Source organism: Hemiscyllium ocellatum, chromosome 20, assembly GCF_020745735.1.
Source record: "Hemiscyllium ocellatum isolate sHemOce1 chromosome 20, sHemOce1.pat.X.cur, whole genome shotgun sequence".
Classification (NCBI taxonomy): domain Eukaryota; kingdom Metazoa; phylum Chordata; class Chondrichthyes; order Orectolobiformes; family Hemiscylliidae; genus Hemiscyllium; species Hemiscyllium ocellatum.
Window position 1 is genome coordinate 57,274,181 of NC_083420.1, and position 72,089 is coordinate 57,346,269.

Below are 72,089 nucleotides of genomic sequence, written 5' to 3' on the forward strand. Positions count from 1 at the left end.
ATCATTTATAAAGATAACAAAAAGCAATGGTCCCAAAACAGATCCTTGTGGTACACCGCTAGTAACTGCACTCCAAGATGAACTTAGTCCATCAACTACTACCCTCTGTCTCCTTCCAGCCAGCCAATTCCTAATCCAAACCTCTAATGTATCCTCAATGCCATACCTCCGTAGTTTTAGCATTAGCCTACCATGGGGAACCTTATCGAACGCCTTACTAAAATCCATATACACAACATCTACTGCTTTACCCTCGTCCACTTCCTTAGTCACCTTCTCAAAGAACTCAATAAGGTTTGTGAGGCACACCTGCCCTTCACAAAACCATGCTGGCTATCCCTGATCACGTTATTCCTACCCAGATGTTCATAAATCTTATCCCTTACCATTCTCTCTAAGACTTTGCCCACCACTGAAGTCAGACTCACTGGCCTATAGTTACTAGGGCTATCCCTACTCCCTTTCTTGAACAAGGGGACCACATTCGCTATCCTCCAGTCCTCTGGTACTATTCCCGTTGACAATGACGACATAAAAGTCCAGGCCAATGGCTCTGCTATCTCCTCCCTAGCTTCCCATAGGATCCTAGGGTAAATGCCATCAGGCCCAGGAGACTTATCTATTTTCATCCTCTCCAATATTCCCAGAACCTCTTCCCTGCATATTTCCAGGCCATCCATTCTAATCATTTGTGACTCCATATTCACGTCAGCAACAGTGTCCTGTTCCTGAGTGAATACTGATGAAAAGTATTGATTTAGTGTCTCTCCAATCTCCTCCGCCTCCACACACAACTTCCCACTACTATCCTTGACTGGACCGATACCTACCCTAGTCATCCTTTTATTCTTGACATACCTATAGAAAGCCTTTGGGTTTTCCCTAATCCTACCAGCTAAAGACTTTTCATGTCCCCTTCTCGCTTCTCTTAGCTCTCTCTTTAGATTCTTCCTGACTACCTTATAACTCTCTATCGCCCCAACTGAACCTTCACGCCTCATCTTTACATATGCCGCCTTCTTCCCTTTCACAAGGGATTCCAATTCCTTACTAAACCACGGCTGCCTCACAAGGCCCTTTACACCATGCCTGACTGGTACATACTTATCGAGGACACGTAGTAGCTGCTCCTTGAACAATCCCCACATCTCATTAGTGTTCTTCTCTTGAAGCCTGTTTTTCCAATCCACACATCCTAAGTCATGCCTCACTGTATCATAATTTCCCTGCCCCCAGCTATAACTCTTGCCCTGCGGCGCACACTTATCTCTCTCCATCACTAAAGTAAAAGTCACCGAGTTGTGGTCACTGTCCCCGAAGTGCTCACCTACCTCCAAGTCTAACACCTGGCCTGGTTCATTACCTAGAACCAAATCCAGTATAGCCTCACCTCTTGTTGGCCTGTCTACATATTGTGTCAGGAAACCCTCCTGCACACATTGTACAAACACCGACCCATCTAATGAACTCGAGCTATAGCTCTCCCAGTCAATATCTGGGAAGTTAAAGTCCCCCATAACAACCACCCTGCTACCTTCACTCTTTTCCTGAATCATCCTCGCAATATTATCCTCTACTTCTCTAGGACTATTAGGAGGCCTGTAGAAAACACCTAACAGGGTGACCTCACCTTTCCTATTTCTAACCTCAGCCCAAACTACCTCAGATGGCAAGTCCTCTTCCATCGTCCATTCCACTGCTGTAATACTATCTTTGACAAGTAATGCCACACCTCCCCCTTTTTTACCCCCATGTCTGATCCTACTAAAACATTTAAACCCTGGAACCTGCAACAGCCATTCTTGTCCCTGTTCTACCCACGTCTCTGTAATGGCCACAACATCGAAGTCCCAGGTACCAACCCACGCTGCAAGTTCACCTACCTTATTCCTTATACTTCTGGCATTGAAGTATACACACTTCAATCCACCCTTCTGTTTACAGGCACCCTCCTTCGAGATCGCTGCATTATTCATAACCTCCCTACACTCAAGGTCCTGTACCCTAAAGCTACAGTCCAGGTTCCCATGCCCCGGCGGAGTTAGTTTAAACCCTCCCAAAGAGCACTAGCAAACCTCCCCCCAAGGATACTGGTGCCCCTCAGGTTCAGGTGTAGACCATCCTTTTTATAGAGGTCCCACCTTCCCCAGAAAGAACCCCAGTTGTCCAGAAAACAGAATCCCTCCCTCCTGCACCATCCCTGTAGCCACGCATTCAACTGCTCTCTCTCCCTATTCCTCGACTCTCTATCACGTGGCACGGGTAACAAACCAGAGACTACAACTCTGTTTGTTCTAACTCTAAGCTTCCAACCTAGCTCCCTGAAAGCCTGTCTGACATCCTCACCCCTCTTCCTACCTATATCGTTGGTGCCAACGTGGACCACGATCTGGGGCTGCTCCCCCTCCCCCTTAAGGACCCGGAAAACACGATCAGCGACATCACGTACCCTTGCACCTGGGAGGCAACATACCAAACGTGAGTCACTGTCGCCCCCACAAAACCGTCTGTCTGTACCCCTCACTATCGAGTCCCCAAGAACTATCGCTCTACCTTTCTCCACCCTTCCCTTCTGAGCAACGCTCAAACACTGCCACCCTCCCTCTACCTTGGATTGATTCTGCACCAGGCAGTCCCCAGGAGGCGCTGTTTCCTGATGATGGCAGCAGAACCTTGGTGACCTGGATGGACAGAGTTTACTGCAGAGATTAGCATCAATGGGGTCCTATAAAACACACTCCTCTCAATGCTGAGAAAGAGTCAACATCCTCCTGTCCCCTGCTTGGTGAAGTGGCACAAAGTGTGCCCCCTGCATATCGGTTTGCCTGATGGCATCAAACTGTGTAAGTGTGTGAGTGGAGAGGGATGTTAGGCTGGAGTTTGGATTTGTAGGCTTCAGCACCAAAAGGAGGGCGTGAACTGAATGCGTGTTGATATTGTGCAATGTTGCATAAGTCGCAGGAAAGTACTTGTGCATGAGTGTGAGAGTGTGTAAGTGCATCTGTATTTGTTTGATTAGATTAGATTACTTACAGTGTGGAAACAGGCCCTTCGGCCCAACAAGTCCACACCGACCCGCCGAAACACAACCCACCCATACCCCTACATTTACCCCTTACCTAACACTACGGGCAATTTAGCATGGCCAATTCACCTGACCCGCACATCTTTGGACTGTGGGAGGAAACTGGAGCACCCAGAGGAAACCCACGCAGACACAGGGAGAACGTGCAAACTCCACACAGTCAGTTGCCTGAGGCGGGAATTGAACCCGGGTCTCAGGTGCTGTGAGGCAGCAGTGCTAACCACTGTGCCACCGTGCCGTACCGTTTGCGTGTCTCTGTATGTGTGTATTTGTCTTCATGTACATTCTTTATGTTTGCATGTGTGTGGGTGCGTGCACATGTCTGTAAGTATGTGTGCATGAGTATCCGTGTGTGCACATGTGTGTGCATATCTGCGCGTGTAGGCATATGTACTTATTTGTGTGCGTCTCTGTACATGTTCATTCCTGTGTGTGTATTTTGTCTGTGCTGTGTGTGTTTGTGAGTTCAATGTCTGTGCCTGTGTTTTTGTATATTTCTATGTATGTATCTGTGTTTGTGTGTATCTGTATGCATGTCTCTGCGTGTGTGTCTGTGTGTGTACTGTGTGAGTTTGTGTGAATCTCTATATGAGTGTGTTATGTGTGTCTTTGTCTATGTGTGGATCTCTGTGTGTGTGTATTGAGTGTGTCTATGCATGTGTATTTGTGTGTGTATGTGTGAAAGTGTGGACTTGCATTTCTGTGTGCGTCTGTGTATGCCTCTTTTTGAGTATGCTTATATGTGTTTGTTGTGTGTGTCTGTGGGTCTCTAGTGTATGTCTGCGTGAGAGTGTGTGTGTGTGTGTGTGTGTGTTCCTGATCCCATCACTAGGGCAGATTCTGATACCTCTGATTACAGGCTAACTTCTTCATTAGCAAGAGAACACAAAGAGAGGAAGGCAACTCCTCTATCACTGTCGCTGTGAGCCAAATTACACAGCAAGATTTCACAAACTGCAACAAGGTAAAGACCAGACAACCTGTTCAGCAGTCATGTTGGTTCAAGGTTAAAGATGGCCCAGGACTCCAGGGAGAATGAAATTCCCCATTGCACTGCAAACACCCTTTTATGACCATCGGGGAGATGGCATCTCTGAATGTGCGGCATCCAGGGGTGCCAGTAAAATGCCACACTGGCTTTCACATTCAGAGGGTCTTGGGTGAGATAAAAACCACAACCTTCTATACCAGAATTTCAAAGGAGACATGGCTGAAATGGCAGGAAGCAAATTCATGATCTCATTGCTGTGTGTGCGATCTTGCCCCAGTGGAAATGGCGGGGTGCCAATTTTGCAACAGTAGCAGAAGGGTGCCTTTTTTAATAAATATTCTCTTTACACTCGGGAATCTGATCTGTAACCAGAAGCAGAATGTTGTAATACTCATTGCATCATTTCATAGTGAATGTTAAAGTATGTCATCTGTTTAGAGTATTTCGAAATGTACAACAGGAATCATGCCTTCATTCACTTTGTGACCATCAACTATTTTGAGGCGTTGTTTAGGGATGGGCAATGTGAATGAAATACTATTCCCAGGCCTAAGGGACCTCCTTCTCTGGCTCATTTCTGTGCTTTTGCTGGATTGCCAAGAAGCTAATCTCTGTCCTCGCTACTGTCAACTGTAAAACTTTGTTTAACCCCAGCACCTCCCAGCTCTTTCCACAGCTGAAGGTGTTGCTCCCCATTTCCACCATAATTATCTCTTTTCCTGAACTCCATTTCACCAGCTCCTAACCCTTTAAACAGGCTGATTAACCTTGTAACCATGACAAATGCACTACTTTTTCCTTCCTCCTGGGCCTGAAACAGAGATCACTAATCGCACCCCTCTGCATCACACTGAGAACTCATCTCTCATTAATAGACCTGAGATGTTGCTATCACATGGGTGAGGCAGAAGCTCCACCCCCAGCACATTTCCCCTCTGTCTGTACATTAACCTTACCCCTTACAGTCCACAGAAGGTTCAGAACTATGATACGTTTCTCAAAGTGTCCATATTTTCCCGATATTTTGAAAGCATTTCATTATTTTCTGGAAGAACTGAAGGAAAAGTGCTGTCAGGTACACCATTTGGCAATTATTGAAGGACGTACCAACATATGAACATGTAAATTGGAGCAGGAGTAGATCGTTGTGCTCCCAAGAGCCTGATTTGATTTGATTTATTGTTGTCACATGTACCTAAGTACAGTGAAAGTTTTGTTTTGTGAGCAGCACAGGCAGATCATAGCAAAGTAGGAATGCTTTCTGTGGTGCATCTCTAAAATTTGGTGAGGGTCCTGATGGACATGTCGAAATTCCTTAGCCTCCTGAGGAAAAGGAGGCGCTGTTGTGCCTCCTTGACTGTTTGCCACTTAACGAGATCACTGCAGATCTGATTGTTGCCTTAACACCAGATATCCAGCCAGCTCTCTGAAATCCTGAGACTCTCTTGTTAGTTCAGAGTCTATCTGCCTCTACCTTATGTTGACACAAGGAGTCTGTCCCCACAGCTCTCTGTTGCAAGGAGCCCCAACCCTCACAACCCTCAGAGAAGAAATACTTCTTCACCTCAGTCTTAAATTGGCGTTCCTTTATTCTGAGATTATGCACTCTATTCCTAAACGATCCCACGAGTGGAAAACTTCCTCTCAGCACGTACCCTGCCAAGCCACTTAGAATCCAATATGTTTCAATGAATCACCTCTCATTCTGCGAAACTCCAGTGAGTAGAGTCCCAACCTGTTTAGCCTTTGCTCCTGAGATAATCCCACCATACCGGGGATCATCCAAGTGAACCTTTTCTGAACTGCCTCCAATGAAATTAGAGTCATAGAGTCATAGAGATGTACAGCAAGGAAACAAGCTCCAACCCGTCCATGCCGATCAGATATCCCAACCCAATCTAGTCCCACCTGACAGCACCCGGCCCATATCCCTCCAAACCCTTCCTATTCATATATCCATTCAAATGCCTCTTAAATGTTGCAATTGTACCAGCCTCCACCACATCCTCTGGCAGCTCATTCCATACACGTACCTCCCTCTGTGTGAAAAAGTTGCCTCTCATGTCTCTTTTATATCTTTCCCCTCTCACACTAAACCTATGCCATCTAGTTCTGGACTCCCCGGCCCCAGGGAAAATACTTTGTCTATTTATCCTATCCATGCCCCTCATAATTTTGTAAACCTCTATAAGGCCACCCTCCAGCCTCCGACGCTCCAGGGAAAACAGCCCTAGTCTGTTCAGCCTTTCCCTGTAGCTCAAATCCTCCAATCCTGGCAACATCCTTGTCAATCTTTTCTGAACCCTTTCAAGTTTCACAACATCTTTCCGATAGGAAGGAGACCAGAATTGCATGCAGTATTCCAACAGTGGCCTAATCAACGTCCTGTACAGCCGCAACATGACCTCCCAACTCCTGTACTCAATACTCTGACCAATAAAGGAAAGCATACCAAACGCCTTCTTCACTATCCTATCTACCTGTGACTCCACTTTCAAGGAGCTATGAACCTGCACTCCAAGGTCTCTTTGTTCAGCAACACTCCCTAGGACCTTACCTTTAAATATATAAGTCCTGCTAAGATTTGCTTTCCCAAAATGCAGCATCTCACATTTATCTGAATTAAACTCCACCTGCCACTTCTCAGCCCATCGGCCCATCTGATCAAGATCCTGTTGTCATCTGAGGTAACCTTCTTCGCTGTCCATTACACCTCCAATTTTGGTGTCATCTGCAAACTTACTAACTACACCTCTTATGTTCACATCCCAATCATCTATATAAATGGTGAAAAGTTGTGGACCCAGTACCGATCCTTGTGGAACTCAACTGGTCACAGGCCTCCAATCTGAAAAACAACATCCACCACCACCCTGTCTTTTACCTTTGAGGCAAATAATATCTTTCCTTAAATAAGGGCACCAAGACTACTCATAATGCTCCAGATATGGTCTCTCCAGTACCTTTCACAGTTACAGTAAGATTTCCCTACTCTTAGACCCCAACACCATTGAAGTAAGGACCAGAAGGCATAGTCTCAGAATAAAGGACATGTCAATTTAAGACTGAGATGGGAAGGAATTTCCTCAGTTGGAGAATCTTTGAATCTCCTTGCCTCAGAGAGCTGTAAGCTGAAAATGTGTTGCTGGAAAAGCGCAGCAGGTCAGGCAGCATCCAAGGAACAGGAGATTCGACATTTCGGGCATAAGCCCTTTTTCAGGAAGAAGATTCCTGAAGAAGGGCTTATGCCCGAAACGTCGAATCTCCTGTTCCTTGGATGCTGCCTGACCTGCTGTGCTTTTCCAGCAACACATTTTCAACTCTGATCTCCAGCATCTGCAGACCTCACTTTCTCCTCAGTGACCTGTGGGGGCAGACCCCTTTGTGTATATTATGGCTGAGATAGATAGTCAGGGAATCAAGGATTATGGGAAAATTGCATTAGCTTTTCTGATTGCCTGCCTACAGGAGTGCTAACTTCCTGTATTTCATGCACAAGTTCCCCAAGTCCTTAATGTTGCTGCTTTCTACTGTTTTTCTTCATTTAAATAATACACTGTTCTTTTGTTCTCACTTCCAAAATGAACAGCTTTGTATTTTCCCACATTATACTCCATTTGCCAACTTTTGGTCACTTGCTTCATCTGTCATTACCTCTCTGTAAATTGCTCGTATCCCTCTAGCAGATGCTTTCTCACTTATTTTTGTGTCATCTGCAAATTTGGCTACCACGTGTTCATTTCCTTCCTCCAAGTCATGCACACATTTTGTAAACAAGTTGTGGCCCCAGCATTGATCCATGTAGAACCTCACTTGTTACACGTCACCACTGCTTGTTTCCTACCCATGAGCCATTTCTCTATCCATGCCAATATACTACCTCCAAGACTATGGGCTCATATTTTAAGATGTAACATTTTGTGAGGTATCTTGTTGAAGTCCAAATACAACACAGCTACTGGTTTAATTCCCCTCTATCCATTCCGCATGAGACTTTCTCTTAAAAACAACTGTAATAAACTAGGCAGACACGATTTCCCTTTCTTAAAGCCGTGCTGACTCTGTTTAGATTATGGTTCTCCACATGTTCTGATACCACCTCCTTAATAATTGATTCCAACATTTTTCCAACAATAGATTTCAGCTAACTGGCCTATAGCTAACCCACCCTTTTTAATTGAGCTGAGATATTGGCAGTTTTCAAATCCTCCTTCTTAATTGAGCTGAGCTATTGGCAGTTTTCCAATCCTCCTGTACGTCAATGCATCCACTATTTTTGTAGCTACCTTTTCTCAGATGCTAGGATGCTTCAGGGATCTATCTGCCTTGAACATGATTAATTGTCTAATACAACTTCCCTAGTGATGGCAATGGTACTTAATACCTTCCACATTCTCTTTAATATTAATGGGATGTTCGGAGTGTATTCCACAGTAAAGATTGATACAAAATATCTGTTTAACTCTTCTGCCATTTCCTTATTCCTCATAACTATCTCCCAGATTCTTAATTGGCGATATAGTGGACAGTGAAGGTTATCTAAGATTACAAAGGTAAGTTGATCAATTGGGTGATGGGGTGAGGAGTAGCAGACGGAGTTTAATTTGGATAAATGTGAGGTATTGCACTTTGGTAAAATAAACAATAGCAGGACTTACAAAGTTAATGGTAGGGCCCTGGGTAGTGTTTTGAATAGACAGGTACATAGTTCCTTGAAAGTTGCATCACAGGTAGACAGAGGGGTTAGGCATGCTTGCCTTAATTTGTCAGACCATTGAGATGTCATGTTGAGGCTGTACAGGACATTGTTGAAGCCACTTTTGGAGTACTGTGTACAGTTCCAGTCACCCTCTTATAGGAAGGAACATTGAAGAGGGTTCAGAAAAGATTTACAAGGATATTGCTGGGACTGAAGGTTTGAGTTGTAAGGAGAGGCTGGATAGGCTGGGACTTTTTTCACTGGAGCATAGAAGATTGAGGGGTAACCTGATCAAAGTTTATAAAGTCATGAGGGGCATAGATAAGTTGAATAGCAAAAGGCCTTTTCCTTAGCGAGTGGGAGTTAAAAAGTAGGCGACATACTTTTAAGGTGAAAGATTTAAAGAGGTAGGTACCTCTTTCTCTGGCAGTTCATTCCACATATGAACCACTCTGTGTGTGGAAAAGTTACCCATTAGGGCTCTTTTAAATCTTTCTCCTCTCACCTTAAAAATATTTGGAAGACATTTGGACAGGTGCATGAATAGGAAAATGGGCCAAATGCTGGCAAGTGGGACTTGATTTGTTTGGGAAACTTGTTCGGTAAAGGTGAGTTGGACTGAAGGATTCCCTGCTGTAAGACTCTATGACCCAAAGTTCACTTTGACCTCTGTCTTTCTACACATTTAAAGAAGCTCTTACTGCCAGTTTTTATGTCCTTCACTAGTTTGCCCTCAATTTATTTTCTCTGTCTTTATTATCTTTTTAGTCCTCCTTTGTTCAATTCTGAGTCTGTCTCTGTCTTTGGGATTGTTATGGATTTTTACCTCCTTATATTCTTTTCCTTTCATCTTTGCACTCTCCATAACTTCCTTGGTTTGTGATGATGGCTTATCCCTTCTTAAAATCATTACTCCTTAATGGGATATATTTTTACTGAGAGTCATGAATTACCTCTTGAAGTAACTACCACTGCTTGCTTTCCATCTTTCTTGCTAATCTATCTGTTCATTTCAGTTATCTCTATCCTCGACAGTAAGTTTTCCTCATTTCCACCTTAAATGGTCAACCTTTTATCTTTAACCTGGGTCCCACAAGGCTACCCCCTCTGTATTCCACTCTGTTTTCTCATTATCTAATTGTATGTGTGTCTGCAACTGCAAATGGCTTGAAGCTTTATTGGTGTGGTGGATTTCATATTTTGTTTATTTTCTCATATCTATAGCCCAATATGTACTAATTCAAAAGGAATGCAGGCTATTATCTTATCAACAATTTCAACACATGCTATATAAATTACAATTTGTGTTTGATGTTTGATTATTTTCAAGGGAATGTAGACAAGAATGGCTACTCCTTAACTTCCTGGAACTGAGTGGCTTGCTTATAAATTTCTAGAGGATATTAAGAGTCAAAGACATTGCTGTGAGTCTGGAGTCACATGTAGACCAGACCAAGTAAGGAAGGGATATTATTGAACCAGCTGATTGTTGTCACAACTGCCATTACTGACTTCCAATTCCAGATGTATTCAATTTAACATAGTGCTCCCCTCCGACAGCAATAACCTGTTTATATAAATATATTTTTTCTTTTTTTTGATACAACTGCCTATCAGTGGTAGTGCTTATTTAAATCCCTGTTTATATTTTTTCCTTTTTTTAGCACAGAGTCAGTCTTCTAAACTGAGGAGATTCTAAATCCCTGTTTTTTTTGTTACATATCCTTCCCTCGCCCCCACACTCCCGCCTAACTGCGGTAGTGCTTATTTATTCCCCAGCACCCATGTTGTGTGTGTGCCGGTGTGAGGTACAGTGAGAGACACAAGGTGTACAAATCTTTATTCAATTCCTACCTCGGAAACACCCGAGTGGCCAGTGACAAGCAGTGCCCTTCTCAGAGGGCAATGCTGTGTGATCAAAAAAGGTGAAGGGGAGGGCAGGGATTACATCAGAATAAATCCCTGTTTATATGTTTTTCTTTCTGAAACACATTGACTGTGTGAATCAGACAGTTTAGAAATCAGTCCTCACTAAAAAAGGAATACCTGTTAACTGGCTACATAATTCAGCCAGTTCAGGAATCAGGTTTCCCTTTCCAAAAAAAAGCAGAAACTAACAGCAGCAGTAACACACTGACTGTGGCCCGGCCAGCACAGAGTCAGCCCCTTAGAGTGAGAGGATGCTAAATCTCCTGATTTTTGTCCCTTTACTTTACCCCTCACTATCGCTTAACTGCGGTAGTGCTTATTTTTTCCCAGCACCATGTTGTGTGTGTGCAGGTGTGAGACACAGTGAGAAACACAAGGTGCACAAATCTTTATTCAGTTTCCACCACCAGGGAAAAAGAAACACCTGAGTGGCCAGTGACAAGCAGTGCCCTTCACATCAAAGGGCAATGCTGTGTGATCAAACAGTGAAGGGGAAGGCAGGGGTTAAATCAAAATAAATCCCTAATTATTTTCTTTTTTGAAATGGCTTTCTGGTTGGGCATTGAACTTCCTGATTTTATATCTTCAGAAATTGAATAGCTATTTGATCCTAAAGCAAGCTCTCTCTTGAGACAATGCTTGGCAAAATGTATAGAACTATCACTTCAGCCAACTGACACACATGCATGGAATAAGTGACCATTAGGACAAATCTGATGTGTTTTTAAAATCTTGCTGTGTGCCCGTGAAACATTGATGGCAAGAAAACAGGCTCAAAATATTTCATCTTAATTGCCTTCTTGTGTTATAGATATATGTGCATTGGGCATCATTCAAAATGTGGATATCCTATAGCACATGCAACAAGACTTAGACAGTGTTCAGGCTTGGGCTGAATAACTCCACCAACACCCAAAGTCTGTCACCAAGTCACCCTTTATTTACCTGTGCATAATAAAATCCCTATTTATACTTTTTTTTCAAAGGGTAATGTTGTGTGAACAAACAGTGAAGGGGAGGGCAGGGCCTAGCAATCCTGATTATATATTTTTTAAGGGCAAGCTGTGTTATCAAAAGAGTGAAGGGGAGGGCAGGGACTAAAAAAAAAATCCCTTTTTTTTAAAAAAAGTGTACAAATCTTTATTCAATTTCCACCACCAGGAAAATACCAGAGTGGCCTGTGACAAGCAGTGCCCTTCACATCAAAGGACAATGCTGTGTGATCTAAACAGTGAAGGGGAGGGTAGGGACTTAAAAATCCCTATTTATACAGGTCAGCCAGCACTTCCTGATTGTCCCAGGTTAACAACCCCAATCAGGAATCTTGTCGTCAACAAGGTCCACCTGCTTCCAAGCACTACATTGGTACAAGGAGGTTATTCAGAAGCAGCAGGAGGGTTCTGGGGAAGGGGGGAGTGCAGGTTAGGGGGAGTTTTGGTGGTATTTTGCTGTGATTTCAGCAGTTGACACCATTGAGGCCTCATTTGCTGCTCTCTGTTCTGTGCGGTAAGAGCATTTTTTCCTGGGAAACAAAGATCAGGAAGGAAAATAACCTATGATTGTGTAATTAAACTATTAAAAGATTCCCTGGCATGCTTATTTTGTTTGTACATAATGGTTTGCGGTTGCTTATAGTACACTCCATTTAGAGTTGCTTGGTGATTTTGCGATAATTGCTCTGCACTTTAATCATAAAGGCATCACTATACAGGAGGAGGCCAATCAGCTCTTTAACTCGTTGTGGTTCTCCTTCCCTGCATAGCAGTGAACTTGACATGGACCAGAGGCAAATAACAAAGACACTTCTTAAATCTTACATGTGGAGTTACACTATTTTCTCTTCAGTACTGGATCACATCACTTCCGAAATATGCTCAGTGTTTTTGTCTCCATTACTCTGACTGACGGTGTGGAGTTTGCACATTCTCCCCGTGTCTGCGTGGGTTTCCTCCGGGTGCTCTGGTTTCCTCCCAGGGATGAGCAGGTTAGGTGGATTGGCCATGCTAACTTGCCCATAGTGTCCAGGGATGTACAGACTAGGTGGATTAGCTCTGGGAAATGCAGTGTTACAGGGATTGGGTAGGTGGGGTGCGTCTGGGTGGGATGATCCTCAGAGGATCGGTATGAACTCGATGGGCTGAATGGCCTGTTTCCATACGGCAGGGATGCTATGAGAAGCACATAATCTGTTGATGCATCTCACCCTGGGTCATGGTGGGTATTATAAAAACCCTGCTGAGTTTCTCCAGCAATTTCTGTTTTTGTCTCTCCAAACCTTCTTTGCAGAGGCACGTTCCACAAGGAGTGGGCAACAGTCTCTTCCCCACCTTAGCCTTCTGAAGGGTAATGTGTGGAAGGGCTGCATTTGCAGGCACGTAGAAAGGGTCTGATGGGAATAGGCTTTCTGATTGCCAGTAAGTTTTAAACACATTTTTAAACCACTGAATTACTTCCCCTTTCCCTATGCAGGACCTAACTAGACCTTTGTTATGTTTCATTAGGGAAGTGACACTAAAGGTCAAATCTTTTCATTACAGAGGCCCTTTGCAAATGGTTTTGCAGAAGTATGGCTTTATTCGTAAGTTATCTGCAAATACAACATGGAAGTGGTGACTTTGGACATTGCACAAAATACAGTGAAATTATGAAATTTCTCATTTGAACCTCAATCCAATTACCAAAAGAGTAACAATCACTAAACAAGAAACAATTTACATTCCTATAAAGACTGTGAGTTGTTCTCAGATGTAACAGTCAGTATTTCAGGGCAGAAAGACCTCAGATGGTGGTCTTTCCCCACTGCGCCTTGGCAGCAGCTGCTCCAAGCTTTAATGTGTCCCCCAGCACGTAGTCCTGGACCTTTGAATGTGCCAGTCTGCAACATTTGATTGAGGTCAACTCCTAGCTCTAGAAGACCAACAGGTTTTGGGCAGACCAAAGAGCGTCTTTCACTGAGTTGATGGTCCACCAGGCACAGTTGATGTTTGTCTCCGCATGAATTCCCGGGAACAGTCCGTAGAGCACAGAGGCCCTACGTCATGGAACTGCTTGGGACAAAGCACAAAAAAAACCCATTGCATCTTTTTCCAGACCTTTAAAAAGGAACATTCCAGAAGGAGATCCATAACAGTCTCTTCACCACCGCGGTCGTCTCAAGGGCAGAGTGCAGTGGCATCTGGGTGTACATGAAGGATTGCACAGGTAGTGCCCTGCTTACCACCAGCCATGTTACATTGCGGTGCTTGTTGGAAAGTTCTGGCGATGGCCATTCCGCAAAATGACTTTGACAGTCTGTTCAGGATCAGATCAAGCTTCTCCTTTCCCTGCAGGGTATTGAGGAGGTTACATGTTGATCACTGTCTGATGGACTTGTGGTCGAAAGGGCTTTTACTGGTCAAAGTTTTGCGCAAGGGACAGCTGAAACATTACAGTTCAGCTACTTGGACCAATTACTATCCATCCTTCACAACACCCCGGGGACAAGTTGAACACATGGAGTTTGCGCACTGATAGTCTACAATGAGTTTGATGCAGCCACACACAAAGGTAGCTATGGGGATGAAGATGGCATTGGATACCTTCTCCCTACCTTAGCCAGAACTTTGTACATGGTGTCCCTGAGGATATGGTCCATGGAATTGGCACAGGTGCCTTCTATGGCACCCGCTCAGGGAATAGGCCAGACTTGCAGAAAACGGTAGCGTCATCCATGTGCAGAGAGGCTTTGACCCGCAGGCCTCCCCTATCTGAAATAGTCACCCCTCTCAGGCTCACATCGTCCCTGATGGACTCGGCAGAAGGTTCTATACAGCACACAAACAAGGCGGGAGAGAGAGTGGGCAGATCTGCCTGACTCCAGATCTCTTCAGGAAGCTTTCTGATTCCCATCCACTGAATGACACAAGCAGCTTGCAAATGTGCAATCGTCAGGCATGGGTCACATTTCATAGCCCAGGAACCAGTAAGCGCTTTAACTGAGCTTTCAAAAGACTTTGCGAAAACATTACTTCAGAAGTAGCCAATCCAGTCTGACCATATAATGTGAAATGCTTGTCCAGATTTAAGTGACTTTCTTGATGAGTAAAACTTTAGGCCAAGCTCTGTATGGCATTTGAGACCCTAATGACTTCTTTTCCAAGTCAGGACCATTGGAAATGATCATTGCTTCAGAGGATGGATGCCATTCACCAACTTGGAGATGCGGGTGTTGGATTGGGGTGCACAAAGTTAAGCATCACACACTACCAGTCCACAACCACCTGATGAAGGAGCAGGGCTTCGAAAGCTAGTGCTTCCAATTAAACCTGTTGGTCAATAACCTGGCGTTGTGTGATTTTTAACTTAATTCACCAATTTGTTAGAGTTGACATAGTCACTATCAAAATGCTTTTAGATTCTTCACAAATTCAAAATGGTGACCTTGTACACTGTCCACTGTACTCTTATGTTCAGGAACACATGACAATAAAATCTAAATATACATTAGGATGTGGCATTAAGGTAAGATTTAAGATGTTGCACTCCAGAAATCAGTCAGACAGAACAGTAAGGTTAATTCAATTATTGCCGCAGATGTGTTTTGTTTTTTGTTATTGGGACATTCAGAGATTAGTTTGGTAAATAAGCTCTCAAAAGAATTGTGGGTTATGAACCTCAACTTTATTTACCTCCAATGCAAATGGGTTCAGATTGGACCCTGGAAGCGGAGCGTATTTTAGGGGAGGGTGCTGGCTCACCTCTTTATCCTTTATCCTAGTTATCCTCTTTATGATTATGTTATTTTAATCTGAGTTCTTTGGTTTGCTATTCTTCGGTTTGCTTTTATTTTTGTACTTTTAAAGGTGCTTTTATCACCTTCCACTGACACTGCATGGAACAACGGGGCTGAAGAAATCAGGTTCCTGTCACCCTGGAGCCCTTTAACTTTAAGTTCATGTGCAGTGTTTGGATCTTTTAGAACTGATGCATCGGGGATGAGCTTTGCCTCTCAATCTCTTTGTTAACATACTTGGCCAAGGGAAGTTCATGCATTTAATTTACCAACTCTTATTCTAGACCACCATGAGGCATTTTGCCATTCTGGTACTATAGCTGTGCTGTTGGCTGCTTTAAGGTGTTTTGGTTTCTGTATTTTTCTGTTTGTCATTTGTTTTACTTCTTTCTAATTTGTCATTATTTGTATTTATGTTGAAACAGGCCAGAGTCCAGAACTTGTCACCCAATGGAGCTGCACAGAAGGAGAAGCTCTTGATTGAAGATGTGGTCGCTGGGACAAATTAGATTTGGACCAATAGATTTTTTAAAAAAGTTTGGACAATAGATATCTGATTTCATTGTCATGTGTATTTTACGCTAAGAATAGAGCAAATTACAGTGAAAATCTTTCATTTATTACCAGGATCTGTTTTGAACAGTTATTTTGAATAATTTAAGAATAAGTAAAACAAAAGGATATAGCTTGAAGAGCCATTCCTGAACCCCCCGTCACTGCTTCACAGCCATCTACACTGGACCCAATCAACGTCAACGTCACCAATCCTCAGGCGCCATCTTTAGCTGCTGAGCTGGTCCTCCTCTGCCACAGCCTTGCCGCTGGGCCCACCTCATCGATGTTGCCATGACTCCCTTCCATCACCATTTTGCCGTATCAGCACCGCACCCAACCAACAATGAAGTTGCTGATCCTTAGGCACCGTTTTTTGGAGACATATGACACAGGCGGCTCACCCACTTGGACGCCTTGTCTACTGTAATAGTTTGGGCGATGGCCATCAGGCCAATTTGAGGGGTGGGGGTGGAGAGCAGAGGGTGAATGCAGTTTGTTCTGTCTGAGGATTACAGTGGATCACACCCATTTTGGCACAAACCTAAAGAAAACCCCATACTGAGGTTAGGGTTTGAACTAGTGGCATTTGCTTAAGATGCCAAAGGCTTGGCCAAGGAGATGTATAAAAAAAATCACCTTCAACAATGTTGATCATACTACAGTTCTGGCTGCAAGCCTAATCCCAGGCCAACAGACAGGAGAGTTCATAACCACCTGGCAACAACCTCTTTTACATGGGAACCTCCTGTTACTGTGAGTATACATTGTTGTTTGGTGTGTAAGTGTAACTTGCACTGACAGTTGAGGGAAAATAAAGTCACCATAGTCCCAGAGGACCATAGGTTGGTCTCTCATTCGAGTGAAAGAGCTGATGGGTGGTGGTTTAACCTGAGGGTTCCCACATCTCAGACTCTTAGCAATTTTTATAGATGCACCATAGAAATGCATCACTGTGTAGTTTGACAACTCCTCTTATGCAAAAAACTACAGAGAGTCATGAACACAGCCCCCAGTTCACCACACAATCCAGCCTCCCATCCATTGACTCAGTCCATACTTCCCGCTGCCTCGCAAAAGCAGCCAACGCCAAAGATCCCTCCCCGGCTATGCTCTCTGCCACCCTCTTCCATTGGGCGGAAGATATAAAAGATTGAATACACGTACGAAAAGATTCAAGAAATGTTTCTTCCCTGCTGTCATCAGACTTTTGTATGGACTTCTCCAATGTTAATGCCAATGTCTCTCTCTGCACCTTCTCTGCGCTGTAACACTGTATTCTGCATTCTGTTCTGCTACCCTAACGCACTTTGTATGCTGTGATCTGCCTGTAGATCACACAAAACAACAATTTTCACTGTACCTCAATACATGCGACAACAATAATTCAAACTCTAACAGAGAGGTTACTAAATGGGTCCTTCACAGTGAGTAAACCTGTGCTATTGATGTTACTCTGCATCATAAACAGCCGTCCATCCAACTGAACTAACCAGCCCCCATGTATATTGTAGTGCTTTCTGAAATCGATAGCATGAGATGAAAAAGTAGAGAAAGCTCCCTCCCCCTTTAATTTACTTCACTCAGCTTTTCCTAGTTTACATTTCACATTGAAACATACTTATCCTATTCATCTTTCCCTGTCCTCCTCCATATGTTGACTCAGTGGTCTTTAGCACATTCCTGATGTTAGTTTGGAATTTTTAAATTAGCATGTTTAATCAGGGCATTTTTACAGCCTTCTACGCAATCAACTTCATTTGCCTCCCAAGTGTCACTGACATATCATCTATTTGGCATTTTAAAAGTGTCTGTACCTTGAATTTATCCTCACTTTTACTCGTTGGAGTCGTACCTTGTACAAATGAAATGGTTGTGGCTGTTGAGGGCAATCATGTCAACTCTAGGCCATCTCCGCAGGAGACCCTCAGGATGCCCGCGGTCAAAACATCTTCAGCGCTTCATCAATGACCTTCCTCCATCATTAGGTCAGGATTAGGGATGAGAGACTTAACAAACAATCCAGGTCTTTTTCAATATATAATTCAGTGACATCACACTGTAAACTTTTGCAATAAATTCTGTGCCTTAACATCTTATACTTCACAACCATCTGATGAAGGGGCATCGCTCCAAAAGCTAGTGCTTCCAAATAAACCTGTTGGACTATAACCTGGTGTTACGTAATTTTTAACTTTGTACACCCCAGTCCAACTCTGGCATCTCTGAATCATAACCTTCACAACACCTTTCCCATAGCAGGGAGACCAGAACTGAAGGCAATATTCCAAAAGTGGCCGAAGTTAATGTCCTGTACAGATTCCAATCAAGTAGCTGTGAGCACCTTCTTGTCCAATTGACAGCTCATTGGACACAAGTTGGCTAAAAATACTCGACTTTCTAATCAACCTGTGCAGAGACATTGTTACATGCTTTGGGGGAGTGGGACTTAAATTCAGGCCTCCCTGATAAGTGGCAGGGACATTACCACTGTCTCAAGTAACCCTCCAAGACCGGGCTTTTCCAGAGGTATATAGCAATACATGAGTAATTGGAATTGCCCATTAGTGTTCGTGAGAATGAAGGGAATGGAGCTGACAACGAGCAAATAATGATCGACGTGTTCTGCAGTGCGACGTCATGTGTTAAAACCAGTCAAATGATATTAGTTCAGACTAAAGAGGTCGAGCTAGTGGTTGGTGTCTTCTTATAGTGGTATATACACAGAGCTTTCTGTCCAGTGCTTACGGACGGTGTGTACTTGAAGGATTTAAGGTAACAGCACACCTTGGTATCTCTACAATTATCTCGTTACTTTATTGGGCTTGCCGAAGTGTGTTAATCGGTTTTTATTTTAAACTGAAAGTGTTGGACGATAACTGTGTGTGTTAGAATCTGTTGCTTGACAACAGCTGAAGTGAATGTCATAAACATTCTGGGGTTTCCCTCCTCGTCCTCAAAATCAGGCAGTGTTTTATATGTTTAATGCTGGTGGGGGTCGATTCTTGGGTCGTCTGTATTTTAGAGTCTTCTGGTAAGTAACTGATTCTAAGCTGATTGTTCACTACGTTGTATTTGCTGGGCATCGGGATTTTAAAACTATTTTAAAGGGATAAAGTAAGTATATCTTGATGACTTTAACATTTTTATTAAGTGTTAGGTCAATACCTCCTATTTTTTAAGGCTAACCGCTATAATGATCTGGGGAAAACCTAACTTAAGCAATATGACCTTTATCCGGAAGAATCTCTCCATTCCCAGTTTCCTGTGCCATTGTTAAATAACCGCAGTAACTAACTTTTTGAATTTCAAAATTAATTTACTCAGTCACTAAGCAAAGTATATTTGAACGAGTTGAAGTCAACATTGCTGTTCAAGTCGCAGGCAGTTTGTGTTGTGATTGGCGAGTAAGCTATGGGTGGGATTGTAAATAGGACCTTTTTCAGACTACAGGTTAGCACCGAAATAGCCAGTGCTTAATTAATTGGGGGGAAGTCGGAGTGAAGTTTGGATCTGCAGTAAACTTGCAAGAAAATGGCGTTTTCTCTTTTTTAAAAAAAACTGAAGAAAGGTCTCGATTCAAAATACTAATTCTGCTTTCACGTCACAGATGCTGCCAGACTTGCTGAGTTTTTCTAGCTTTTTTTGTACAATGTTTTGCTACTTTACCCCTTTAATGGGTTAACACGTGTAATGGCAAGCTTGTGTCTATAGGGATCACTGGAATGGACATGGCCACTTAAGCAAATGGCTTTCATCAACTCTATAGTGACTAGTTGTGAAGTCTATAGATAAATGTCTGGAAAACAGTGCTACTTCTCCAGAGCATGGAGGCTTGTGGCTCTTATTGAAGGTAGTGTCTGCAGACACTTGATGCATCTATCCACTGGGCAAGCCTTCAGAGCTGTGCATGTGGTATGGTGGATGTGTGTGAGAGAAATTGTTTCACTTTGAAGTGTGTGAAAAGATTGTGAACTGCCACTGTGTAAACTAGGCTCTTAGTCAGGAGGTTGCTGACTACTCTCTTGAGGAAACTAGATCTACCTTCTCCAGTGTGATGGAGAAAAGTCACTACTTCTGACCAGACTCTGCTGTGAACTACCAGGTTCATTGTATCTGGTCCTGAAGAGATGTTACACCTGAAATGCTGACTTGTGCACCTCCTGATGCTGCCCAGCTTACTCTGATCTTCCAGCCCCCTGACTGTCTACTTTAGATTCCAGTATCTAGTGTTTTTTTTGTCTCATTGTGTAACATAGGGTGAGAGGGGAAAGCTATGAAAGAGATGTAAGGGGCAACTTTTTTATGCAGAGCGCGGTATGTGTGTGGAATGAGCTGCTCGGGGAAGTGGTCGAGGCTGGTAAAATTCCAACATGTAAAACTCCTCTGGATGGGTATAGAATCGGAAGGGTTGAGAAGGATATGGGCCAGGTGCTGGCAGGTGACTAGATTGGGTTGGGATATCTGGTCAGCACGGACAGGTTGGACTGAAGGGTCTGTTTCTGTGCTGTACATCTGACTCTAAATTACAGATTATACCGAGAGGCTTTGGTTCTTTAGTTTCTCAAACAGATGTTGAGTCTTGTACCTTGAAATATTAAACTGTTCTGTCCACAACTCAATTTGCTGTGGTTTCTTCTGTTTGTGATCTGGTAGTAGGTTTTTTTATATACTGAACTGGTTTGTAGGACTAATCTTCAGATAAAGCCTGTGTCTAAAACACTAAGCTGGACTTTATCAGATAACAACATTTGGGTGTTTTTGTTTGTTCACGTATTGAATGTTAAAAACCAGGTTTGTGACCACAGCACTTAATGGATGATGTTTATGACACACTCTAGTGTTAACCCTTCCAGACCCAAGAGATGAGAAACTAGTACTTAAGTTATTGAAAGTCTAGATATAGCTCCTGTGTCGATCTTGTGATCAAGGTCAATTATAACAAAGTTGAATTGAATAATTCAAGATCTCAAACTCCAGCAACCCCTCAACTGTTTGTACAAGTCTGAGTGCTGTACAGCTGATACCATGTGACCCATTATAGTCAGGAGGTTGACAGTGGCATTTGTGCATGTCGTGTTAGTATAACAAATTGCCCCAAGGTACTTTTCCAGCTGTGTTCCTCTTTACACTTGACCCAGAGCTAGAACAGCTGACTAAAACCTGCCTTTCTAACCAAGCTTAAGGAGCTGAAGTCATGGTCACCAGTTAAGTTTTTAACATGGGATGTTCTGAATGCCAGGATTGAAGCAGATTAGTGGTGTCTGGGGGATTTGATTAAAGACGAAATACTTAAAATGAAAATAATGGTTTGGTCTGACGGGTGAGTGAGCACAGGTACTGTTTGACCAGCGCTCGGTATGGGCAACAGTGTGAAAAATGGTCAGTACTGTGGTGACTTGAGGATTTTGCAAATTTGAAACTTTAGAATTGTGCAATCACTTGATCGATGCTAGAAATCTGAATAGTGTGCTGGAGAAAATCTGCATGTCTGGCAGCATTTGTAGAGCAAGCAGCATTAATGTTTTGAGTCCAGTGACCTGTTATATTGGAATTGCATAACTTGCCTAGTTCAATAAACTGAATGAATGTGATTTTAATTGAATTGTGAAACAACAGGCTGAATGGACAAATGGCCTAATCCTGATTGTCGGGATGCTGATTTGATCACTAGTGACCGCAACATGGAAACAGGCCATTTGGCCCAACCAGTCCACACTAACCTTCCAAGTAATCCACCCAGACCCATTCCTCTTCCCTATTATCCTATATTTACCCCTGACTAATGCATCTAACCTACACATCCCTGAACACTGGGCAATTTAGCATGGCCAATTCAGCTACAATTCCTCTTTGGATTGTGGGAGGAAACCAAAGCACTGGGATCTATGGGATGGTATTTCATGTCTGTTGATACATCAAATGCTTTTAAGAAAGCTGCTACCATTAATTTTATGAATGCAAAAAATTTCTCAAGTCAAGTTTTGAGGCAAGGTTGATTTCCAGTTAGAACACAGCCATTCTGCAAATCAATTTCATGCTGTTTAACAAAAAACCTTTTAACCTAAAACTGGGGTAGAAAACCAGGGTTTTGGGGATGAATTTTTGGGTTCCCCAACTGAATTAAACAGAGGGGATCATAATTACAAAATGCCTCTTTATTGGGAAATCCTGCACTTCTTCTTTTGAAGTGAAGACACTGCTTTGATGGCTCAGTGCCTATTTACACATTGAAACAGATCAATACTGTGAACAGCGAATGAGGAGTTGCTATGTCACTTGATACAATTATGGCTGACTTCATCTCTGCCTCAGTCTGCTTCTCTGTAACCCACTTACTAAGTTTTATTCAGTGTCCCAGCATCCACCACACTCTAGGGTAACAAACACCATAGATTAATTTTTTTTTGAGAAGTAATTCCTCCTTGTTGCTTTGAATCTGCCACCCCTTAGTCTAACACTGATCTCCTGTACTGGATTACCCCAGAAGGGGAAAGATATCTGCCTAAGTCTATTGTCATTCCCACGTGTCTTCACTTTAATCTGATGAACTTTTATCTGAACTGCCTTCAATGCAAATGCCCCTCTCCCTTTCTCATAACAGGACAAACTGTGCATGGTATTCCAGAGAAAAGAAGCCAAACAGAGCTCGTCATCTCTGGAATTGCATTGTCTGTCAGTGTAATAACTCTTCAGACATTTTCTTTCCCTGAAGGAGACTCTAGATAATAAAGTAGTTCAGGTTCCCTAATTCTTTTGAATTTGTGATCATTATTTTCAGACAGACTTTTTTTTTCTTGAACCTGTTGTGAGCTTTCATTCAATATTAAATAGAGCTTGAGGGAAATGTTTGTTTGGTGCCATTACTTCCAATAGGTTGGAGTGGATTCGCATTATTAATACCTCGGATGGGGAGTCTGTCTTTTCTGTAGTCTTTAAATTCAGCTTCACAGATGTATATCAGTTGTCTGGATAAAATCTGTTGTGCAACATGCTAGGAATTACAATGTGCCACTGCACAAATCACAATTGGTTCACTTCAATAGATGGCTAACAATGGATTAAATGACTTTTTTTTGCTGCAAATATTCAATTTAAATGTGATACTGCACTACTTAAACAGAATTTACCAGCTCATTTAGTTGAACTCTGTATTGCACTCTACCAATGGTCTTTAGTAGAATTTCTATATGTATAGAATCTATATACAGCATGGAAACAGATCCTTCGGTCCAACCTGTCCGTGCTGACCAGATATCCCAACCCAATCTAGTCCCATTTGCTAGCACTTTGTCCATATCCTTCCAAATCCTTCCTACTTGTATACTCATCCAAATGCCTTTTTAAATGTTGCAATTGTACTCTCCTCCATCGGTTCCTGTGGCAGCTCATTCCATACACATTCCACCCTGTGGAAAATGTTGCCCCTTTGGTTTAGGGTGAGAAAAATTTATGCCCTTGCCCTCACTTTGTTTATTTATCCTATCCATGCCCCTCATAAATTTTGTAAACCTCTAGGAGGTTGCCCCCTCAGTCTCCGATGCTCCAGGGAAAACAGCCCCAGCCTGTTCAGCCCCTCCCTATAGCTCAAATCCTCCAACCCTGGCAACATCCCTGTAAATCTTTTCTGAACCCTTTCAAATTTCACAACATCCTTCCTATTGGAAGGAGACCAAAATTGCATGCAATATTCCAATAGTGGCCTAACCAATGTCCTGTAACAACTGACACCATGTCCCAACTTCTGTACTCCATGCTCTGACCAATAAAGGAAAGCATACCAGACACCTTCGCTATCCTATCTACCTACTTTCAAGGAGCTATGAGCCTTCACTCCAAGGTCTCGTTGTTCAGCAACACTCCCTAGGACCCTGCCATTAAGTGTATAAGTCCTGCTAAGATTTGATTTCCCAAACTTCAGCACCTCTAATTTATCTGAATTAAACTCCATCTGCCACTCCTCAGCCCATCTGATCAAGACCTTTGTAATCTGAGGTAACCCTCTTCGCTGTCAACTACCGTTTTAATGTTGGTGTCATCTGCAAACTTCCTAACTATACCTCCTTAAGCTCACATCCAAATCATTTATATAAATGAAAAGTAGTGGACCCAACACTGATCCTTGTGGCACTCCACTGGTCACAGACCTCCAGTCTGAAAAGCTTGAGATTTGGATCAGATTTAACACTAAATTGTTCACTTGGCAGAAAATGAGCTTGGTTTTTCTATCTGCAGGATATCAGTCTAGTGGTTTGGGAAATGTTGACCAATACTGTTAGTGTCAAACTTCAGAACACTTGCAATTATGGAGTGACCGTGAAGAATAGTACATGTATTTGTGCAGGGACTTTCATGACCAAGTCGTACCAAAGCTATTCCAGTCAGTGAGCTACTTTTTTTGAGATGCAGTCAGTGATGTATGTAATAGTCCATATTTGCATCATGAAATGGCCTCTGATGCAGAGGTCCTCAGAGGACTCATCCATGTTTTTTAACATCCATGTAAGGGCAAGTGAAGCTTGCCATGTCAATCCCTGCAGCCAACAGACCTCTGCAGTATGCCATGCACTACATTGTGGTAGTGAGCAGTTCAATAACTGGCTGCATGTAGCTCCTCCAATCCCATGGAGTCCAGCACAGTGCGAACTTTTACAACTAAAATTTTTCACCCAGAAGTATTGACTGGATTCTGTCAGGAGGTTCCTGGCATCATGCAAGATCTACAATGGTTCAGGGAGGCAGCAAATGCTTAGCTGCTGATTTTTTTTTTCTGGCCTATTGGCAAACCCAGTTTAAACATAAATCTGGATAGTGCAGGCTTGACTTTTTGATTACTGCTTTGTCATAAATCTTTACAAAACAAAGATTTTCATCCTAACTGGGAAATATTGCAAAACTCCAAACTACTTGGTTTGTCCCTGCTCCCCTGTTTCATTTGTACATGTAGCTGTCTAATGGTGAGCAAACATTAGCCATTGATCATTTGTTTTTAGTTATGAGACTCATGAGGGACCTTGGCAACAGGTTAATGTGTTAGAGAAATTGAAGTAATGTCTATGAGCATGAAGAATGGCTTTCTGGCTTTGTTCCAAAGTGCTGGAGAAACTGAGCAGGCCTGGCAGAATTCATACAGAAAGTTTTTAATATGGAGTCCAGTGACCCCTTTTTTTTTTTCAGAACAAAAAGCTACTGTGAAAGTAGACAGAATGAACAACCCATTCCAAACAGGAGGGTAATGAAAATTGGAATGAGTTGAGGTAAAACCTCTTTAATGCTGCAGAATGTTTCTGCAGACTGACTCTCTCTGTGTGTCTCTCTCTCTCTCTCTGTGAGAAATGGCCATTCATGATGGAGGCAAGTTGAGCAAAGACTGAGATTTTGCTTTCACGTAAATGAGAAACTTGTGATTTGAAGAGAAGTTAAGTAAACAAAGGGGAAGAAAGCCTAGTGACTGCTAGGCAACTTTTGGGTGAAAATAAAGGTTTCAGTAAGTAGCTGAAGAAAGTGTTAGAAGTAGTGTCTGCTCAAAGTAAATCTTTGCTACTGTTCTAATCTAGCAAACTATGTAACTTGCCATCTGTAATCTTAACAAATTTTAAAGACCCACCCAAGTGTCCCTATCACCCACTTCTGGGTGTGGGCCATACTACTAAAATAGTCTTCTCTATCATATCTAACCAGAAAATAAGGTTTCCTTTAATCAAACAAAAGTCACTTTTTTGACTTTAAAAATGGCTCCTCTGACTCCACCCCCACTACACTTTTTTTGGTGTAGGGACAAAAGGGGTTGAATTAAAAATAAACTTTACTCCAGCTCATTCGAAAGTAAAAAAAACTTTTTGTTTGGGAAAAATCAAATCTCCTTTTCTCCTTCCCCATTGAAGGCTCCTGGGAAAGAGACAGCAAGGGTTTCAAAATCAACAGAAGTTCCTCTAACTAAAAATAAAACCTCCCTCGCTACAACCCCATAAAGCACACTGGGATGGGATAGGGTTTAAATAAAAAGCTCCCTTTTGGCTCTAACAAGGACTTCACACTCCATTTAAAGCGGCCCTCTTTCTGAACACAACCGAATTAACAAACTTAAAAAGTCAAACTTAAACAACACAATAAAATTGCCATCTTCCTGATGACCTTTTTCTTTCTTTCCAGTATGGAGTATTCAAAACCTGCATTGAATGCCGTGGTTTAGTCACTTAATGTTCTTCCTGTTTTCATGACCTCTCGTTTAAAAGTCTAAGGATTTGAAAACTGAGGGTTTTTTGCTTTAATATTGAAGATACTTTTTTAATTTTAATTTTTTTTTGGCTAATGCTCGTTTATGTCTGACCATTTACAAAATGCCACTTTTTTTATTGAAACTTTTGAGTTTTCCCCCTCCAACTCTATTTTGATTTAGTCCCTGCCCTCCCCTTCACTGTTTGTTCACACAGCATTGCCCTTTGATGTGAAGGGCACTGCTTGTCACAGGCCACTCGGGTGTTTTTCCTACTTTTCCTGGTGGTGGAAATTGAATAAAGATTTGTACACCTTGTCTCTCTGTGTCTCTCACCTGCGTGCACACACACACACACCATGGGTGCTGGGGATAAAAATAATAAGCACTACCGCAGTTAGGCGGTAGTGAAAAGAAAAAGAAAAAAAAAACAGGACCAAAAAAAAAGAAACTTTTGAGTTAAACAAAACTTACAACCCAGGCAATATTTTGAAGGCAGAAGGAAATTAAAGCAAACTGTAGGAATTAGTCTTAAAACGAATGCACTAGGTGTGAAATTTAACTAAACTTTTTTGAAATTCAATGTTATTCTTATCTGAACTCCGTGTGCAATTCAAAAATAAGCTGGTGCTTTTGGTACTGTTCTTAATCTTCTTACAAATGCACTTGAGCAAGTAGTTCAGTTAAACAATTCATCTGAGAATGGGCTTTTCATATAGTACTGTATTGCTAAAGGAAGGAAGTCATGTGGTTGTAGAGGTTTACTGGTTTTAAAAATTACAAGGGCCTCCTCACATCCGGAAGCATTATGACCAGTGTTACCACCTCCCTTTTATGAAGGCAGAGGATATTTTCATTCTTGTCATTTCATGGTCCAACTGAAATATTCACGAAGGCCTCTTGTATTGATGTGGTATTGTCCCTACCTATGGACTGGAGGTCTAGGTTCAAGTTCCACATCTCTGAACAGGTTGATATAAACAATACTTCCAGTTGAAGAGTCTGCATAGCTTCAAAGTGCTTCTGTTTTCCTGGTTCAACACTATAAAAAGTTGTGGTGTATGAGTTGTAGGACCATAACATAAACTGGATCAGTGACCAAATGATTAAATGCTTTTGGGGAGAGTGAGGCCTTTTTAAACAACTGTTTATCTGCACCTTTGATAAATGCACTGCAGTTGCTGCATTTTAGTCTTAAAGAATAAAACTACTTGCACATTGAGATGAGTCACTAAATCGCTCTGACTGTGGGTGTGAATGTCCACTGTCGTCCTAAGGCTGTTTGCTCCCTATCTCTAACTAGGTCTTTTCAATTCATTTGTATTGTAACAATTTTCTTCCCCTCCATTTGTATCTGTGCATGGTATGTTCTTTCAACATAGCTCATGTGCCATAATGAAGACTTGGCAGTCTCACCTCTAGGATGGCCAAGTCTTCTGTCAGTCACATGAATGAATAGATTAGATTCTCTACAGTGTGGAAACAGGCCCTTCGGCCCAACAAGTCCACACTGCTCCTCAATGTGCAAACTCCACACACAGGTGGGAATCGAACCCAGGACCCTGGTGCTGAGAGGCAGCAGGGCTGGTGCTGAGAGGCAGCAGGGCTACTGCTGAGGCAATGTGCTGTCCAGGAATGGTTAATTCCTGAATTGCACAAATTTCCTTGCAACTCAGTACTGCCTAGACCCTTTGTTCAAACTACTTGAATTGAGCACTTATAAGCATCAGTGAAATGGCATTAAAATTGTGGTATCCAGATTAGCAGGTTTTCAACATTCCATTGGGTTTGAGTTCAACCCTGGCAACTGTCCATGTGGAGTTTGTACATTCTCTCCCCATATCTACATGGGTTTCCTCTGGGTGATCAGGTTTCATCCCACAATACAAAGATGTACAGGTTAGGTGAATTGGCCATGCTAAATTGCCCATAGTGTTCAGGGGTGTGCAGGTTAGGTGCATTGGTCAGGGGAAACGTAAAGTAATAGGGTAGAGGAATGGGTCTGGGTGGGTTAACTTTCAGGGTTGGTGTGGACTTGTTGGGCCAAAATGGCCTGTTTCTATACCGGAGGGATTCTATTGTGGTCTCTTCCATTGTATTGATTTGATTTTTAAAATTCTGGTGTGGCATGACAGCAGCAGGATTTCAATTTCTCCTCTTTTGGGGGGGTGCAATATTGATCTGACTGCTACATCTACAGTTGTTTAATTAATTCAATCAAGAGTAACTTTTTTGGTGGTACAAATTTTTCTGATATGTCACTGGCAAGTTGAAGGTTAGGTACCTGCTTGAAATGTGCCCTGACTCCTACTTAAAATAGAATGTCTCCTAAATAGATTTTATATTAACCAGTAACTGCCTGTCTGGAATTTTTGGAAGGCTTGTTGGCATACAGCCAGACATGGGAGGGGAGGTGGGGGAAATGACACTTTTTTTTTTACACCCTTTCTTTTCTGTCTTGGCAGTTCTACAATGTAGATATTTATTAACTGAACAATCTCTAGCAATACATTTTTTTAAAAAACTTATGATCCTTTGTGTGGAGGGGGAAAGGACATGGTTACCATTTTGTGACAGCCTCCCACAAAAATGGCCAATTTTGAAAGATGATGGTGATTCATAGCATTGTGATGTTTGTAATCTGACCATTGTATTTCAAAAGATGGTAGAATGAAACGGAGTCCTGAAGTAACACCATCTTCCTGTATCTAGTTTATTTCATTTCTGGAAACTAAGATCTATTAATTTTTAATGTAACAGTTGTGTGGGAAGTTGGTTTGAATCATGCAGACTAAAGGGTCATGACTTGATGTCAACTCTGCTTTATCCCTAATGCTGGAGAAACTCAGCAGCAACTTCTGTGTGTGTTTTTGAATTGGTTTGTTTTTTGTGTGCTGCGGCATGGGCAGGGTTGAGTGCAGGATGGAGTAAAACCCCCTGAGCCTAAACTTTTTTTATTTCCTCTCTGGCACTTTTTTATCGGGTTCTCTAATCTCTCATCCTGAATCTGTTCCTCTTAGTGGTTTAGTGGCAACTGATTTGAAGAAATCCTGTCATTCTAGAAGCTGACTTTACAATTTAATTTCTTTAACAAATGACTTGGCTAAACTGTGCTGCTTTTTCAGTGGCCTAGATGAGGGGATAACCTTGAATTGAGGAAAGGAACATTCTTTTAATCCTTATACCTCTGGTTAGACTTGCAGCCCACAGCTACTACCTGTTTTTCATGTTTGTATTTAATTGCTTCAAAGTAGTAACTGGCTTCCTCCTAGGTGTTTCCTTTGAGACTTCAGGGAAACTCTGAATTACTTTTGTCATGTGAAGTTAATCTCTCTAGGTTTATTTGGAAGCAATATCTTTCAGAGCACTGCTCCTTCAGGTGATTGTGGAGAATAAGATCATAAGACACAGACTTTATAGCAAAAGTTCTTTAGTGTGATGTAGCTGAAATTTTTTTATATTGAAAAAGACCTGGATTGTTTAAGCCTCATCTATTTAGAATGACAGTGTTGGTTTCAGTTATTACAAGTCACAAAACCTTTTTTTAAAAAAAGTTACATGGGCATATGGTTCAGGATAGGTTCCTGAATCTTGTGCAAGGGACCATGAACTGCCATTCATGGAGAAGCTCCATTGGATCCTCCAATTGCAGGGGACTGGGAAGTGCCTAATCCTCTGTGGAACCAGCCAGGTCAGGTATGCTCATTGGCTTACCATCTACCACTCTTTCAAAATCGACTTTTCATAATTGCTTTAGTGATCAGTTCTGTACAGTAACATATGAAGAAATGCACATTGTGACACTATCCAGCCAATAACCTGAAGGCACCTCTTGCTTGTACAAGATTATAATTGGGTGCATTTGAGGAACCAGGAGGATCCAATAATTGAACAGACCCCTATTTTTAACTTTGACAGAGACCTTAGATAGTGGTCTTTCCTCGCTCTGCTTTGGTGGTAGCTGCCCCCATGTTTTATTGCATCCCTCAGCATGTAGTCCTGGACCTTGGATTGTGCCAGTCCCCAACAGTCAGCCAGGGCCAACTCCTCCTTGTATTGGTCTGACCAAAACTTGTCTTCCAAAGAGCCTTTTGCTGAGTTGCACCTCCCAGATGCTGTTTTGTCTCTAGATCTGGGGGAGCAGATTTTAGAATACAGGGCTGCTCAAAATAAACCTCCAACTACTCTTCCTCTTCACTTTCTTTGAAGGCACATTCAGTGTTCTTGCTTGTGGGGCAGGGAGGACCATGGGAATCCTGGTATGTTCACGAGTTGCTTCTAATCTGTGAATCAAGAGGCCAAAGCTAACGTTTTTCTTTTTAGAAAATGACTGGGAAAATAGGGATGGGAAGCAAAAAATGCAATGTTGAATAAATATTCTCTAGTTTTCATGGTCAATGCTAACAGCATTCCAAAATGACTAAAAGGCCTGAAAGCAATAGAAGTAAAGGCAAGTACTGTCACTAATTATCTAAAGCTTGAAATCTGGTGGGTTGCATCTGAATATTTGAAGAAAATAGCTGGAGGTCATGGGTATGTATCAGTAACTTTTCAAGTATCTTTTAGATATGGGCAACGTGCGAGAGAATTAGGAGAACAGCCAATATAATACATTTTTAAGCTGGGAAGGGGAAAGGTCATCTATTGCATGCTAAAGAATATATGAACAGTACTTAAAATGCATAATTTGAATTGAGCAGAATCAGCATGGCTTCATAAAGGGAAATCATGTAGACACTTTGTTTAAAGTATTGAGCAGGATATACAAAAGAGAATTGGTAGATGTGATGTAATATATTTGCACTTCCAGGAGGGCTTAAGGTACTGCATATAAGGCTACTTAACTACCCATGGTGTTGGGGGATAGCATATGGAAAGAGTTTTGGCTAATGTGATTATAAAGGGCATTTTATTTTATTTTTTTTGTTTGGATGTCAATCTGTGACTAATGGGTGTGCCACAGGAATTTGTGCTGGGGCCACAATTCATTACAAGATAATAATGACATCATTAGGGAAAATGAACATTGCCAAATTTACTAATATCCCAAAGAGTTAAGACTAGTTTGTGAGGACTCTGCAGATGGATTTAGACAAGTTTACATGGGCAAGAACTGGGCAGATGGTTTGCACTTTTTGGTGGGAAGAATAGGTGAATATTTTAATGGAGAAAGCTGCAGCATAGGGATTGAATAATCAGTGTGCACCCCTTCAAGCTAGCATCCAAGTTCAGGGTATTGGGGAAGGCAATAGAAATGGGCTTCATTCTAAAAGGAATGGAGTATCTTTTTTAAAATAGGGAGTCTTGTTAAATGGTACAAAAGCATAAGTGAATCTAATGGCACTGGAGGCATTTCATACCCTGATCAACTTAGAACTTGATTGAGAGGTTGGGTAGGAGGGTCTGTACAAAACTCCTGACTGGGTAGATGCAGAAGTTTTTTTTTCTCCTGTGGAAGTATCAGTGACCAAAGGCATACTTTATTAACAGTCATGGGATAAAGTATTGCTAGCATTTATTGCCAACCCCAGAGAGCAGCTAAGAGTGGTCGTCGTCCTCCTGAGTAAGAGGTTGGGTCAGAGATGTAGAATTCCAACTGTTTAACATTGTGGAATTCTTCTACTTGGGGGGGGGGGGGGGGGGGTGTTTGGGGGTCATTGAATATATTCAAAGGCTAAGGGAAGTTGCTCAGTAACTTTGAGGATAATTGGGATAAGACATGAAGTCAACTCCAGTCACTTGTATAGTGGAGCAGACTTTATGGGCTGAATAGTTACTGCTAATGGTCTTGTCAAATATAATCCTGATGGATAAGTGGTTCTGGAGTCATTTGAATGACATGAAGACTTGAAGTTGGTGTATGTAAATTATTCTGATTTTTTTTTTTGGATTGAGATTTGTAGCTCTTGTTCTAGCACTGAAGTTGCTACTCTTGGGTGAAATTACTTATGGCAAGACAACACCACACCTTTTTTTAGTCAGGAGTATTTCAACAGTTTAAAAATCTCCAGTAGGTTATAGTCCAAAAAGGTTTAATTGGAAGCGCTAGCTTTCGGAGTGCTGTTCCTTTGTCAGGTGGTTGTGGAGTACACTATTGTAAGAATTTTGCTATAAAATTCTGTGTAACTGAAATTTATATTTTGAAAAATACCTTGATTTTGTTTCAGACTCTCCTCTGTTAGAATGACCATCTTTTAGTTTCACTTCCGTATGTAAATCCAAAACTTTTTTGTAAAAAGTTACATTCTCAGGTTAACTTTATCTGGACTGACACCAATTGTTAATGTGTTGAAGATGTTAGCGCCCCCCCCCCCCTTTGTGCTGTTGTCTGTGCCATAATGTTTGGATTGACTTTCTAATATTAAAAAGAGTTGAGTCTAGCATGGATTCATGCAGTTTGAATAAAGTACACCATATGGTGAATTTGTACTTGCAGCATTACACAAACTGCATGAATCCATTTTTTTGGATTACAAGCAATCTAAACACTATGGCACAGACCAACAACACAGGATTAACACCTTTAACACATTATCTGAGCTGACACCAATTGTTTAAAATCAACTAGCAAAATTGAGGACTACAGATGCTGGAAAAGCACAGCAGGTCAGGCAGCATCTGAGGAACAGGAAGAATTGATGTTTTGGGCAAAAGTCCTTCTTCAGAAATAGAAGCAGGAAGCCTCCAGGGTGGAGAGATAAATATGGAGGAGGAAGAGTTGGGAGAAAGTAGCAAAGTGAACAATAAGTGGGTGGGGATGGAAGAGAAGTTTGAGGGGAGGGTGGAGTGGATAGGTGGGAAGGGAGATAGGACCGTCATGAGGATGGTGCTGAGCTGGCAGGTAGGAGGAGGGGCAATGAGGAAACTAGTGAAATCCACATTGATGCTGTGGGAGAACCAAACAATATTAAAATGTTATCTCTCAATGGCTCTGGAGCTGCAACATAAACTTGTAGCTCTTAAACTCCATCCCCTGCTAGTGAAAGCCAAGGCACCATATGTTGCCTTAACTCTATATCGATGTGGGCGGCAACTTTTGGGGGTATCTTTGGATATGGATTTGAAGATGCCTCTGTTCCTCCGTACTACAGCCAAGAATCCTGCCATTACCGCTCTAATACGTGGTCCAGTTTGACCTTCCAAAGTGAGTGACTTCATACTTTTCCAGGTTGAACTCCATCTGGCACTTCTCAACCCAGTTCTGCATCCTGGCAATGTATTAGTGCAACCTACAGCGACCCTCCATGTTATCCACCACACTCCAACATTCATGTTGTAGGCAAACCTACTAATGCACCCTTTCACTTCATCCAAGTAACTTTTTTTTTAAAAATAAAAATCATTAAAGAGCAAAGGTGCCAGAACCGATCCCTGTGGAACTCCACTGTCACTGAGCTCCAGGCTGAATATTTTCCATCTACCACCACCCTCTATCTTCTATAGGCTAGCCAATTCTGTATAAAGCAGCGCTGGAAGAGCACAGCAGGTCAGGCAGCATCAGAGGAGCAGGAAAGTGATATCTTGGGCAAAAGCCCTTTCCTGATGAAGGGCTCTTGCCCAAAGTCACTTCCAGCTCCTTGGATGCTGCCTGACCTGCTGTGCTCTTCCAGCACCACTCTAATCTTTAATCTCCAGCTTCTGCCCTGCCAATTCTGTATCCAGATAGCAGGTTTCCTTACTTTCTAAATGAACCTATTGTGGGGAACCTTACAAATGCCTTGCTAAAATCCACGTACGCCACATCCACACCCACACCTCGACTACCTTCAACATGTTTTGTCACATCCTCAAGATTTCAGTAAGGCTTGTGTGGTGTGACCTGCCTCCCCTCAAAGCTGTGATGACTTATCAAATCTTGACTTGGAATCCTCCAATAGCTTTTTGCCCACCATAGATGTAAGACTGGTTTGTAATTCCAGGATTGTGCCTCTTACCTGTTATTGAATAATGGAATATCATTTGTCACCCTCAATCATCTGGTACTACTTCAGAAGACAGGATACAAAGATCATTTGCCAAAGGTGCAGCAACCTCTTCCCTCACTTCCTGTAGTAACCTAGGGTATCTCCCATCTAGCCCAAGGGACTTATCTATCTTTTGTTTTTCGATTTTCGGCACATCTTTCCTAGAATCAACCTGTTCTGATTTCACACTGTCCTCCAATATCAAGGTCTTAGTGAAATATTGAAGGACCTCCCTACTTCCTCTGACACCAGGTGCAAGTTCCCTCCTGTCCCTGGATGGCTCTGCCATTCTCTTGTTCAAGTGTGGAATGCCTCCGGGTTTTCCTCATTCCTACCTGCTAAGGCTTTGTCCCCTTGTAGCTCTAAGTCAACTACATTGTAACCCTCTAAAGCCCTGTCTGATCCTTGCCACCTCAACCTTGAGCTTGCTGCTTCCTCTTGACTAGATGGTCCACATCCCTTGTCACCCAAGGTTCTTTCAACCTATCATCCCTTGTCACCCAAGGTTCTTTCAACCTATCATCCCTTCCTTGCCTCAGTGCTAGACAGGCTTGTCTTACTAAGGCTTTGTCCCCTTGTAGCTCTAAGTCAACTACATTGTAACCCTCTAAAGCCCTGTCTGATCCTTGCCACCTCAACCTTGAGCTTGCTGCTTCCTCTTGACTAGATGGTCCACATCCCTTGTCACCCAAGGTTCTTTCAACCTATCATCCCTTGTCACCCAAGGTTCTTTCAACCTATCATCCCTTCCTTGCCTCAGTGCTAGACAGGCTTGTCTTACTAAGGCTTTGTCCCCTTGTAGCTCTAAGTCAACTACATTGTAACCCTCTAAAGCCCTGTCTGATCCTTGCCACCTCAACCTTGAGCTTGCTGCTTCCTCTTGACTAGATGGTCCACATCCCTTGTCACCCAAGGTTCTTTCAACCTATCATCCCTTGTCACCCAAGGTTCTTTCAACCTATCATCCCTTCCTTGCCTCAGTGCTAGACAGGCTTGTCTTACTATCAGCAAATGCTTCCAAAGCAATCTCTCTCTCTCTCTCTCTCTCTCTCCCTGAGAATGTCTGTTCTCAATTTAGGTGCCCCAGTTCCTGAGTAATGGTGTTAATAATTCCCCTTTTCTCCCTTTTTTACTTGTAGTAAAGGTCATGGAGTTCTGAACACAATCACCAAAATGCACTCCGATCTGACACCTGGCCTGGTTAATTACCAAGCACCAAATCCAAAATGGCCTTCCCTGTAGTCAGCCTTTCTCCATTGTCAGGAACCTTGTCAACACCTGACAAACATAGTTTAACCACTCCACTCAAAATAGATCTTGAACTAAGTTTAAGAACCGTAGACAAGCTGTTTCCTGTTGATTTTTAAACCTCTTCTTGCAAAAGTAACGCATCAAACATACTGACTTTGTTGTGGTTCTGTTCACTGAGCTGGGAGCTTTTGTTGCAAACGTTTCGTCCCCTTTCTAGGTGACATCCTCAGTGCTTGGGAGCCTCTTGTGAAGCGCTTCTGTGCTGATTCCTCCAGCATTTATAGTGGCTTGAATCTGCCGCTTCCGGTTGTCAGTTGCTGTCTGCTGCAGTGGCCGGTATGTAGGGTCTAGGTCGATGTGTTTGTTAGAATTTGTGGATGAGTGCCATGCCTCTAGGAATTCCCTGGCTGTTCTGTTTGGCTTGCCCTATAGTGGTGGTGTCCCAATTGAATTCATGTTGTTTGTCATCTGAGTGTATGGCTACTAAGGATAGCTGGTCGTGTCGTTTCGTGGCTAGTTGGTGTTCATAGATGCGGGTTGTTAGCTGTCTTCCTGTTTGTCCAATGTAGTGTTTTTGTGCAGTTCTTGCATGGGATTTTGTACACTACATTGGTTTTGCTCATGCTAGGTATCGGGTCCTTCGTTCTGCTGAGTTGTCTGAGAGTGGCTGTTGGTTTGTGTGCTGTTATGAGTCCTAGTGATCGCAGTAGTCTGGCTGTCAGTTCAGAAATGCTCCTGATGTATGGTAGTGTGGCTAGTCCTTTGGGTTGTGGCATGTCCTCGTTCCGTTGTCTTTCCCTTACGCATCTGTTGATGAAATTGCACGGGTATCTGTTTCTGGTGAATACCTTGTATAGGTGTTCTTCCACTTTTTGCAGTTCTGGTGTACTGCAGTGTGTTGTGGCCCTTTTTTGAATAATGTCCTGATGCAACTTTGTGTTGGGGGTGGTTGCTACAAAAACTCCCAGCTCGGCGAACAGAACCACAACGACGAGCACCCGAGCTACAAATCTTCTCTCAAACTTTGAACATACTGACTTTGCTAGGAAGATTTTGGGTTTTTTCTAAGTGTAGAGTGGGAGTTTTGATGTCCTGGGTAGACTTCAGTTAGACTAGGAGGACAATGGATGTTCTATTTAGTATCTCCTCTCTCTTGTCTGAAGCTTTAAAATTGAGGCTTGGAGGCTTTTGAGTAATAATAATAATGTGAACATTTGAACGCTTTAAAATTTTACTTTGAAAACTTCTTTCCTTTGCATTTTTTTTTTGGCAAAGTCAACAACATTGAGAAATGTAGAAAGTACTAAACAAAGGAAGAAACAAAGTTTCAGGCAGCTCTTGCAACAGATGAAATTTGTTAACTGGCCTGATCACCAAGGGAGTAGATGCCTTCGTGTTAGTAATTTATTTTTTTTGCCAATTTTTTGAAGAACACCCCCGGATGTTTTAACATTTGTGGTGAACACAGGCTTGCTTTTCTGCAAAGTTAAAGACAGGAGTGCTGATAGGCTACTGGTCCAGGGAATTCTATCTAGATAAGATTCCTAGGGTACCCTTGTATGTTACCACAAGGTTCAATTTTTTTTTTAAATCAGTGGTCTGGAGAAATTGCCAAACACTTTGTTTGTTTTAGATTTCCAGCAAATGTGGTTATGGTAATTGGCCTGTTTGGATTTGTCGTTTGGGCACTGATCAATTGCTGAGATACCTCCAGTAGCTGTAATGAAACAGTTTAGCTGTGTGCTAGAGTGCAAATCTTCTGTTCTGTTGCCGCTATTTTTGGAGGGGTGGGGGGTTGTAATCTGTGGTATCTGTGCCTGCAGCCATTTCAATTCCAGTGAATTGGTTGAGGACTGATATCTGGGGATCCCTGGAGGAGGCTGTGATGGATCATCTAAGCACCTCTACCTGAAGACTGCAATTAATTCCACCTTTTTGTTTGTAAGTCATTGGACTCTTTATCATGAATGAGCTATTTGTGCAGTCAGTCACATGTGTAGCACAGAAACCAGCCCTTCAGTCCAATGTATCCATGCTGTGCCAATATCTGAAATTAATCTAGTCCCACTTGGCCCATATCTCTCAAACCATTCCTATTCATTCATATACCCATCCATATGCCTTTTTTAAATGTTGAAATTGTGTACCCCTGTCTGCAGTGAATTCTTAATTGTCCCTCTGGTTAGATGTGGCATGACTGCAGATCTTGGATCTGATGTTTTGGTTGGTTGTGGAATCACTTGGCTCTGTTTGCTGTCTTTTGGCATGAAAGTAGTCCTGTTTTGTAGCTTCACTGGGTTAAAACTTTTTAAGGCATGCCTGGTGCTGCTTGTGGTAGGCTTTCCTGCACGTTAACTGAATCAGCTCTTTCTTAAATCCACCCCCTCAGCTTGATGGTGGATTTTAGATTGTGCTGGAGTACAAATATGCTGATCATCCAGCGAATTCCCCAAATTGAGTTGCTAGTTTTATTCAGACTTGTTGAGCACATGACATGGAGGTGCTGGTGTTGGACTGGGTTGGGCAAAGTTGGTTTTATTTTCTCTTGAAGAATCTCAAAACCAGGTTATAGTCCAGGTGGCTTATTTGGAAGTACTAGCTTTGAGTGCTGCTTCTTCAAGAGTAGGCTCTGCAAGCTACACTTCCAAATAAACCAGTTGGATTCTAACCTGGTCATGATTTTAACTTGTTTCAGCATAGTGGTAGAATGCCCTCCATCGTGTTGTGGCACTCACTTGTGTATTTTTAAAACAATTTACTTACTGACTTTGCTTTTAAAATTTACTTTAAATTCCAGCCTAGCAGTATAAATCTGAACTTGTAGCAAGTTATTACAAAAAAGATGCATGGTTTCACTTCAAGCTAATTTTAAAATGGGAATGGGCTGTCTACAGGATATAGCTGTTTCCCGTTTCCCTCTATTAGAATTCTTAGGATATGACAATTTTGCAAGTCAGTATCAATGCTTCACGATGTTACAGAAGCTGTAAACAAGTGTCATGTTTAAATGCTCTAGTACTAGTGAAATTGCCTATGTGCTCAATTTACCACTAAACATTCCTGACTCAGGTAACTGACTATGTGGAGTTTGCACGTTCTCCCCGTGTCTGCGTGGGTTTCCTCCGGGTGCTCCGGTTTCCTCCCACAGTCCAAAGATGTGCGGGTCAGGTGAATTGGCCATGCTAAATTGCCCGTAATGTTAGGTAAGGGGTAAATGTAGGGGAATGGGTGGGTTGCGCTTCGGCGGGTCAGTGTGGACTTGGGCCGAAGGGCCTGTTTCCACACTAAGTAATCTAATCATCATTGCAACAAGATTATAAATAAAATGGATTCTTCAGTTTTTTTTAAACTTGATCTTGTATGCTTCATCAGATACTGTTTAAACCAGATATTGTGGACAATAAATTAAAAGAAAATTGTAGTAAGTAGATGCCTGGCAAACTTACTTGCAGTACTTGTACACACTAATGGATTGTATATATTGAAGGAACTAGATATGTAAACATGACCTGCTGCAATATTCCTGACTTGGTGACAGTTTATGGCCTTTTATACTATCTCAAATCCTCCACTCCCATAGTGTTGTTGTTCTTGTAACAGCCATAGCCACTCTTGTAGACAATTTGCATACTATGTCTCAGCTAACTTTTTTTTTAAAGATTTTTTTTTGAAGTGGTGTCTTGATCATAGTATGGGAAGCAAAGTTTTTTTTCTGGGGGTGGGTGGAGGGGGCTTCTACTTGGTTCCATCTTTAGGTTAAACATAGTGTTCCACATCCTTTCCATTTCCCACTTCCCCCAGCACTTAAGTGCTGACTGGGGTTATGGCTGGTCACTCAATCGTACATTTCCCTGAAGGTTTGCAGGCCGTGATCAGGTGCTTGTATGAATGGAACGTTTATGGGGATATGGAACTAGGCCAGATTGGGATGTCTAGTCAGTGCAGACAAGTTGGATTGAAAGGTTGTTTTTTTTTTTCTTCTGTGCTGTACATCTGTCACCCTTTGATTCTGGCACTTGAGATGGTTGTAGTTCTGTGTACACAACCTACTATATTTGTACATGTGTGAAAGGCTAATAGTCTAAGAATCTTATCTTAGAATCTCTAGTGTGTGGAAGCAGGCCCTTCAGCCCAACAAGTCCACACCAACCCTCTGAATATTCCACCCAAACCCATTCCCCCAATACCCCATATACTTAGCCCTGAATAATGCACCTAACCTACAAATCCCTGAACATATGGGCAATTTAGCATTGCCAATTCACCTAACCTGCACAGCTTTGAATTGTGGGAGGAAGTCAGGGCACACAGACCATAAAGATGTACAGCACTGAAACAGATCCTTTTGTCCAACCTGTCTATGCTGACCAGATATCCTAAATTTATCTAGTTCCACTTATCAGCACTTGGCCCATATCCCCCTCAAATCTTTCCTAATCATCCAGATGCCTTTTTTTAAAATGCTATAATTGTACCAGCCTCCACCACATCCTCTGGCAGCTCATTCCATACATGTACCACCCTCTGCATGGCAAAAGTTGACCCTTGGGTCCCTTTTTTTTTCAAAGTTTCCCTTCTCGCCTTTTTTTTAAACTCCCACCTCATGGAGCCAGTGTTTGGGGTGGATGAAGTTTTCCAAAATCTCTCTATGCCAGGTTACAGTCAAATAGGTTTATTTGGATGCACTGGCTTTCAGTACTGTTACTTCCTGTAGCTGTGGAACAGGATCATGAGACTCTCTCCAAAAGGAATTTGAGGGAGAGGTGCACACACTGCAGCTGGGGAAAACCTTTAAGTTATCTCTATGACTGGAAAGAAGTTCTAGGATTTACATTAACGAACCAAACCTGCAATTCTTTCTAAAAGATGAAGGACTTAACAGTCTAGGTTTGCTCAATATATTATTTCAGTTGCATGACATTGTCATCTTCTGCTATAAATTGTCTTATGGTCTTGCTCAGCTACCTGATGAAGGAGCAGCGCTCTGAAAGCTAGTGCTTCCGACTAAACCTGGTGTTGTAATTTTTAACTTTATGCTCTCTAGTTCGGGACTCCCCAGCCTAGGGAAAAGTTTTTTTTTGTTTTATCCTATCCAAGTCTCTAACAATTTTATAAACTTCTAATGTCACCCCTCAGCTTCTGAATTTCCAGGAAAACAGCCCCAGCCCATTCAGCCTCTCCTACAGCCCAAATCTTGTAATCCTTGTAAATCCTTTCTGAACCTTGTTTCAATTTCACAATAGGTCCTTCTGATAACTCCGATTTCTCCAGTTTCCTCATTTCCCCACCCCCACCTTGTCTCAGTCGGTTCCCTCAACTCAGCACCGCCCTCCTAACCTCTCCGGCCTATCACCCTCGCCTTGACCTCCTTCCACCTATCACATCTCCATCGCCCCTCCCCCAAGTCCCTCCTCCCTACCTTTTATCTTAGCCTGCCTGGCACCCTCTCCTCATTCCTGATGAAGGGCTTATGCCCGAAATGTCGAATTTCCTATTCCTTGGATGCTGCCTGACCTGCTGTGCTTTAACCAGCAACACATGTTCAACTGTGATCTCCAGCATCTGCAGACCTCATTTTTTTACCTTCTGATAGGGAGACCAGAATTGCGCACAATTTTCCAATAGTGGCCGACATATCCTGTACAGCTATAACATGACCTTCCAACTCCTGTACACAATGTTCTGACCAATAAAGGAAAGCATACCTAATGCTGCCTTCAGTATCCTATCTATTTGCAACTCCACTTTCAAGGAGCTATGAACCTGCACCCCAAGGTCTTGTTCAGCAACACTCTCTCTCTAGGACCTTTACCATTGTGTATAAGTCCTGCTCTGATTTGCCTTTCCAAAATGTAGCACCTCATTTATTTGAATTAAACTCCATCTGCCACTTCTCAGCCCATTGGCCCATCTGATCAAGATCCTGTTGTTGTAATCTAAGGTAACCCTCTTTGCTGTCCATTACACCTCCAATTTTGGTGTCATCTACAAACTTACTAACTGTACTTCCTTATGCTCAGTCATTTAGAGAAATGACAAAGTAGTGGTTCTAGCAGTGATCCATGTGGCACAACACTGCTCACAGACCTCTAGTCTGAAAAACCAACCCTCCACCCTCACCCTCTACCTTTTTTTCAGCCCATTCTGTCTCCAAATGGCTAGTTCTCACTGTATTCCATCTTGCTAACAAGTCTCATTGGAGGAAAGTTGTCAAATGCCTTAAAGTCTACATATGTCATGTCTACCACTCTGCCCTTGTCAATTTTTTTTTCAAAAGTTCATATTTCCCATGCACAAAGCCATTCTGACTCTCCCTAAATCGATTCTTGCCTTTCCATGTAAATCCTTTCCCTCAGGATTTCCTCCCACTTGCCCACCACATTAATGAGTCTAAATGATAACTGTTGAGCTGAGTGACATTGTTTACTGAAATGTTAATATTTCTAGTGTTTTATTTCTGGAATGTCATTTTAAGTCCTTTTTGGGTTCTAATGCTCCACTCCATTTGAGCCTTTTTTTACTACTGAGTAAAGGTCCTAGTGTTCTGGAGTAACGTTGAATTATCATGGCACTCAGTGCCACTGGCTGGGAAGCTAATGCTAAAGAGGCAGGAATCTGCACCAGGCCAGACTACAACGACAATATGATTTATCCCTGCCGAAGTCTGACCCTGGATCATCAGATTGCACTGTTGCTATACAGATTGTAGAAAGGCCCCTCGGCACTGATGCTCAGAGCATCTAACACCGACCCCTTCCTTGTCCAGTAACCCAAATTTATCATAGCCAATCCAGCTAACCCCCACATCTTTTGGACTGTGGGAGGAAGCCAGAGGGGTAGCAAACACAATGTATGGAGTGTCCTGGGGTGGAGCCCAATGGGTCCCTGGTGCTGTGAGACAGCAGTGCTAACCACTGCTATCCAGTGTTTGGTGTTACCATTAAAGTTGCTTAAAGGGCTTTTTCAAGGATTTGTCTTTATCTCCAACCATGCTGCTTTGCTTTGCCACCCAAAAGTTGGGGTACAATCATCCCCATGATTGCCATCTGACTGCTATGGGGGTGGTAGGGAAGTGCCCAAATACCCTTCCAACCTGAGCGGTCACTCATTCAGCAGAAAATGAAGTTTCATTACTTGTGGCTGAATTCTTCCCACATTCACATGTTTGTTACACGTGTTCCTGTGCAGTCGTCATTACCAGGAACCTTTTTTATTAAAACAGATGTGATAGTTCAGCTGATTCAACGCCCTTAATTTGTGTTTAACTTGGCTTTCCTAATATTTAACATGCAGAGACAAATGAGCTAACTGACTTTTTTTTGAATTGAATTGGGGGAAGTGGGGTGATGGCCAAGTCAAACAGGAATTACTTTGCTCTAATCTTTTGATTCACTCCATATTACAAAAATGTAGTAGTATGGACAATAGTGAAACAATGGGAGGCCTTCCAAAAGATGTTTTTAGCTACAGAATGGGGTACTCTTGCCCTTTGACCGGTCATTGCCCCCCCCCCCCCCGCAACTGAAGAGGCAAGGGAGGGCATTTAGAACTAGAGCTTGTTGATGTCCAATTATAACTACCTGTTGCATTATGCCATGCAGCCTGTTTCTGATACAGCAGCACAGTGTAAAAAGTGAGGTCTGCAGATGCTGGAGATCAGAGCTGAAAAATGTGTTGCTGGTTAAAGCACAGCAGGTCAGGCAGCATCCAAGGAACAGGAAATTTGACATTTCGAGCCAGAGCCCTTCATCAGGAATGAGAAGTGTGCGCCAGGCAGGCCAAGATAAAAGCACAGTGGCCTGTCTGTTTGTACTTGACCTTTTTTTTCTGACTGCAAAGTGGAGGTGACAGCACAAGCAAAGTAGTGTGTTTTGGGAGCATGGGGATTGCCAGGCACTACTTTTTTGGTTCTGAGCAGAGCATGGGCTCCATTGTGTCTCTGCCTCCAGGATTAGAGTGGAGTGTGACAATGAGTGGATGGCTTCCAGTCACCTAGTGGCTATAGATGCAGAGCAGCCCCTCTGACCTTTTTTGGTGGGTGGGAAAGGGGTATGAATAGCAGTGTTGTTAAGGCTTTCCTTGGATGTTTCAGTAGTTTGCTGCCTCAACCCTGGAATTTCAGCTGAGCAGGAGCAGTCAAGATTTTCAGAAGTGTTGGTGGCAAGTATCCAAACAGATGGGTAGAACGATTGCTCCTTATAGTGACGCATGTCAAGACTGGCCATTCCCAGGAATGTTTTTTTTCCCATGGATTTTCAATGCATTCTTCTTTAATATTTTCAGGGAGCTGTCAGCAAGGGCAATTTTGGGAAAGATTCTGATCTACAATCTTGCAGGTGGAAGATCATACCTCTAAGTGCTGTTCTACACAACTTCCAGTATTTGGATGTTGGCCGTGGGGAATGTGCTACACCCTGAGTGCAATAACAATTGTTTCAGGAAGCCTAAAGCTGTTAATGAGCTATCCAGGTCTCGTTGTTTCTTTTTCTCCTCCTCCTTTTTTCCCCCCCCCCCCCCCCCTTGCTTTTGCTGTAGATTATCAATAACCTTTTTTCCCTCTAAACCTGCCCCCAACCCAAAGTCATGAGCTGTAGGTATTGTTAGCTGGACCAACATTGGTTGCTTTTGTTTAATTGCCCAGAACAATAGCTTGCTGCTCTGATTCACTGGAATCTATATGCTGTTGGGAGTTCTTTGTTGCATTGAATAGGACAAGACCCTTTTTGATAATGTTTTAGCAATGTTTTTAACTTTGTTAGGCTCCTGCTGTGGATGATTTGGCTTCCGAGACCACTGCAGATTCTGGAATCTAAAGTAGCCCAGCAGGAGGTGAGAAGATCACAGCATCAGGTGGAGAAGTCCTCCCTTCAGGTGTAACGCCTCTTCAGGGCCCAGCCAGTTGCCTCTGGGGAAGGGCTCCTGCCCAACTGTGTGTGACTGGAGGTTGCCTTGCAAGGCTATCTGCAGCCTGTTTTAAATAGTGAGAGCACTGGTATGAACTGTTCCATATTTACTTGTCCCTGCACACTGGACTGAAAAGCAGCAGCTGAAGTGCAGGCATGAATTGAGATGGTGGCTGAGCCATTAGCAATCCTTCCCAGACTGACATTCCAGTAATCTGCTGGAGTGGATTGTGTACTTTTAAGTGTGTGTGGTCTTGAGGCAGCTGCTGTGAGACACCAAGCATCTGATTTTTTTTTAAAAGTTCTGCAGCTTTCAGGCACTGGTTGATAGTTTGTGCTGCACTGGAGCCTCTGCACATGTGGCATATCTTCTGCATCTGAAGATGCAGAAGGTTGGGTGGGAGAGGGTTCTCTGGCTGCACCATCTACAGCAAACTTGAGGCAAAAGCTGAATAGCTGCCATAGAATCGCCAAGCCAATTGGCAACACTTCCTCCTCGTCCTCGTCCCTTCCCTCAACCTCCTGTCAGCTTTCTACTTTCCACTGAGAGTAGAATGTTAGTATACATGTTGCAATGTGAGTGTGTTATGTTCATCCCAATGCTATCTGTGTTTAAAGTTTGTGGTTATGGCAGTGGGTGTGTGTTAATGTCATCCAGACTGATGACTAGTGAGGTTTTTAATGGGTTGCCTGGCATTTCCACATCTCTGAAGGAATTGCCATCCTTTTATTCCCACACTTTGAAGTCAGTGAGAGAGTATTTGTTTGAATTTTTTTTTGAGATTTCAACTTGAATTTGTGTAGCATCTTACAGTTTTGCATCTCCCTGTGAAGGGAAGTACGTTTCTGTTGTTATCAACCTCTAGGTTTGAGTTTTCTCATCCCCAGTGGGGAAAATACCTCCAACCACCTTAAATTTGCATTTGAAGCAAAAATTATTTTTCTGCTCACTAGTCAGAATACTTATCACACTAGCAATAAAACACTCATTCTGTGGACTTTTTAAGCTGAGGTGACATCACTCTTGCTAAAGTTTAAGCATCTATAATGAGAAAAATGGCTGCACTGGGGACATATCTGATAAAGCTGAGGAAGTCTGTTTGCAGTTGTGTTTGTTCCCGGCAAGATCACTTAAGTGTGAGGGTTGCTTGTGTTTGCTGCCATAGTGATGACATTTACCCACTTGGGTAAACTGACTGCAAGTGGAGGCCTGTTTCCTAACATGCAAATGTTAGGCAAATATCTATGAATTTTCTTAAGCTGAAGGAGAAGCCTTCAATCTTAAAACCAAAGGCTTTGTTTGTGTTTAGCGTGTTTTGCAAAGGTGAGTTCTGTCCCTATGCAAACTTTCATAAAAGACATGGATACACTTATTTCTGGATCAGTAAATGATAAATATTTTGAGATGGAATGATCTGAAAGTGATGCCTTTATGCACTGGGTCACTATCTGGTGTTTTCTTCCCTCAGCAGTCACTTAATCATGGCATTAGCTGTACAGTATAGAAACACCCTTTTTTTTTTTGTGAACGTGTCTGTGCTGACCAGATATCCTAAATAAATCTAGTCCCATTTGGCCCATATCCCTCTGTGCTTCCTATTAATGTACCCATCCAGATAATATTTGAAAAAGGTATTGTACCAGCCTCCAATTTGGTAGCTCATTCCATACCTGCACCACCCTCCTATGTGAAACAATTGCCCTGCAGGTCCTTTTTTTTAAAAAAAAATCTTCACTCTCACCAATGTCCCGTAGTTCTGGATCCCTTTACTCTGGGGTTGAGGGAGAAAGACCTTGACTATTCACCAATCAATGCCCCTTTTTTTTTAAAATGAAACTCTACACAATCGCCCTTCAACCTCTGTTCCAGGGACAATAGCTCAAACACTCCAACCCCAATAACATCCTTGTGAAACTTTGTAAATGTGTCTTTTTTTTTTCTCTGAACCCTTTCAATATCTCTCCTCTTGCAGGGAGACCAGAATTGAATGGCTAGGCCACTTTTGGAATACTGCAATGTCTTAAGCAATTAAATGTGCTCTCAACTACTTTTATCCAATGCACTGACCAAGAAAAGTCAAGTGTTTCCCACACTGTAGGGAAGCTAATCATACCAAACACCACCTTCACTATTCTATCCACGTGTGACTCTACTTTACTTTAAGGAACTAGGAGCCTATACTCCAAGGTCTTTGTCTACCCAGCTGAACACCGGCACGTCAGCATTTTGGCTGAACAGTCAAAAATCACAACACCAGGCTACGGTCCAACAGGTTATTTGAAACTGCAAGCTTTCAGAGCCCTGCTGCCTCAGGCAGTGAGAATACATATCTGATATCTGATGCAGAATTTAAGTTGTATGATATTTTTAAAACTTAATAGAAACCTGCATCTCCATTCTCTCCAATCAAAAGACTTAACAGCCATCTAGATTTGTTCATGCATTCTAATCAGCTGTATGACCCCTTTTTTTGATCTTAAATTAACTAATCTAGATTAGGCATCAATTTCAACTTTGGAAGAGTTGAGGTATTCTTGTGAACTGTTTTTAGGTGATCCATATTTCCCTCCCAATGGAGTCTAAAGGTCCTGGTGCACCACCCCCTAACTATGCTGATGTTGTGCAACCACCAAATTACCAAGGGGCTGCTGTAAATCCACCTTATCCAGTTGGACCTGCCATGGGAGCTCCTGGGATGCCAGCTGTTTCATATCCACCACATCCTGCAACTGCTCCTGTTGGTAAGTCTACTGCTAATTCTATTTTTTCCCCCCCTCCCCAAAATCACATGGATGAATTCTTAACAGATGAGCTTTAAATGGGGAACTTAAATACAGCATCCATGTTGTAACCTGCACAACATGCAAGCACTTCAAGAAATTAGTGCCAAAAGAATGGAGTAACCTGGTGTGTTCTCATGATCAAACATGTCTGATCTATGGTCGGCATTCTGGATTTATTTTTCTACTTGCATTGTGTCTGCTGATTTTCCATGGAATGGTTAAGCCTTGATCCTGCAGTTTAACCTTTCCTGGGTGTTACATTTTTATCTCTGAGCTTGCTATTGGCAATTTTTCGATTCATCTGTCTCTACTTACAATGCTTGAACATGTGTGAAAAATGCACTTTGGTTGTGCAGGCTAGGCTCTGCTTGAGGTGTTGCCAGTGCTGCTTCAGTTTTTAGTGATGTGGCTGGAATGTGTTGCAGACCACAGTTTGGCCTTTTATGAAAAGGCTGGTTTCCTGAGAACTCAAACATTTGCTCTCCAGTTGATTTTTGCCATTTTGGTCAAATTTGATAATTAACTTTTTTATGAAATGCATCCACCATAAGATGTTAATGTGCTGCTTTTCTTTTTTTTTCCCTAGTGGTGCAGACTGTATATGTGCAGCCCAGACAACTTGGCTTCCAGCCATCGCAGACTATCTGTTCCTCCTGTAACCAGTCAATAGTGACCCGTGTTGTCTACTCACCAGGTGCACTAACATGGCTAAGTTGTGGAGGTCTCTTCCTTATTGGGTAGGTTGTCAAAATAACCACTTTCTTCCCTAAAATCTTGTGCAAAGTCCATTCTAAACATACAGCAGCTATGTACATTTGTCTGCTTCATTGCCTCTTTAATAGAGAAAAGGATTTTTTGAATACAAAGCTGTTTCTGCAGATACTGACTGTAGCAGTCAGCTGGCAAACACCATCATAGGTCAGTAAACACTGTAGAAAATGGGCTATTGTTCTGATTTTAGGCTCACTTGCAGAATTGATGGTGGTGTCCTAATCCAGGTGGAGGGAAAATGAATACTTCAGCCCCCTAACTTGACCAAGCAGGAAATTATTAAAGCAAATATTCCTCTCCACTCCCTTTTTTTTAATAGAAAAGGGTCAAGGAAATAGTCAGAACTGTGAATAGCTGTAGCCATGGGCCCGTTTTCAAAAAAAATCCTTGAGTACAGCCTACTCTGATCAAATTACCAAAGACAAGTGTTTCTGACAATCTCAAGGAGCAATAATGCCACACATGACATGATTTGGAGATGCCAGTGTTGGACTGGGGTGGATACAGTTTAAAAATCACAACACCCTGTTAGAGTCCAAGTTTATTTGGAAGCACTCGCTTTCAGAGCACTGTTCCTTCAGGTGGTTGTGGAGTACACAATTGTAAGACATCATTTATAGCAAAAGTTTAGTGAGATGTAACTGAAATTTATACACTGAAAAAATACCTTGTTTAAGTCTTATCTGTTAGAATGACCATGTTAGTTTCACTTATGCAAACAACTTTTATTTTTAACAAGTTGCACTTTCAGGTTAACTAGAGGGGAAAAATTGTGATTTACATATGAAAGAAGTGAAACTAACATGGTCATTCTAATAGATGAGAGACCAACAATCAAGTTATTTTTCAATGTATAATTTCAGTTACATCTCTCAATTTTTGCTATAAATTCTGTCTTACAATTGTGTACTCCATAACCACCTGATGAAGGAGCAGTGCTATGAAAGCTAGTGCTTCCAGTTAAACCTGTTGGACTATAATCTTGTGTTTGTGAGATGTATATGGCAGGCTTTGAGAAAGGTCTCCTCAACATTCTCTCAAAAACCTAGAGAGGTGAGGATAAAAGGGCAGCAGTGGTTAACACTGCTGTTTCTCTGTGCCAGGGATTGGGGTTTGTTTCCAGTCTTGGATGACCTTGCAAACTCCAAATGGACACTTTTTTCTCTTCACATCTGCATGAGTTTCCTCTCAGTCGGAAGACATTGAGTGGATTGGCATTGATAAATTGTCCTGTGGTGTCTAGGAATGTGCAAGCTAGACTAGTTAGCCATGTAAACTCAGGATGGTGGTCTGGGTCTGGGTGAGTACTGTTGGAGGGTTTGTTCAGACATGTTAAATGCTGCCTGTCTTTCTGCATTCGAAAGACCACTTCACAGAAGGAATTGTGGTTAGGTTTGAGTCAAAGTTTGGGATAACCCTTCCAGAATGAGAAGGTAGGTATTCTTCTGAAGAAATTGTCTTATTGATATAAGCTGTGTAGAGAGTTTGAGACCGGGTTTGAGGATTATGGCATTTCCAAGAAGTGTCTGCTGTTTAAAGACCTGATCACAGTAACTGATACTTTGCTGAGGAAGCAGCAAGGTGTCTGAGCAGTTGGTTTCAAAAGGCATTAGGTATAGAATAATTGGCCGGAGTCATTACAATAGAGTGAAAAACATTCTGGATTGTGTAGAAGACCGAATTTGTAAAAACTGTATGGGAAGCTAATTAGAAAAATGGACTTGATAGTGTACAGTAAAATTAGATTAGATTACTTAGTGTGGAAACAGGCTCTTTGGCCCAACAAGTCCACACCAACCCGCTGAAGTGCAACCCACCCATACCCCTACATTTACCCCTTACCTAACACTAGGGGCAATTTAGCATGGCCAATTCACCTGACTCCCACATCTTTGGACTGTGGGAGGAAACCGGAGCACCCGGAAGAAACCCACGCAGACACAGGGAGAACATGCAAACTCCACACAGTCAGTCGCCTGAGTCGGGAATTGAACCCAGGTCTCAGGCACTGTGAGGCAGCAGTGCTAACCACTGTGCCGCCCACAAATGTGACTTTTGTTTTGAGGTTAACACATTCTATCTCAATTTTAAAACAAAACCACACTCCTCTACATGATGCACTCTTAGATCACATTCTACTGACACAACTGTTCATTGATCTATCTGAAATGCTACCGTTTTTCTAATGTTTCTAGACAAGCTAGAGAAATACAACTTTTTTTGTCCTAGATGTGCTCTAATTGCCTGACCTTTTTTTATATTACAGGTGTGGATTTGGCTGCTGTTTGATCCCATTTTGTATTGATGGCCTTCAGGATGTGGAACACTACTGTCCAAATTGTGGAGTAAATATTGGTGTCTGTAGACGTATTTAAAATTCTTTCAGATTCAGCTATCCCTCTGGACATAACTTTGGCACTTTCACCTGAACTGCTCTTCAAACATTACTCTTCTGTTTTCTAATTATTTGTGAGACATTTTTCCAGAGATTCAACAGCTACTATCTGGAAAGAAATCTTGCCTATGTTGGAGACAATCTACAGCTGATCTCTAATCCACATAATTGTATCTGCTAAGTAATGTGATCCTGACTGTCATGAGCAGCCAATGTTAAGTCTTCACGTAGTTTTTGTCACCTTGTTTTTAAAATATCCCTTTTTTTGTATAAATAGTCACATGATAGCACTGCCAAAAGGTTTGGAAACACTGATTGAATTACAAATGTTAGAGAATTTGTCACTTTTTTAAACACCAGTCTTTTGTCTTAAAGTTTTTAGCATTGAGCCATGCCACTCCCCAGATATGAAAATTCTGTAACTTTGGGAATTCATGGGAAGAATGTATCTCCAAGAATTAAATGACTAATCTTTTTGTGATGTAGAGGTACTGGGGTGGACAAGATCAGCAGTCACATGACACCAGTTTATTTGAAATCGCCACCAAGCCTTTGAGGTGCTGCTCTTTATCGGGTGAAGCCTCTTCACCTGTGCTAAAAGCTGGATTTCAAACCTGTTGGGCTAAACCTGGGGTCATGTTACTGCTGACCTTTTTTCTGTTAATGTCTGAACAAGAAATTGTTGCTAATTCCAATGATTACACTCGCGTAGTGGGTCATGAAGGCTGATTTTTGCAAGGGATAGGCTAAACAGGTCAGTGATTTGATCATGCAAATGACTGAAGACCTAGTTGGCAAATAGCAATAGTTGAGTCTAAGACTTGCTGCATGCAGTGGCAGGCTGTTGCTTTTATTATGGAAATCGATTTAAATTTGTAGCAAACATTTGTTCATTCTACATAACCACAATAGAAGTTGAAGTAGCATTGTGCTTAATCTTTAGCCTGCCAGTTAGAGAAGCTATATGCTTATAAAATAAACCACCTCCAGTTTAAGGAACTTCCTGAATAAAAGTTGCAGGCTAGAAAATGCGAGAAGCTAACCAATCTTAAATGTGCATTACTGGTTATGATATTTAGAAACTCCCAAATATCACTTTTCAGTACAGAAATTGATTCAAACAATCTGTTTTCCTGACCGAATCAAAAGCTACTCATTTTGACTTCTACTCACTCGGCACATTGAAAATAAGTAATGATCCTTCATATTTTAGTGATTTTTTTAAAAATGGGTGTAAAAAGCATAGAATCACTAGATAAGTTGTATTCTATGTGCAGCAAGGCATGTGAAGTGTTTAGGGGTGTAATACCCAATGCTTATCACTAAAGTCCTGCATTTGTCATCTTTTACACAGACTTCAAACAGTATGCTATATAAATTTTAACAGATCAGCATACTTGTAAATAGCAGCAGGATCCCAACAAACTTTCACAAGCTTGATGCCTATGGATACTTTTTAAAAACAAAGTTTTCACTAAGATTCAGTTTTACTTCTGTTGAACGTAGCTCTTGATGTTACACCTGAACTGCTCCTCATATTGCTTTTATTGTTAATGAGACTTTGACTCAATTCAGCAACCACTGAATCTGGATGGAAACCCTATTACAGTAGGCTGTCTACAGCCTGGCTCTAAATCCTCATTTTTAAAAAGTCAGATGGTTATTCAAAAGTTCTGATATTACTAAAATGCAATCTATTTTATACTAGAATTTTCTATTTACAGGTTTGTTTTTGGACATTAGTGCTGGATATGGAGATCTATAAATCTCCAGTACTGAAGAATTGGATCTTGAATGTAACTTCTAATCTGCCAGTTGTCTAAATTTAGCATTGAACAAATCCAGGGTAAAAAATTTTATATTTGTGATATATTGTAAATTTTTAAAATTATCCCTGTTTTTTAAAGTAGTTTTTTGCTTCTGAATTAAAGATGTCTTGACAGCATTCCTCTGCTCAATGAGATTCTGGCTTTATAAATAAAGTCACCACCAGAAACTCGTCTGTCTGTCAACAGTAAGCTGTCTCCATTTTTAATATATGATAAATATCACAGTCCAATTATCACTCTTATTCCTACTTCTGCATGTTTGTAACCAATGATATCAGCATCAGTCCTATTTTCTGCTGAATTCTAGTTTTGTTTTGAAAGCATGAGTCTATAATGGTGGCTGAGCCTGCACACTGAACGAAGGATGCACTGGGTACCCTGTGGGTGAGCTTACACACATTTGTCTTGACACACTGAATCCAGCTCAAACACGTGGTCTGTGCAACACTGACATTAGGAAGACCGGAATGCCTTTCACGCATTTCCCACCAGCTAAATGAACTCCTGGCTGATCCATGGCCTAACTCAATGTGCTGTACTTGCCTTTGACTCTTTATGGCTTTTAAATTAAAAATTGTCTGAGTTAGTAACTGAACTGACTTTTAACACTTACTGGTTTATGGAAGAACGTTCCAAACTTCTACCATGCTTTTGTGTGGAATTATGGGTGGCATGGTGGTTAGCACTGCTGCCTTGGTGCTAGAGACCCAGCTTCAATTCCCACCTCTGTGCAAACTTCACAGACGTTCTCCCAGTGTCTGTGTGGGTTTCCATCGGGTGTTCAGGTTTCCTCCCACAGTCCAAAGATGGGCAGGTCAGGTGAATTGGCCATACTAAATTGTCCATGGTGTTAGGTGAAGGGGTAGATGTAGGGGAATGGGTCTGGGTGGGTTGCTCTTGAAGGTCGGTGTGGACTTGTTGGGCCGACAGGCCTGTTTCCATGCTAAGTCAGTCATTTAATTGATCCTAACTTTTTTTTTCTCTTGGATAGTCTGGCCCTAATTTTCAGACTATGCTCGCTAGTTCTAGCGCTTTCAACTAATAGCTCCAATAGAAGACTTTCTATCTTTTTCCTCTAATATCTTAAGGGATGACTTAATTGAGCTATCAACCATCTAAAATATTTGCATAATCTGAAGTTCTGGTATCATTATTTTTAAACCTACATTCTGAATGTGTGATGCCTTAAGTACTCTGCTCACAGCACTCCATGTGGGGTCTAAGCAGTAGTTTGTACAACTGCAACTTTTTTTATATTCAGTCCCTTTTTTATTTTTTTAATTTAAGGCCACCATTCCTGATTTTTTTTCCCCCTCCATGCATATGTTCATGGTGTAATGGGTTTTTTGAGAAAGATCTTTGCATCTGAACCCCCAAGTCCCTGGACATCTTTTTCTGATTCTATTGTAGAAAATACCCTGATCTTCCCCCTCTTTTTTTTTTCCCCCCAGTCCAACATGGATAACCTCACTTCCTGCCAAAGCTTTGTCTGTTCACTTGTTAATAGCATGAAATTTTGATTTTAAAAGTAGTCATCCATATGTCATCTAACTTTGCTATCAGCAGATATGGATATAAGTTTGTACCAGTTAATTGTTAGTGAGTGAGATCCTAACACCACCTCATGGAACACCACTGGTCAGATCCTGCCAATTCAGATACCTACCCATTCTCCCTCTTTGTCACTTGCCTCTTGACCATGTTAGTTGCTTTCAGGATTTTGGGACTTCCAGGAAGCAATTGCAAAAAAAAAAGCATCCATAGACCTTCCCTTGTCCACTACCTTTTTTAGTTGCCTCTTCAAAAAAATTCAATGAGGTTTGTCAGGTATTGACCTACTTGACACTTGTGCACTTGATTTCTGACTGTTTTGCATTTAAACCATGGATGCTCAGGTGTTTGCTAGCAATCCCATCTACTTGAAGCTTGCTTCCAGTTTGGTTTGGTGGCAGAGGCAATGACCCCACCTCTGTGCCAGAAGGCCCCAGCCCATATTTCACCTGCCCCCTGAGGTCTTAGTTAATTTGGTTAACTACAGTGTTTGCCCATGGTTTTTGGAGGTGTCCATCTCTCACTAGTTTGGCTAATCTGACCAATAGGTGAAGACTGTGTGCTAAATAGAAATGATTGGAGACATGTATGATGGGTCATGTCACAAACTAGCTTGAGGAACTTGGGATCTTGGAGAGATGCCACATTGGGGATGAATATAACAGAATTGAACATTTACTTTGAAAGTTGACTTAAGGTATCAACCATTAGTAGTTTGGCACACTGAGGCTAAACACCCAACTTGCAGATACTTCCTACTGCCCCCTTGATCATGACCCTACCTCCCACCACCACCAAACCATCCTTTCCCAGATCATCCAGAACCTCATCATCTCAGGGAACCTCCCATCCACCACTTCCGACCTCATAGTCCCACAATCCCGCACTGTGTTTCTATCTCCTGCCCAAAATCCACAAACCTGACTGCCCTGGCCAACCCATTGTCTCAGCCTGCTCCTGTCCCACCGAACTCATCTCCACATACCTCGACATAGTACTGTCCCCCGTAGGTGGGGAGTTCTTGGACTATGTTCAGGATACCACCCACGCTCTCCTCCTCCATGATTTTTGCTTCCCCTGTCCCCCCAATGCCTTATCGTCAACATGGACATCCAGTCCCTGTACACCTCCATCCCCCATCATGAAGGACTCAAAGCCCTCCGCTGCTTCCTTTCCCGCCGTACCAACCAGTACCCTTCCACTGACACGCTACTTCGACTGACTGAACTGGTCTTCACTCTGAACAACAACTTCTCTTTCCGATCCTCCCACTTCTTCCTCCAAACCAAAGGAGTGCCATGGGCTCCAGCTATGCCTGCCTTTTCATAGGATATGTGGAACAGTCCATTGTCTGTAGCTACACTGGCACCACCCCCCACCTTTTCCTCTGCTACATCGATGACTGTGTATCAGCACTCCCACGAAGAAGTTGAACAGTTCATCCACTTTACCAACACCTTCCACCCTGACCTCGAATTTACCTGGAGCATCTCAGACTCCTTCCTTCCCCCTTCCTAGACCCCCTCCATTTCTAGCTCAGGTGACCGAATCAACACAGACATCTACTATAAACTGGCTCCCACAGCTATCTAGACTACACCGCCTCCCTTACCCCCTGTAAAAACACCATCCCATATTCCCAATTCCTTCATCTCTGCTGCATCTGCTCCCAGGAGGACCAGTTCCAATACCATACAACCCAGATGGCCTCCTTTCTTCAAAGACCGCAATTTCCCCCCAGACGTGATCTATGTTCTCCACCGCATCTCCTCCACTTCCTGCTCCTCTGCCCTTGAGTCCCGCCCCCTCCACTCACCACCAGGACAGAACTCCACTGGTCCTCACCTACCACTCCTCCAACCTCATATATCGTATCATCTGTTGGAGGTGGCAAACAGACCCCACCACCAGAGATATATTTCCTTCCCCTCCCCTATCAGCGTTCCAAAAAGACCATTCCCTCCATGATTCCCTCGTCAGGTCCAACACCCCCCACCCCCAAACCTCCACTCCCAGCACCTTCCCCCTGCAACCACAAGAAATGCGAAACTTGCGCCTACATCTCCCCACCCACCTTCCCCCCCCCCCCCCCCCGCCCCCAAAACACCCCGGGGTTCCTTCCATATCTACCATATATTCACCTGCACCTCCACACACACCATTTACTGCACCCGATGTGGCCTCCTCTATAGTGGGGAGACAGGCCGCCTACTTGCAGAACATTTCAGAGAACACCTCTGGGACACCCGGACCAACCAACCCAACCACCCCGTGGCTCAACACTTCAACTCCCCCTCCCACTCCACCATGGACATGCAGGTTCTTGGACTCCTCCATCGCCAGAACATAGCAACACGATAGCTGGAGGAAGAGCACCTCGTCCTCCACATAGGAAGGAACCCTCCAACCATGAGGGCTGAACTTGGATTTCTCTAGTTTCCTCATTTTCCCCCACAACCTTGTCTCAGTCCCAACCCTCGAACTCAGCACAACCTCCCTAACCTGCGATCTTCTTCCTGACCTCTCTGCCCCCACCCCCACTCTGGCACCTCGCCTGCTTGGCACACTTTCCTCATTCCTGAAGAAGGGTTCATGCCTGAAATGTCAATTTCTCCTGCTCCTTGGATGCTGCCTGACCTGCTGCACTTTTTCAGCAACACATTTTCAGCTCTGATCTCCAGTATCTGCAGTCCTCACTTTCTCCTTAAGGTATCAACAGTAAGTTAAGATCTTGTAATTCCTCTCTCTCTCAATCCTTTGTTCATGTCTCCATCTCTTGTATGCTCATAAGATTCTAACAACATTAGTTGGAGTGCAGTTAATTCTATGTCCTCAATTCTCAAGTTTGCAAGCACAAAAATAACATTAATTTCAACTTTCAACTAATGTCCCAGTGTAGCCAAGGATTTTTTTCTTAACTGAGAACAGGCCCTTGGCTCTTGACATTGTGCTGACCTTTTATCCTACTGAAGTCAAACTAACCTATACCTATGTACCCTTCATTTTACAATCATCCATGTGACTATCAAAGAGTTGCTTAAATGTCCCAAATTTATCTGACTCTACCACTACTGGCAGTACATTCCTTGCACCCACCACTTTGTGCTCCTATTTCAGAAATAGCTGTCTCATCATTTCTGCCCAGAGATGCAGGGGGAAAACCTACTCTCCTGTGATCTTTTGTGATCAATTTTTTTTTTCTTTCATTCTTGCTGTTGTGGTCAGCTGTCCAACATTTTTTTTTCTTCCTTGATTTCAGTACCTGGACAACTTGCATGACATGTTTTACTTTCTCCTTCCTCCAGATCCTCTGTGAGAAACCTTTTTTTTGCCTTTCTGATCTTCCCTTTTACTGGCTACACTTATCCAGCAAACTCAGGATTTTGTTTTTGGGTATCTAATGTAAGGACAAAATCTACTGGAAATACTCAGCAAGTCCAGACAAGCACCTGCTTTGGTGTTCATGTTTCAGGCCTGAACAGTCTTTGAACTTACCTGCCTGTGAAGGATTTGTCTAGCACTTGTGGCCTGTGCGGCTATGAATACTTACTCCTCTTGAGTTTTTTGTTTCGCAATTTTGACCATAGAGATATACAGCATGGAAACCGACCCTTCAGTCCAACTTGTCCAGATAGCCTAAATTAATCTAGTCTGATTTTGCCCATATCCCCCTCAACCCTTCCTATTAATTTACCCATCTAGGTGCCTTTTTAATGTTTTAGAGTACATTCCCCACACTGCGGAGATAGGCCCTTCAGCCTAGCAAATCTGCACCCACCCTCCAAAGAGTTACCAGCCCAAACCCATTTCCTTCTACCTAATGCATCTCACACTGTGGGCAATTTAGAATGGCCAATTCACCTGACTTGCACATCTTTGGACTATGGGAGGAAACTCACGCAGACACTGGGACAATGTGCAAACTCCACACACAGTCACCCGAGACTGGAATTGAACCCGGTTCCTTGGCGGTGTGAGGCAGCAGTGCTAATCACTGAGCCACTGTGCTGCAGTTCTCGCATAACTAGTTCCAATATCTTATTTGCTTAACGTCGCTGAGGAGTTAAGGAATAGGAGTTTTGAGAATGCTTACCTTTGCCCACAATTCCAGTGGGGACTGTGTCGCATGCTTTGTTCTGCACATACTGATATCAGCACTGGTCCACATGCTGTTCTGCACATGTGCTGATGTGTGCTGCTAACAGAGCAGCTTGCTGAGAGAGATTCATTGAACAGCTTCCTGTGAAAGGTACCCTACTCCTACATTATCCTTTTATGCCCCTCCATTTTTGTTTCCAAAATAGTGACAAAAATGTTAACAAGAAGCTTCCTGGTGATAAAATTGCAGGTGGTGAATGCAAAATGAAGGCTTTAACACAGAGAAGCTAGATTTTATAAAGTGTTTTTTGAACATGAGAGGATATGTGATGTAGCTCACCATAATAGAAATGAGGGATTCTACCTTACCACAATGACCTTCTGATCCTGCGTTAATTTTTAAACGTGCTATTAAATTTCCTTGTTTTGTTGATAAATATGGTTTATACTTTCTTTCAGGCTATGCTATACATTGTGACAGATTTTTGGGTGACTTTTGAGTGATCAAGAGTGAGTTTTTGTTTTTTTTTTAATTGTGATTTTCTATTAAGTGAGGTTTTTCTGGAATGCAACCATGGAGGGTGTTATAGGAGGGCCACTTGTAGTTGTACCAGCCTTGTACTTCCTCTGTCTACTCATTCCACACATGCACCACTCTGCTTGAAAATGTTACCCCCCATGTACCTTTTAAATCTTTCCCCTCTCACGTTTATGCTTTCTAGTTTTGGATCTCCCCTCCCCCGCCACCCCACCCCCCTCCTCACCTGGGAAAAAGACCTTGGCTATTCACTTTATCCATGCCCCTCATGATTTTATTAACCTCTGTATGGTCACCCATCAGCCTCAACGCTCCAGCCTTTCCCTCTAACCCAGACCCTCCCACCCTGGCATCATCCTTTTTCCGCACCCTTTCTAGTTTAACAGCATACTTCTTATAGCAGGGAGACCAGAATTGGATGCCATATTCCAATAGTGGTTGAACTAATGAACTTGGAGAAGGCCAGAAGATGGGTTTCCAAATATCCCACCGGAGCTAGAATGGAGATTAAACTCTAAGCCACCTACATCACATTCCACCTACATCCCAGTTTCTGTGGTAACTGTTCTTGATAATGGATGCTCCAATCATCTCATCCTGTGGCTGACCAGGAATCTACTGCTCTCGCTGCCTGTAATTGGCACAAAGCATTTACAAATGGAGGTTTCCAGGGGCCCACACTTCACTGGCAAATGGGACAGATGTGCCTTTATGTCATACTCTGTACCTGGATGCTAGCTTACCTAAAGGGCCTGTTTCTTGTTGCACTGTTTTGCAGCATGAATGACTGACTGGCCTGTCGATATTCAACCTATTTTGCAACTTTATGAACATTCCTTCCAATGAAAACAAACATTCTGGAATGGGGCAGAAACCCAGAGCTCTTGCCCAAAGATAGGGATGGTGCCACTGCACTACACAATCTCCTTACTGTCTCCTTTATCTTTTGCTGTATTTTCATAACATGCAAAATTTCTCCTACTGTAACCTTTGCTTTAACATCTGAAAATGGCATGTTGCACTGTGGACACAAGCAGTGTTTATTTACATTTGTAGTCAAATCCTTACTTTTAGATCTTTTGTTCAGCATTTTAACGTACGATATTTTTAATCAACCTGTTCAGATGTATTTGGACACCCCTCTGGAGCAGGGTCAGAGGTCGAGGCATTACCACTGCACCACACGAGTCTGTATTAATAATTACACTCAAAACATATTGTAACAAACTCCAGCAGTGGGTGATGGTGCAGAGCAAGGAAGCTCGAGCAGTTGTGCCACGATCTCCAGGACACGCATGAAGCAAGCCCTGTGGCCAAAGACTTTAACTCCTCCCACTCCCCCAAGGACATGCAGATCCTGGGCCTCCTCTATCGCCAACCCTTATCCCTGTTGCCTGGAAGAAGAATGCCTCATCTTCCACCTTGGGACCCTTAAACCATGTGCAACAATGTGGGTTTCATCAGTTTCCTCATTTCCACATCTTCCGTCTTCCCACCCCCCCACCTTATCCCAGATCCAACCTTCCAACTTGACTCCGCACTCTTGATCTGTCCATCTCTTTTCCCACCTATCCTCTCTGACCTACCACCTTCACTCCACCTTCGTTACCTATCACACCCTCAACTACCTTACCCCCATCCCCCACAACCCTCCCATTTATCTCTCAGCTCCCCTGCCCCACAAACCTTATTCCTGATGAAGGACTTATGCCTGAAATGTTGACTCTCCTGCTCCTCGGATTCTGCCTGACCGGCTGTACTTTTCCAGCACTACACTCTCGACTCTGATCTCCAGCATCTGTAGTCATTGTTTTTTCCAGGACCACCAATAGCAGATGGTAGCAGTCAGGAAGTGTATCTGGAGCAGTCACCCAGACACTGTCTGGGAAGAATAGTACTTGAGGTGGGGGAGGAAGGATGGTTCATAAAGAATCAGGCAAAATTCTTAAAGCCCAATTTAAAGCACAGGTTTTGTTCCATGTAAGTGCTTTATTGGTTAAGTTTAGTTTTAATTCTTACCTGAAGAAGTATTTGTTGACTGTGTGACGTTAAGATATTTGGGCCTTTGTATTCAATTTTCACTGCATAGCAAACTTATTCACGTAAAAGAATTGAATTCCTAAATTGAGCACAATTTTGGGAATAAATTCCTTAAATTACTGCAAAATGATTTCCCAACTTTTTTTTCAGTACATTAACAAAGTGGATTCTTATGAACCTAACGTTATTTGCATTTAAAACTGAAAAGCTAGGGTTCAGTTTTTGGGGTGGCAGGGTAGCTCAGTGGTTAGCACTGCTGCCTCACAGCGTCAGGGCCTGGGTTCAATTCCTACCTTGGGTAACTGTCTGTGTGGAGTTTGCACATTCTCCCCATGTCTGTGTGGGTTTCCCCTGGGTGCTCTGGATTCCTGCCACAGTCCAAAGATGTGCATGGGTTTCCCCTGGGTGCTCTGGATTCCTGCCACAGTCCAAAGATGTGCATGTCAGGCGTATTGGCCATGGTAAATTGTCCATAGTGTTAGGTGTATCATTCAGGGGTGAATGTTGGAGAATGGGTCTGGGTGGGTTGCTCTTTGGAGGGTTGGTGTGGACTTGTTGGGCCGAAGGGCCTGTTTCCACACTGTAGGGAATCTAATCTAATCTGGTATTAGGGATGTTATTGAGTAATTGTGGTATATGTTAATGCAATTTGCGATTACTGCAGGGTTCATGTTTCAGAGTACAGCAGTTCAAAGGCAAGGTTGAACACCACCTTCTCAGTATAAGTTGAGCTGTGTGATAATTGTGAACTTTCCAGTGTTCGCACATGTTCTAAGAAAAGAACTTGTAATATTCTTGTACTTAAAAGGCTGTAAAGTGGATATAAATTGAGACAATTGATTAAGCTTGGTATTTGAATGCACAGTACTATCTAGGAATAGACAATTGTAGCTATGCCTACTCTGGTGTAGCAAGGAGCAAATCTCAGCCAATACTGTAGGAATGATGGAAAGTATTTCCACTGCTTCGGTCATCTAGCTAAGAATGGGCAAGGGCAGCAAGGCCAGGGTGACAAGGGGTATCAAGAGTTTGACAAAGGAAAAGTGAAAAGCAGATGTCAGGCATTAAAAATATGAGGCATAGAAGTGCTTTAAAAACAGGGGAGGTCCTTCAGATGTGTAGAGAAATAAGGAAATTAGGAGGGTATATATATAAGCTCCTCCTTTGCTAGAGATACATTTCATCAGGTCCTAGGATTTTATATACCTTTATACTTTTTTATTCATCTTAATATGTTTAGTGCCGCACCCCTCCAAACTGTCATGCCCAGCTACAATAATGCCTTTCCCCTCTATGAATATAAATGAGGAGTACTCATTTAAGACCTTACCCACATCCGCTGGCTCCACGCACAGGTCGCCCCTTTTGGTCTCAGTCTCAGTGAATGAAGGGGTGCTAATAAGGGCTTTTAGTGGCTGACGATGTTTCCTACTTGGGAATCCTGTAGCTGCCTTGACTCAATACCAAGTTCAACAATTTTAGGGCCTGAGTACCTTCTCCCATGGAGAAACTGAGGACTATAGATGCTGGAGATCAGAATCAAAAAGTGGGGCACTGGAAAAGCACAGCAGGTCAGGCAGCATCCGAAAAGCGGGAGAGTTGACGTTTCGGGCTTAAGCCCTTCATCAGCCCTTCATTCTCCCAGGCTGAACTCTACCCAATCCTTTATCTGTCCAACTATTCTCTGTCTCTGAGCTCCATCTCCACCAATCGTTTATTCCTTTCCCCTCCACTCATCACATCTTCATCATTCTTGACAATTTTTCTGCTACCTTCTCCCATGACCTTACCCCAACTCCCACACTTCAGGCCTTGTTATCACATGGACCGCTATCACAAACAACCCATTGTTAGCTGCTTCCAGTCCCCATTGGAAGCTATTGATTCCCCCAGGCTGACCATTACCCATCCCTTTCTCTATCCAGCTGTTTATTTCTCTCTGGGTTCCATCTCCACCTATCGTTTAGTCCACTCCATCTCTAACATATATACCGACCATTCCCTAGCTACAACCCATCTAGAAGAAGGATCACTGGACCCAAAATGTTAGCTCTGCTTTCTCTCCACAGGTGCTGCCAGACCTGCTGAGTATCTCCAACAATTTCTGTTTCTGTTTCTGTTCCACTCAACGCATGTCAGGTCTTAAAGTAGTCGTAGATTCTATCCCAAGATGCTATTCCTGAATTAAATCTGCCTCATTGAATGATATATTTCAATGTCTCCCCACCTTGTGGCCCAGATAAACTATTGCAAGTTTCACAAATAACTTTTGTCATGGATAATTATTTTAAAATCCATACGAAGCACCATGTGTAAATAGTATCAAAAATATTTCACTCTTTTTCAGATACTATAGCAAGTGTTTTGAACAAAATATTTCTGGGTGACTGTGAGCACCTACATGGGAACATTGCTGCTAAAAAGAACGAGAATTCTGAGAGGATTGATTTTTCATTTTGTGATCTCTTGAGTGATGGAACTTTTGGAGGAAGTGAGGAAACCTATTTAAAGGGTAGAAGAAAGCATTGAGTAGTCAATCGAGTCACGTGACTAATTGCTGCGGGTGGAGGGGAATTGATTGGGGGCGTTGGAACTGGCAGAAATTTTTCTGAACATTGTGGAAGTGAGAGGAAGGCTCATACTGATTCAACTCGAGAGTGTGTTGCTGGAAAAGGACAGCAGGTCAGGCAGCATCTGAGGAGCAAGAGAATCAACATTTCGGGCATAAGCTCTTCATCATGATTAGAGGCTTATGCCCAAAGGGTCGACTCTCCTGCTGCTCAGATTCTGCCTGACCTGCTGTGCTTTTCCAGCACCACCCTCTTGACTCTGATCTCCAGCATCTGTAGTCCTCACATTCTCCTCTTTGCCAATTCCGGTTCTGCATTGAGTCAAGTACTTTGGAAGACAGATCTTTTCAGGATGTGACTTCCCCCAGTCCCTATTAAAGTCTGCTGCTTAAGATGCATGATTCCTGAACCCTGAGATGGTTATGGAAGACACACTCTTCCTCCAGTGATGTTTGTGGTTGATAAGGCCGACGATGAAAGCCAGTCTCGTAAGCAAAACCACAAACCCATGCTGGAACTTTGATCACGATGGGGATTCCCATCACATGCAGAAAGATTGTTGGCACACAAGCCTACTTGTAGGTTCCAGTCTCACTGGACTCTCTAGGTACCTGTCTCACTGGACTCTAGGTTCCAGTCTCACTGGACTCTAGGTTCCAGTCTCACTGGACTCTAGGTTCCAGTCTCACTGGACTCTAGTTCCAGTCTCACTGGACACTCTAGGTTCCAGTCTCACTGAACACTCTAGGTTCCAGTCTCACTGGACTCTAGTTTCAGTCTCACTGGACACTCTGGTTCCAGTCTCACTGGACACTCTAGTTCCAGTCTCACTGGACACTCTAGGTTCCAGTCTCACTGAACACTCTAGTTTCAGTCTCACTGAACACTCTAGTTTCAGTCTCACTGGACACTCTAGGTACCTGTCTCACTGGACACTCTAGGTTCCAGTCTCACTGAACACTCTAGGTACCTGTCTCAGTGGACTCTCTAGGTTCCAGTCTCACTGGACACTCTAGTTCCAGTCTCACTGAACACTCTAGGTACCTGTCTCACTGAACACTCTAGGTTCCAGTCTCACTGGACACTCTAGGTTCCAGTCTCACTGGACACTCTAGGTTCCAGTCTCACTGGACTCTCTAGGTTCCAGTCTCACTGGACACTCTAGGTACCTGTCTCACTGGACACTCTAGTTCCAGTCTCACTGGACACTCTAGGTACCTGTCTCACTGGACACTCTAGGTACCTGTCTCACTGGACACTCTAGGTTCCAGTCTCACTGGACACTCTAGGTTCCAGTCTCACTGGACACTCTAGTTCCAGTCTCACTGGACTCTCTAGGTTCCAGTCTCACTGAACACTCTAGTTCCAGTCTCACTGAACACTCTAGTTTCAGTCTCACTGGACACTCTAGGTACCTGTCTCACTGGACACTCTAGGTTCCAGTCTCACTGGACACTCTAGGTTCCAGTCTCACTGGACACTCTAGGTTCCAGTCTCACTGGACACTCTAGGTACCTGTCTCACTGGACACTCTAGTTCCAGTCTCACTGGACACTCTAGTTCCAGTCTCACTGGACACTCTAGTTCCAGTCTCACTGGACACTCTAGGTACCTGTCTCACTGGACACTCTAGGTTCCAGTCTCACTGGACACTCTCGGTTCCAGTCTCACTGGACACTCTAGTTCCAGTCTCACTGGACTCTCTAGGTTCCAGTCTCACTGGACACTCTAGTTCCAGTCTCACTGGACACTCTAGGTTCCAGTCTCACTGGACACTCTAGGTTCCAGTCTCACTGAACACTCTAGTTTCAGTCTCACTGAACACTCTAGTTTCAGTCTCACTGGACACTCTAGGTACCTGTGTCACTTGGACACTCTAGGTTCCAGTCTCACTGGACACTCTAGGTTCCAGTCTCACTGGACACTCTGGTTCCAGTCTCACAGAACACTCTAGTTTCAGTCTCACTGAACACTCTAGTTTCAGTCTCACTGGACACTCTAGGTACCTGTCTCACTGGACACTCTAGGTTCCAGTCTCACTGAACACTCTAGTTCCAGTCTCACTGGACACTCTAGGTTCCAGTCTCACTGGACTCTCTAGGTTCCAGTCTCACTGGACTCTCTAGGTTCCAGTCTCACTGGACTCTCTAGGTTCCAGTCTCACTGGACTCTCTAGGTTCCAGTCTCACTGGACTCTCTAGGTTCCAGTCTCACTGGACACTCTAGGTACCTGTCTCACTGGACTCTCTAGGTTCCAGTCTCACTGGACTCTCTAGGTTCCAGTCTCACTGGACTCTCTAGGTTCCAGTCTCACTGGACTCTCTAGGTTCCAGTCTCACTGGACACTCTAGGTACCTGTCTCACTGGACTCTCTAGGTTCCAGTCTCACTGGACTCTCTAGGTTCCAGTCTCACTGGACTCTCTAGGTTCCAGTCTCACTGGACACTCTAGGTACCTGTCTCACTGGACACTCTAGTTCCAGTCTCACTGGACACTCTAGGTACCTGTCTCACTGGACACTCTAGGTTCCAGTCTCACTGGACACTCTAGGTACCTGTCTCACTGGACACTCTAGTTCCAGTCTCACTGGACACTCTAGGTACCTGTCTCACTGGACACTCTAGGTTCCAGTCTCACTGGACACTCTAGGTACCTGTCTCACTGGACACTCTAGGTTCCAGTCTCACTGGACACTCTAGGTTCCAGTCTCACTGGACACTCTAGGTTCCAGTCTCACTGGACACTCTAGGTTCCAGTCTCACTGGACACTCTAGTTCCAGTCTCACTGGACTCTCTAGGTTCCAGTCTCACTGGACTCTCTAGGTTCCAGTCTCACTGGACACTCTCGGTTCCAGTCTCACTGGACACTCTCGGTTCCAGTCTCACTGGACACTCTCGGTTCCAGTCTCACTGGACACTCTCGGTTCCAGTCTCACTGGACACTCTAGTTTCAGTCTCACTGAACACTCTAGGTACCTGTCTCACTGGACTCTCTAGGTACCTGTCTCACTGGACTCTCTAGGTTTCAGTCTCACTGGACTCTCTAGGTTTCAGTCTCACTGAACACTCTAGGTACCTGTCTCGCTGGACACTCTAGGTACCTGTCTCACTGGACTCTCTAGGTTTCAGTCTCACTGGACTCTCTAGGTTTCAGTCTCACTGAACACTCTAGGTACCTGTCTCACTGGACACTCTAGGTTCCAGTCTCACTGGACACTCTAGGTTCCAGTCTCGCTGGACTCTCTAGGTTCCAGTCTCGCTGGACTCTCTAGGTTCCAGTCTCGCTGGACTCTCTAGGTTCCAGTCTCGCTGGACTCTCTAGGTTCCAGTCTCACTGGACTCTCTAGTTCCAGTCTCACTGGACACTCTAGGTTCCAGTCTCACTGGACACTCTAGGTACCTGTGTCACTTGGACACTCTAGGTTCCAGTCTCACTGGACACTCTAGGTTCCAGTCTCACTGGACACTCTAGGTTCCAGTCTCACTGGACTCTCTAGGTTCCAGTCTCACTGGACTCTCTAGGTTCCAGTCTCACTGGACACTCTAGGTACCTGTCTCACTGGACACTCTAGTTCCAGTCTCACTGGACACTCTAGGTTCCAGTCTCACTGGACACTCTAGGTTCCAGTCTCGCTGGACTCTCTAGGTTCCAGTCTCGCTGGACTCTCTAGGTTCCAGTCTCGCTGGACTCTCTAGGTTCCAGTCTCGCTGGACTCTCTAGGTTCCAGTCTCACTGGACTCTCTAGTTCCAGTCTCACTGGACACTCTAGGTTCCAGTCTCACTGGACACTCTAGGTACCTGTGTCACTTGGACACTCTAGGTTCCAGTCTCACTGGACACTCTAGGTTCCAGTCTCACTGGACACTCTAGGTTCCAGTCTCACTGGACTCTCTAGGTTCCAGTCTCACTGGACTCTCTAGGTTCCAGTCTCACTGGACACTCTAGGTACCTGTCTCACTGGACACTCTAGTTCCAGTCTCACTGGACACTCTAGGTACCTGTCTCACTGGACACTCTAGGTTCCAGTCTCACTGGACACTCTAGGTACCTGTCTCACTGGACTCTCTAGGTTCCAGTCTCGCTGGACTCTCTAGGTTCCAGTCTCACTGGACTCTCTAGGTTCCAGTCTCACTGGACTCTCTAGGTTCCAGTCTCACTGGACACTCTAGGTACCTGTCTCACTGGACTCTCTAGGTTCCAGTCTCACTGGACTCTCTAGGTTCCAGTCTCACTGGACTCTCTAGGTTCCAGTCTCACTGGACACTCTAGGTACCTGTCTCACTGGACACTCTAGTTCCAGTCTCACTGGACACTCTAGGTACCTGTCTCACTGGACACTCTAGGTTCCAGTCTCACTGGACACTCTAGGTACCTGTCTCACTGGACACTCTAGGTTCCAGTCTCACTGGACACTCTAGGTACCTGTCTCACTGGACACTCTAGGTTCCAGTCTCACTGGACACTCTAGGTTCCAGTCTCACTGGACACTCTAGGTTCCAGTCTCACTGGACACTCTAGGTTCCAGTCTCACTGGACACTCTAGTTCCAGTCTCACTGGACTCTCTAGGTTCCAGTCTCACTGGACTCTCTAGGTTCCAGTCTCACTGGACACTCTCGGTTCCAGTCTCACTGGACACTCTCGGTTCCAGTCTCACTGGACACTCTCGGTTCCAGTCTCACTGGACACTCTCGGTTCCAGTCTCACTGGACACTCTAGTTTCAGTCTCACTGAACACTCTAGGTACCTGTCTCACTGGACTCTCTAGGTACCTGTCTCACTGGACTCTCTAGGTTTCAGTCTCACTGGACTCTCTAGGTTTCAGTCTCACTGAACACTCTAGGTACCTGTCTCGCTGGACACTCTAGGTACCTGTCTCACTGGACTCTCTAGGTTTCAGTCTCACTGGACTCTCTAGGTTTCAGTCTCACTGAACACTCTAGGTACCTGTCTCACTGGACACTCTAGGTTCCAGTCTCACTGGACACTCTAGGTTCCAGTCTCGCTGGACTCTCTAGGTTCCAGTCTCGCTGGACTCTCTAGGTTCCAGTCTCGCTGGACTCTCTAGGTTCCAGTCTCGCTGGACTCTCTAGGTTCCAGTCTCACTGGACTCTCTAGTTCCAGTCTCACTGGACACTCTAGGTTCCAGTCTCACTGGACACTCTAGGTACCTGTGTCACTTGGACACTCTAGGTTCCAGTCTCACTGGACACTCTAGGTTCCAGTCTCACTGGACACTCTAGGTTCCAGTCTCACTGGACTCTCTAGGTTCCAGTCTCACTGGACTCTCTAGGTTCCAGTCTCACTGGACACTCTAGGTACCTGTCTCACTGGACACTCTAGTTCCAGTCTCACTGGACACTCTAGGTTCCAGTCTCACTGGACACTCTAGGTTCCAGTCTCGCTGGACTCTCTAGGTTCCAGTCTCGCTGGACTCTCTAGGTTCCAGTCTCGCTGGACTCTCTAGGTTCCAGTCTCGCTGGACTCTCTAGGTTCCAGTCTCACTGGACTCTCTAGTTCCAGTCTCACTGGACACTCTAGGTTCCAGTCTCACTGGACACTCTAGGTACCTGTGTCACTTGGACACTCTAGGTTCCAGTCTCACTGGACACTCTAGGTTCCAGTCTCACTGGACACTCTAGGTTCCAGTCTCACTGGACTCTCTAGGTTCCAGTCTCACTGGACTCTCTAGGTTCCAGTCTCACTGGACACTCTAGGTACCTGTCTCACTGGACACTCTAGTTCCAGTCTCACTGGACACTCTAGGTACCTGTCTCACTGGACACTCTAGGTTCCAGTCTCACTGGACACTCTAGGTACCTGTCTCACTGGACTCTCTAGGTTCCAGTCTCGCTGGACTCTCTAGGTTCCAGTCTCGCTGGACTCTCTAGGTTCCAGTCTCACTGGACTCTCTAGTTCCAGTCTCACTGGACACTCTAGGTACCTGTCTCACTGGACACTCTAGGTTCCAGTCTCACTGGACACTCTAGGTTCCAGTCTCGCTGGACTCTCTAGGTTCCAGTCTCGCTGGACTCTCTAGGTTCCAGTCTCGCTGGACTCTCTAGGTTCCAGTCTCGCTGGACTCTCTAGGTTCCAGTCTCACTGGACTCTCTAGTTCCAGTCTCACTGGACACTCTAGGTTCCAGTCTCACTGGACACTCTAGGTACCTGTCTCACTGGACACTCTAGGTTCCAGTCTCACTGGACACTCTCGGTTCCAGTCTCACTGGACACTCTAGTTCCAGTCTCACTGGACTCTCTAGGTTCCAGTCTCACTGGACACTCTAGTTCCAGTCTCACTGGACACTCTAGGTTCCAGTCTCACTGGACACTCTAGGTTCCAGTCTCACTGAACACTCTAGTTTCAGTCTCACTGAACACTCTAGTTTCAGTCTCACTGGACACTCTAGGTACCTGTGTCACTTGGACACTCTAGGTTCCAGTCTCACTGGACACTCTAGGTTCCAGTCTCACTGGACACTCTGGTTCCAGTCTCACAGAACACTCTAGTTTCAGTCTCACTGAACACTCTAGTTTCAGTCTCACTGGACACTCTAGGTACCTGTCTCACTGGACACTCTAGGTTCCAGTCTCACTGAACACTCTAGTTCCAGTCTCACTGGACACTCTAGGTTCCAGTCTCACTGGACTCTCTAGGTTCCAGTCTCACTGGACTCTCTAGGTTCCAGTCTCACTGGACTCTCTAGGTTCCAGTCTCACTGGACTCTCTAGGTTCCAGTCTCACTGGACACTCTAGGTACCTGTCTCACTGGACTCTCTAGGTTCCAGTCTCACTGGACTCTCTAGGTTCCAGTCTCACTGGACTCTCTAGGTTCCAGTCTCACTGGACTCTCTAGGTTCCAGTCTCACTGGACACTCTAGGTACCTGTCTCACTGGACTCTCTAGGTTCCAGTCTCACTGGACTCTCTAGGTTCCAGTCTCACTGGACTCTCTAGGTTCCAGTCTCACTGGACACTCTAGGTACCTGTCTCACTGGACACTCTAGTTCCAGTCTCACTGGACACTCTAGGTACCTGTCTCACTGGACACTCTAGGTTCCAGTCTCACTGGACACTCTAGGTACCTGTCTCACTGGACACTCTAGTTCCAGTCTCACTGGACACTCTAGGTACCTGTCTCACTGGACACTCTAGGTTCCAGTCTCACTGGACACTCTAGGTACCTGTCTCACTGGACACTCTAGGTTCCAGTCTCACTGGACACTCTAGGTTCCAGTCTCACTGGACACTCTAGGTTCCAGTCTCACTGGACACTCTAGGTTCCAGTCTCACTGGACACTCTAGTTCCAGTCTCACTGGACTCTCTAGGTTCCAGTCTCACTGGACTCTCTAGGTTCCAGTCTCACTGGACACTCTCGGTTCCAGTCTCACTGGACACTCTCGGTTCCAGTCTCACTGGACACTCTCGGTTCCAGTCTCACTGGACACTCTCGGTTCCAGTCTCACTGGACACTCTCGGTTCCAGTCTCACTGGACACTCTCGGTTCCAGTCTCACTGGACACTCTAGTTTCAGTCTCACTGAACACTCTAGGTACCTGTCTCACTGGACTCTCTAGGTACCTGTCTCACTGGACTCTCTAGGTTTCAGTCTCACTGGACTCTCTAGGTTTCAGTCTCACTGAACACTCTAGGTACCTGTCTCGCTGGACACTCTAGGTACCTGTCTCACTGGACTCTCTAGGTTTCAGTCTCACTGGACTCTCTAGGTTTCAGTCTCACTGAACACTCTAGGTACCTGTCTCACTGGACACTCTAGGTTCCAGTCTCACTGGACACTCTACGTACCTGTCTCACTGGACTCTCTAGGTTCCAGTCTCACTGGACACTCTAGGTTCCAGTCTCACTGGACACTCTAGGTTCCAGTCTCACTGGACACTCTAGTTCCAGTCTCACTGGACTCTCTAGGTTCCAGTCTCACTGGACTCTCTAGGTTCCAGTCTCACTGGACACTCTCGGTTCCAGTCTCACTGGACACTCTCGGTTCCAGTCTCACTGGACACTCTCGGTTCCAGTCTCACTGGACACTCTCGGTTCCAGTCTCACTGGACACTCTCGGTTCCAGTCTCACTGGACACTCTCGGTTCCAGTCTCACTGGACACTCTAGTTTCAGTCTCACTGAACACTCTAGGTACCTGTCTCACTGGACTCTCTAGGTACCTGTCTCACTGGACTCTCTAGGTTTCAGTCTCACTGGACTCTCTAGGTTTCAGTCTCACTGAACACTCTAGGTACCTGTCTCGCTGGACACTCTAGGTACCTGTCTCACTGGACTCTCTAGGTTTCAGTCTCACTGGACTCTCTAGGTTTCAGTCTCACTGAACACTCTAGGTACCTGTCTCACTGGACACTCTAGGTTCCAGTCTCACTGGACACTCTAGGTTCCAGTCTCGCTGGACTCTCTAGGTTCCAGTCTCGCTGGACTCTCTAGGTTCCAGTCTCGCTGGACTCTCTAGGTTCCAGTCTCGCTGGACTCTCTAGGTTCCAGTCTCACTGGACTCTCTAGTTCCAGTCTCACTGGACACTCTAGGTTCCAGTCTCACTGGACACTCTAGGTACCTGTGTCACTTGGACACTCTAGGTTCCAGTCTCACTGGACACTCTAGGTTCCAGTCTCACTGGACACTCTAGGTTCCAGTCTCACTGGACTCTCTAGGTTCCAGTCTCACTGGACTCTCTAGGTTCCAGTCTCACTGGACACTCTAGGTACCTGTCTCACTGGACACTCTAGTTCCAGTCTCACTGGACACTCTAGGTACCTGTCTCACTGGACACTCTAGGTTCCAGTCTCACTGGACACTCTAGGTACCTGTCTCACTGGACTCTCTAGGTTCCAGTCTCGCTGGACTCTCTAGGTTCCAGTCTCGCTGGACTCTCTAGGTTCCAGTCTCACTGGACTCTCTAGTTCCAGTCTCACTGGACACTCTAGGTACCTGTCTCACTGGACACTCTAGGTTCCAGTCTCACTGGACACTCTAGGTTCCAGTCTCGCTGGACTCTCTAGGTTCCAGTCTCGCTGGACTCTCTAGGTTCCAGTCTCGCTGGACTCTCTAGTTCCAGTCTCACTGGACACTCTACGTACCTGTCTCACTGGACTCTCTAGGTTCCAGTCTCGCTGGACTCTCTAGGTTCC

At 43.6% G+C, this 72,089-nt stretch overlaps 1 protein-coding gene across 1 annotated transcript; it reads left to right on the forward strand.

The window, feature by feature from the left end:
* The first annotated feature begins 18,632 nt into the window (after positions 1–18,632).
* LOC132825271 (lipopolysaccharide-induced tumor necrosis factor-alpha factor homolog) lies at positions 18,633–52,838 on the forward strand. The gene is made up of 4 exons (XM_060840378.1): positions 18,633–18,802; positions 46,914–47,103; positions 47,732–47,882; positions 50,183–52,838. Exons 2-4 carry the CDS (start codon positions 46,935–46,937, stop codon positions 50,289–50,291), a joined length of 429 nt encoding a protein of 142 aa, XP_060696361.1. The 5' UTR covers positions 18,633–18,802; positions 46,914–46,934; the 3' UTR covers positions 50,292–52,838.
* The last annotated feature ends 19,251 nt before the right edge of the window (positions 52,839–72,089 follow it).

What these genes read in the sequence shown, in the direction of transcription:
- LOC132825271 (XM_060840378.1), top strand. Translation starts at nt 46,935, where the DNA reads ATGGAGTCTAAAGGTCCTGGTGCACCACCCCCTAACTATGCTGATGTT. An exon ending in TCCTGCAACTGCTCCTGTTG is followed by an intron (nt 47,104 to 47,731) that starts GTAAGTCTACTG and finishes TTTTTTCCCTAG; the next exon opens with TGGTGCAGACTGTATATGTG. An exon ending in GGAGGTCTCTTCCTTATTGG is followed by an intron (nt 47,883 to 50,182) that starts GTAGGTTGTCAA and finishes TTTATATTACAG; the next exon opens with GTGTGGATTTGGCTGCTGTT.